This window comes from Bos indicus, chromosome X (assembly GCF_029378745.1).
Source record: "Bos indicus isolate NIAB-ARS_2022 breed Sahiwal x Tharparkar chromosome X, NIAB-ARS_B.indTharparkar_mat_pri_1.0, whole genome shotgun sequence".
NCBI classification, from domain to species: Eukaryota; Metazoa; Chordata; class Mammalia; order Artiodactyla; family Bovidae; genus Bos; species Bos indicus.
Genome location: NC_091789.1, coordinates 56,731,059 through 56,803,147, shown reverse-complemented (window position 1 = coordinate 56,803,147; position 72,089 = coordinate 56,731,059). Strand labels below are relative to the sequence as shown.

The 72,089-nt window shown below is 41.7% G+C and overlaps 1 protein-coding gene across 1 annotated transcript; it reads left to right on the top strand.

Annotated features, from left to right (window-relative positions):
• Positions 1-54,827: 54,827 nt before the first annotated feature.
• Positions 54,828-61,226, top strand: ESX1 (ESX homeobox 1). Its single transcript, XM_019955542.2, has 4 exons — positions 54,828-55,005; positions 55,199-55,616; positions 56,738-56,783; positions 60,739-61,226. The coding sequence occupies exons 1-4, from the start codon at positions 54,942-54,944 to the stop codon at positions 61,066-61,068; spliced, it is 858 nt and encodes a 285-aa protein (XP_019811101.2). The 5' UTR covers positions 54,828-54,941; the 3' UTR covers positions 61,069-61,226.
• Positions 61,227-72,089: the final 10,863 nt, after the last annotated feature.

Below are 72,089 nucleotides of genomic sequence, written 5' to 3'. Positions count from 1 at the left end.
TTGTCTTAAGATTATTTCAGTTGAGATGTTTTGAGTATACTTCAGATTTTTAAGTCTAATTTATACCTTGCTGCTGCTGCTGCTGCTAAGTTGCTTCAGTCATGTCCGACTCTATGCGACCCCATAGAGGGCAGCCCACCAGGCTCCCCTGTCCCTGGGATTCTCCAGGCAAGAACACTGGAGTGGGTTGCCATTTCCTTCTCCAATGCGTGAAAGTGAAAAGTGAAAGTGAAGTCACTCAGTCGTGCCCAACTCTTAGCGACCCCATGGACTGCAGCCCACCAGGCTCCTCCATCCATGAGATTTTCCAGGCAAGAGTACTGGAGTAGGGTGCCATTGCCTTCTCCGAATTTATACCCTACCTACATCTAAAGAGGTTCTAGACGGTTTACAATAAAAGCACATATACAATTCAAGGAAATAAGTACATGGACACTGATAGGACAATTAAAATAGAGATAAAAAGATAGTTAAACTCAAAAAGATACACACGCCCAAATGTCCCTATTATAACAGCCAGATGTAGAAGCAACCTAAATATCCATCAACAGGGGAATGGATAACTAATATGTGGTACATATATGCAATGGAATACTAGCCATAGAAAAAGAACAAAATAGTGTCATTTGCAGCCACATAGATGGACCCAGAGATCGTCCTACTGAGTGAAGTAAGTCAGACACAGAGAGAGAAATAGCATATGGTATTGCTTATATGTGGAGTCTCAAAAAAGGTGTGCAAATGAACTTATTTATAAAACAGGAGTCACAGTCATAGAAAAATGGATTTATGGTTACCAAAAGGGAAAGGAGGGGAAGGAAAAATTAGTAGTTTGGGATTAATATATACACACTGCTATGTCTAAAATAGATAACGAACAAGGACCTACTCCACAGGGAATTCTGTTCAATATCTCATAATAACGTATGATAGAAATGAATCTGAAAAAGAATATACATACATATATAAGAACGTATATATTCTTGTGTGCTCAGTCATTCAGTTGTGTCCGACTCTTTGCAGCCCTGTGAACTGTAGCCTTCCAGGCTCCTCTGTCCATGCAATATTTCAGGCAAAAATACTGGAGTAGATTGCCATTTCCTTCTCCAGGGGATCTTTCTAACCCAGGGATAGAATCCAGGGCTTCTGCTGCATCTCCTGCATTGCAGGTGGATCCTTTACCATTAGTGCTACCTGGGAAGCCCCAGGATATGTTTTTATATATAATATAGGGCTTCCCTGGTGGCTCAGATGGTAAAGTGTCTGTCTGCAATGCAGGAGACCCGGGTTCGATCCGTGTTGGGAAGATCCCCTGGAAAAGGAAATGGCAGCCCACTCCAGTATTCTTGCCTGGAAAATCCCATGGACGGCGGAGCCTGGTGGGCTACTGTTCATGGGGTCGCAAAGAGTCGGAAATGACTGAGCAACTTCACTGCACTTCATATATAATATAAATAAATATATATGTATAAATGAATCACTATGCTGTATACCTGAAACTAACACAACATTGTAAATCAATTATACTTCAATTTTTAAAAAAAAATAACTAAAAGGGTTTATAGGACTTACCAGGTAGACCTAGTGGTAAAGAATCTGCCGGCTAATGCAGGAGATGCTGGCTCCATCCCTGGGTCGGGAAGATGCCCAGGAAGAGGAAATGGCACCCCACTCGAGTATCCCCACTGGGAGAATCCCATGGACAGAGAAGCCTGGTGGGCTACAGTCCATGGGGTCACAAAGAGTCAGCGTCAGTCAAGACTGAGCGTCTAAGCAAAAGGGTTTATGTGAGGGCAACAGACTCTAAACCACATGATTCATGTTTTAAGATGGAATAATGATGCCCATGACTTTAGACTTCAGTTTCTTCTTCCTTTGGTGGTATTCGTTTCTGCCCTACAGAGAACTTTCCATGCCAAAAAACAATCCTTCTCTACTCTGTCATTTAAGGTAACAGAATATGACAGTGACTTGCTACCTGTGTATCTTTGAACAAGTCACTGAACTTCTCAGTGTTCCTCAGTTTTCTCATATGTAAAATGAGGATAATAGCTTCACCTATATCATAGGGCTGTCATGAGAAATAAATGGAGTATAACCTTTAAAAATTGTGAATTGCTATATTGTACACCTGTAACCTATAAAAAAAAAGATTTTTATACATAGTCTTGGCTAGTTAGCCCCATTATTGAGAGGATTCTATTAATTGCCTAGTATAATCATATTCTCTGTACTTTCCAAGGGCCTTTTAGAGAAAACTATAATAAAAGTTTAGCACCAATTTTTTTTTTATAAAAGAAGTAAATGAGTTAATATTTTTAAACCACTTAAAGTGGTGCCTCAGTTCAGTTCAGTTCAGTCGCTCAGTTGTGTCCGACTCTTTGTGACCCCATGAATTGCAGCACACCAGGCCTCCCTGTCCATCACCAACCCCCGGAGTTCACTCAAACTCACATCCATCCAGTCGGTGATGCCATCCAACCATCTCATCCTCTGTCGTCCCCTTCTCCTCCTGCCCCCAATCCCTCCCAGCATCAGAGTCTTTTCCAATGAGTCAACTCTTCACATGAGGTGGCCAAAGTACTGGAGTTTCAGCTTTAGCATCATTCCTTCCAAAGAACACCCAGGACTGATCTCCTTTAGAATGAACTTGTTGGATCTCTTTGCAGTCCATGGGACTCTCAAGAGTCTTCTCCAACACCACAGTTCAAAAGCATCCATTTTTTGGTGCTCAGCTTTCTTCATAGTCCAGCTCTCACATTCATATATGAGTACTGAAAAAACCATAGCCTTGACTAGATGGACCTTTGTTGGCAAAGTAATGTCTCTCCTTTTTAATATGCTATCTAGGTCGGTCATAACTTTCCTTCCAAGGAGTAAGCATCTTTTAATTTCATGGCTGCAATCACCATCTGCAGTGATTTTGGAGCCCAAAAGAATAAAGTCTGACACTGTTTCCACTGTTTCCCCATCTATTGCCCATGAAGTGATGGGACCAGATGCCATGATCTTCGTTTTCTGAATGTTGAGCTTTAAGCCAACTTTTTCACTCTCCACTTTCACCTTCATCAAGAGGCTTTTTAGTTCCTCTTAACTTTCTGCCATAAGGGTGGTGTCATCTGCATATCTGAGGTTGTTGATATTTCTCCCAGCAATCTTGATTCCAGCTTGTGCTTCTTCCAGCCCAGCATTTCTCTTGATGTACTCTGCATATAAGCAGGATGACAATATACAGCCTTGACGTACTTCTTTTCCTATTTGGAACCAGTCTGTTGTTCCATGTCCAGTTCTAACTGGTGCCTGCTGCTGCTGCTGCTGCTAAGTCACTTCAGTTGTGTCCAACTCTGTATGACCCCATAGACGGCAGCCCACCAGGCTCCCCCATCCCTGGGATTCTCCAGGCAAGAACACTGGGGTGGGTTGCCATTTCCTCCTCCAATGCATGAAAGTGAAAAATGAAAGTGAAGTCACTCAGTCGTGCCCGACTCTTAGCGACCCCATGGACTGCAGCCTACCAGGCTCCTCCATCCATGGGATTTTCCAGACAAGAGTACTGGAGTGGGGTGCAATCGCCTTCTCCAAACTGGTGCCTAGTACATAGTAAATATTTTTAAGTGTTTGTGAAGTAAATAAAACAATGAGACCTCTATATTTACAAGACAAAGAATAAAGAGAAATGAGGGAGAAACATTTAAAGACAGAAACACAATTCTACTTGGAAATGCATGCCTCAAATGGATACAAGACAAAAGACCAAAAGGTGACATAAACAAAAAGTCATTTTTGTAGAGTTCCTCTTGATGTAATAATCAGGCTTGAAGCTTTGTAGTAGTAGCTGTTTCGAGGTAGAAGTGGTTTGGTAATATCAACTTTGAAATGGGGGAGTGATTTAAAAATAAACATATACAATAATTCTGTTCTTAAAATAAGTAAACTTAATTGGTTTTGGAACATCTCAAATGCTTGCAACTCATCCAAAAACGATTCTTCTTCCAGAAACAGTGTTTGGGATTTCTAGTGAAAGAATTCCCAATTTTCCTAGGAGATATTTCTTCTTCTCCTCTAAAAAGAGATTTCCTCTTTTTAAAAAAATCTGTTAAATCTCTATCTCATGCCACTACCAAAATAAATACCAGATGGATTAAAGATTAAAATATAAAGAAAACTAGTTTCAAACCAGTAAAAAATATATGTTCATGTTATATAATCTTAGTATGGAGAAAATATTTCTAAGCATAACCCCAAGGACAGAAAATCCAAAGAAAAAATCTGTTTTACTATCTAAATACTGTTCATAATGTTCACGGGGTTCTCAAGGCAAGAATACTGAAGTGGTTTGCCATTCCCTTCTCCAGTGGACCACATCCTGTCAGACCTCTCCACCATGACCCGCCCACCTTGGGTGGCCCCACAGGGCATGGCTTCGTTTTACTGAGTTAGACAAGGCTGTGGTCCATGTGATCAGATTGGCTAGTTGTCTGTGACTGTGCTTTCAGTCTGTCTGCCCTCTGATGCCCTCTCTCAGTGCCTACCTCTTACTTGGTTTTCTCTTACCTTGGATGTGGGTATCTCTTCACGGCTGCTCCAGATAGGACATTGAAAGATGAACTCCCCAGGTCGGTAGGTGCCCAATATACTACTGGAGATCAGTGGAGAAATAACTCCAGAAAGAATGAAGGGATGGAGCCAAAGCAAAAACAACACCCAGTTGTGGATGGGACTGGTGATAGAAGCAAGGTTTGATGTTGTAAAGAGCAATATTGCATAGGAACCTGGAATGTTAGGCCCATGAATCAAGGCAAATTGGAAATGGTCAAACAGGAGATGGCAAGAATGAACATCAACATTCTAGGAATCAGCAAACTAAGATGGACTGGAATGGGTGAATTTAACTCAGAAGAACATTATATCTACTAGTGTGGGCAGGAATCCCTTAGAAGAAATAGAGTAGCCATCATAGTCAACAAAAGAGCCCAAAATGCAGTACTTGGATGCAATCTTAAAAACAACAGTATGATCTCTGTTCATTTCCAAGGCAAACCATTCAATATCACAGTAATCCAAGTCTATGCCCCGACCAGTAATGCTGAAGAAGCTGAAGTTGAACAGTTCTATGAAGACCTACAAGACCTTCTAGAACTAACACCCAAAAAAGATGTCCTTTTCATTACAGGAGACTAGAATGCAAAAGTAGCAAGTCAAGAAACGCCTGGAATAACGCAAATTTGGCCTTGGAGTACAAAATGAAGCAGGGCAAAGGCTAATAGAGTTCTGCTAAGAGAATGCACTGGTCATAGCAAACACTATCTTCCAACAACACAAGAGAAGACTCTACACATGGACATCACCAGATGGTCAACACTGAAATCAGATTGATTATATTCTTTGAAGCCAAAGATGGAGAAGCTCTATACAGTCAGCAAAAACAAGACTGGGATCTGACTGTGGCTCAGATCATGAACTCCTTATTGCCAAATTCAGACTTAAATTGAAGAAAGTGGGGAAAACCACTAGACCATTCAGGTATGACCTAAATCAAATCCTTTATGACTATGCAGTGGAAGTGAGAAATAGATTTAAGGGACTAGATCTGATAGAGTGCCTGATGAACTATGGGCGGAGGTTCGTGACATTGTACAGGAGGCAGTGATCAAGACCATCCCCAAGAAAAAAAAGTACAAATAAGCAAAATGGCTGTCTGAGGAGGCCTTACAAATAGCTGTGAAAAGAAGGGAAGTGAAAAGCAAAGGGGAAAAGGAAAGATATACCCATTTGAATGCAGAGTTCCAAAGAATAGCAAGGAGAGAAAAGAAAGCCTTCCTCAGCAATCAATGCAAAGAAATAGAGGAAAACAATGGAATGGGAAAGACTAGAGATCTCTTCAATAAAATTAGAGATAGCAAGGGAACATTTCATGCAAAGATGGGCTCAATAAAGGACAGAAATGGTAGGGACCTAACAGAAGCAGAAGATATTAAGAAGAGGTGGCAAGAATACACAGAAGAACTGTACAAAAAAGATCTTCATGACCCAGATAATCACGATGGTGTGATCACTCACCTAGAGCCAGACATCCTGGACTGTGAAGTCAAGTGGGCCTTAGGAAGCATCACTACAAATAAAACTAGTGGAGGTCATGGAATTCCAATTGAGCTATTTCAAATCCTAAAAGATGATGCTGTGAAAGTGCTGAACTCAATATGCCAGCAAATTTGGAAAACTCAGCAGTGGCCACAGGACTAGAAAACGTCAGTTTTCATTCCAATCCCCAAAGAAAGGCAATGCCAAAGAATGCTCAAACTACTGCACAATTGCACTCATCTCAGACACTAGTGAAGTAATGCTTAAAATTCTCCAAGCCAGCCTTCAGCAATATGTAAACCGTAAGCTTCCAGATGTTCAAGCTGGTTTTAGAAAAGGCAGAGGAACCAGAGATCAAATTGTCAACATCTGCTGGATCATCGAAAAAGCAAGAGAGTTCCAGAAAAACATCTATTTCTGCTTTATTGACTATGTGGATCATAGTCAATATGATCACAAAAGCCTTTGACTATGTGGATCACAATAAACTGTGGAAAATTCTTAAAGAGATGGGAATTCCAGACCATCTTATCTGCCTCCTGAGAAATCTGTATGCAGGTCAAGAAACAACAGTTAGAACTGGACATAGAACAATGGACTGGTTAAAAATTGAGAAAGGAGTACATCAAGGCTGTATATTGTTACCCTGCTTATTTAACTTATATGCAGAGTACATCATGTGAAATGCCAGACTGGATGAAATTCAAGCTGGAATCAAGATTGCCAGGAGAAATATCAATAACCTCAGATACACTGATGACACCACCCTTATGGAAGAAAGGGAAGAGGAATTGAAGAGCCGCTTGATGAAAGTGAAAGAGGTAAGTGAAAAAGCTGGCTTAAAAATCAACATTCAGAAAACGAAGATCATGTCATCTGGTCCCATCACTTCATGGCAAATAGATGGGGAAACAATGGACACAGTGACAGACTTTATTTTGGGTGGGGATCCAAAATCACTGCAGATCGTGACTGCAGCCATGAAGTCAAAAGACACTTGCTCCTTGGAAGAAAAGCTATGACCAACCTAGACAGCATATTAAAAAGCAGAGACATTACCTTGCTGACCAGGTTCCATCTAGTCAAAGCTATGGTTTTTCCAGTGGTCATGTATGGATGGGAGAGTTGGACTATAAAGAAAGCTGAGCACTGAAGAATTGATGCTTTTGAACTGTGGTGTTGGAGAAGATGCTTGAGAGTCCCATGGACTGCAAGGAGATCCAACAAGTAAATCCTAAAGGAAATCAGCCCTGAATATTCATTGGAAGGACTGATGCTGAAGCTGAAGCTCCAATACCTTGACCACCTGATGTAAAGAACTGACTCATTGGGAAACACCCTCATGCTGGGAAAGATTGAAGGCAGAAGAAGGAGATGACAAAGAATGAGATGATTGGATGGCATCACCAATTTGATGGGCATGAGTTTCAGCGAGCTCCAGGAGTTGGTGATGGACAGGGAAGCCTGGCGTGCTGAAGTCCATGAGTTGGTCGCCAAGAGTTGGACACAGCTGAGCAACTGAATTGAACCAAACTGAATTAAATGTTTCAGTAGAGTAGTGGAACTAGGTACTCTCACAACCTGCTGGTGATAGTAAACATCACATTTATTTTTTTTAACCACTGAATAGTACACTTTATTTTATATACTTTAGTTTTGGCCAAGCCTCGGGGCATGTGAGATCTTAGTTCCCCAACCAGGGATCCAACTCATGCCCCCTGCTTTGGAAGGGTGGAGTCAACCACTGTACCTCCAGGGAAGTCCTGTAAACATCACTTCTGGATGAATGGAAATACAGGATAAGCAAGAGTCATATAAAATGCATATATCCATTGACCTAAAAGTTCTACTTCTACAAAACTGTCATAAGGAAATTAGCAATAATATGCACAAGATGTTCACTGCTGAGTACATATAATTTCAACAGCTATATGACCACAGAAGAGTAGTGTGTGTTCAGTCGCTCAGTCCTGTCTGACTCTTTGCTTCCCCATGGACTATAGCCCACCAGGATCCTCTGTCCATGGAATTTTCCAGGAAAGAATACTAGAGTGGGTTGCTATTTCCTATGCCTGGGGATCTTCCCAACCTAGGATTGAATCTTGTAACTCCTGCACTGGCGGATGGATTCTTTACTCATAGCATCACCTGGGAAGCCCCACACAAGAGTGTTGTTCAGTCGTTCAGTCGTCCCGTTATTCTCCTTCCTTCAATCTTTCCCAGCATAAGGGTCTTTTCCAATGAGTTAGCTTTTTGCACCAGGTGGCCAGAGTATTGGAACTTCAGCATCAGTCCTTCCAAAGAATATTCAAGGTTTATTTCCTTTAGGATTTAACAGAAGAGTAAACACCTTTAAAGATTATATGATTAAAAATGGGAAAATATACAAGATTAACTGTTAAATTAAAAAGAGAAAGACTAGGAACCAGTATGAATTGGAACCATGAGCTGTTCTCAAGTCCCTGATTAAAATGATTGCTCTTTTCTGTTGTTCTTAAAATAAATTTTAAAATCCTTAGCCTCCACAGTCTGTCTAGTCCTTGCCTTAGAGTCCATCTCATTATCCACCACATTCCTCCTTTCCTGTCACCTTAGCCTTCTTTCCAGTCCCAGAACATGGGTCAGCAAACATTTTCTGTAAAGGGACAGAGAATAAATATTTTAAGCTTTACAAAGGTGCCTGCAGAACTATTCAATGGGGCAACTATTCAACTCTGCAATTGTGCACAAAAGCAACCATGGTCATTATGTATATGAAACAACTTAGCATGCATGCATTATAGCTCTGAGGCTTACAAGAGAGCCAATAAATCTTTCCTGAATGAATGAGTGGATGAATGAATGACATATACCAGATGTTTATCTTTGAGTAGTAGGATTATGGGTGATTTCTGGTTTTCTCCTTTTTGCCTAAATATGTTTTCAGTCTTCTGAATTGCATTCAAATTGCTTTCATAATTAGGAAAATAAAAACAGAAAATGCAAACTTTTGAAACATCGTAAAGCAATGCATCAATCAATGTGAAATGATCATGTAGGAATAAGAAACTGAATAAATTCATGACCAGAATGGGTGGAGTTACTTTAGAGAGTCTCCCCAGTAGTGGTTTTCAAGCCAGGTCTTCAAAGTGATTTTTGTATGTAAACTGGTAAAGGGGTAAATGAGGACACAGCAGGTGAGGTGACTAGGATGTACAAGGTCATAAAAGTAGGAATTAACACATGCTTCTATAATGTTACACGAAAATGGAAATGGAAAATCACAAAACCAAAATATTTCGATGAGACCAAAAACAAACAGCATACAGGAGGGTTAATGGTTTCCACTAAACTTTCCCCCTTTTCTGTTCTTCATCTTGCTTTTGAAAGTGTACAAAACGGCAAAACCCCAAGAGTGCCCCTGATGCACTTTCTAAAGAATCCAAGATAGTTCACATTTCCAATCAAACTTGAGTGCTCTAGCTTAGCTGGGGCTCCATGGAGACATGTGTTCCCACCTGGGTGACCCATAAAATGAAATCTCTCACTAGAGAGCACTAGTGATAATTAAGCTACTTTTATAAAGTGTACTGGAATGACATTTTCCCACAGAGTGGCTTCAGGTTCCTCTCAGCTCCTTGAATTTCAGCTCTTACTCTTTATCTATCAAAAAGAATCACTCCCAGCTAAGAATGCACCAAACATTTTGACCAACTACTTATCTGCACAACCACAAAACCAATATCATCAGTTAGGGGAAAACAATTTCCTCTGGCAAGTAGAGACAGCCTAATTGCTTAATCTGACAGGTTATTAATGGTTCAAGCCAACCAGAAGCATAATGGATATGGATAACCACTGGCAGGTTGGACATTTGATGCATACAGTATTGCTGGAAATTACTTACATCCAGGGTTGCAACTGACCATTAGAGTAAACTGTCCAATCTCCGTAGGTTTCATTAAACAGTTCTATCAACTTGATAAAGTAGGAAGTCAGAAAGTTAGCCCATTAACCATAGATCTGGGGGAAAAAAAAAGGCTAACAAGGTGGAGGATATTTACAGTATTTATGTTTCAAATCAAAGTGAAAATAGATCTCCTCGGCAAAATTGTATTCTGGGTGTAGGGGACAGTTTTTCACCTCCTTTCTATTTGGATGGTTGGGGGAACAAGGCCTGGACTGAGCCATTATCTGGAAATGACTGTGATTTGGAGGGAGCTGACAGTGGCATTGAGTTTAGTGTTCCAGGATATTCAGGGCATAATTCATTACTCACTAGGCTCTTCTGGAGAAAAATCTGAGTCCCAGCCAAAGCAGGCATGGTTTCCTTATGCCCCATCTCCCCTTTACAGAGATGGGCTAACATGTGGCAAGAAAATGCAACTGCCCCCACCAACTCCCTAGTGGGGGCTGAAAGCAGCCCTGAGCCTCATGTGGGTGGAGAGGACTCTGAAGAGGCATAGGGATCCCAAGAGTCATGGCAGAGCTTGTTGTTGTTATTGTTGTTCAGTCACCCAGTCGTGTCTGACTCTATGCAACCCCATAGACTGCAGCACGCCAGGCCTCCCTGTACCTCACCATCTTCCAGAGTTTGCCCAAGTTCATGTCCATTAAGTTGGTGATGCCATCTAACCATCTCATCCTCTGACACCCTCTTCATGGTGGAGCTATCACAGGGGAAATAATTCACAGCACCCTGGGAGTGCCAACCTACAATCTTCCTTCTCATACATTAATAAACCTCTTCCCTGAGCAATAACAAAAGACTGGCAAGTCTTACAGATAAAGCTGGTTAAAAAAAGATAAATAGCTCTATTAAGCACAATGGAATAGCAGAAAGACTAAGAACCAAAACAGCAAGAAGAGCAACGATGAAAAGAAGCCCTCTTTTCTCTTAGGGAGGCCTAGAGAGGGGTTGAGAGCAGTGATGGCGAAACCTAGCAAGGCTAGAGAGATGATATAAACCTGAACTAGAATAGTGGCAAAGGAAGTGCAGATGGAGAAGAGGGGATGGGAATAAGAGATGTTTAGGGAGCAGAATCAACAGGACTTAGTTACTCATTGAGTAGGGAGGCAGTGAGGGAAGAATCTAGGATTGTGACGCTAACACACATAACACACAATCCTTCAGATAAAATGGAGTTAATATTTATAAGGCACTTGGAACAGTGTCTGCTACATAACAAGACTTATATAGGTGCTGGCTATGATCATTGTTATCTTTGCAGCCAAGCTGGAGGTGTGAAATGCCAGACTAACTAGGATGTGGCAGAAGTTCCAGATTCAAGAAGAAACTCTACAGGTCTGTGATGTCAACAGTTTGCACTGAGCCAACCTCCTATAACTGTCCTCCCTGACAATCGGGTGACTAGCTGTGGATTGGGGTTTCCCTGATGGCTCAGTCGATAAAGAATCCACCTGCAACACAGGAGACCTGAGTTCAATCCCTTGGTTGGGAAGATCCCCTGGAGGAAGGCATGGCAACCCACTCCAGTATTCTTGCCTGGAGAATCCCCATGAACAGAGGAGCCTGGCGGGCTGCAGTCAATAGGGTCGCAAAGAGTCAGGCACAACTGAGTGATTCAGCACAGCACAGCACAGCTGTGGATTGGGCTGTTGCTGGTGTAACACCACTAACCAACATCATTACACTCTCTGCTGCTGCTGCTAAGTCACTTCAGTCATGTCCGACTCTCTGCAACCCCAGAGAAGGCAGCCCACCAGGCTCCCCAGTCCCTGGGATTCTCCAGGCAAGAACACTGGAGTGGGTTGCCATTTCCTTCTCCAATGCATGAAAGTGAAAAGTGAAAAGTGAAAGTGAAGTCGCTCAGTCGTGCCCGACTCTTAACGACCCCATGGACTGCAGCCCACCAGGCTCCTCCGTCCATGGGATTTTCCAGGCAAGAATACTGGAGTGGGGTGCCATTGCCTTCTCTGATTAAACTCTCTACCTTGAACCAAAAGCTTCCCTGGTAGCTCAACTGGTAAAGAATCCTCCTGCAATGCAGGAAACTCTGTTTGATTCCTGGGTCGGGAAGATCTTCTGGAGAAGGGATAGGCTACCCACTCCAGTGTTCTTGGGCTTCCCTGGTGGCTCAGATTGTAAAGAATCTGCCTGCAATGCAGGAGACCTGGGTATGATCCCTGGGCTGGGGAGATCCCCTGGAGGAAGGCATGGCAACCCACTCTGGTATTCTTGCCTGGAGAATCCCATGGACAGAGGAGCCTGTTGGGCTACAGTCCATGGGGTCACAAAGAGTCGGACACAACTAAGTGACTAAGCACAGCACAGCACCTAGAAACAAGCGCTTTTACATGTCATTTCATCTGACCCTCAGAAGAACACCAGAAGGTTGCCAGAAGCGTGGTGCTGGCTCGTCAAATCACCATGTTTAGTGCTTTCTGCAGTTCCAACTCAGGCTCTGTAGGAAACACTATTACTTTTCCCCCTCATTATCCCCCATGGAACTTGGAAAGTTGTTTCAGGTGGTCATTATGACGTCTGTGCATGCTCAGTTGGTCAGTCGAGTTCAACTCTGGACTGTAGCCCTCCAGTCTCTCTGTCCTTGGGATTTCCCAGGCAAAAATACTAGAGCGTGTTGCCATTTCCTCCTCCAAGGGATCTTTCCAACCCAGGGATCAACCTACATCTCCTGCATTGGCAGGCAGATTCTTTACCACCGAGCCACCTGAGAAGGCTTATGGCAGCAGGGTATAAACTACTGGCTCTGGAAAATAATGACCTGAACTTGAAGCCCATTTCCACCACTGTGTGACCTTCAGAAGCTAGTTCATCTCCCAAGCCTCAGATACCTCATCTGTAAAATGGGAGTAATAACAATGCTTTCCTCAGAGGAATTCTGGGAGGATCAAGGGAAATGATGCACATAAGACCCTTAACACAAGGTCTGGCCCCACACCCAAGAAATGAGATTTATACATAGTATTGCTTGAATGTATGGAAGCATGATTAATAGAAAAAAGTTTCAAATAGCAAAGGCAAGAGTTATGGTGTAAAATCACAGAGATATTTTTCCATCAGAAAGATAGTTAGAACAGCCTGTACACGGAAAGAGATTTGCACCACTGTAGGCCTAGTTCCAGGAAAGGAGCAGAGAGCTATCTCTGAGGGTGAAGAGGAAAAGATATGAGGGAAGAACAGCCCAAAATAGATTCAGGAAGCCGTTGCTTGGCCTGGAAACCTGAAAACTCTGAAATCAGCTCCTCTGAATATTATTTCCCGATTCAAAAATGTGAGCTCGATTACGTTAGGATCAAAAAACTCTGGCATGAGCTGCAAACAGCTGGGCTCTTGCTATAAATTCCCTGCTGTGACCAAAGCATAATGAAGTCAGGGCTTTTTCATGTGCATTTATTTTTAACCCACAAGAGAAAAATATAGCTTTAGAAAGTGAAGAAATGCAACTGCCCATGTTAGACTCTGTTTAAATCTATTTCAACCAGAAATGGCACACTCTTGCCAGTCAAACCTAAATGACTTTGCAAGCATCCTGGTCATGCCAAAAGGGGGCATACAGGCTTAGCAAAAACAAGATTGCAGCCGTGAAAGGCCAGAAGTGTCCACTTCTCTCTTCCAAACCCTGAGTCCGGGTTGCTTACCACCACCTTTCTGCAGTGCTCTGGAGAGGCCCTCAAATAGCTCACCAGGGGGCAGCTGGGCTTGGCAGGCAAGGAAAGACACTAAGTATCAATAAATGCATCTTCTGCCTTACTTGGTAGAATCCCTTGGTAGCTGCCAAGATAGAATTGTTGAAGATTTGCATCTTTTAATCTGGTATCTTTCTGGATCACAAAGGATCTATCAATGAGCCATAACAGTGTTTGAGGCATGCTCTGGCTCTGGGAGGACAGGGAAGGATGAGAACAGAACCCAAAACAGCAGTGGCACAGCACTGCTTTAGACTTGAGGAAGGACTTAAACAAGTGGGCCATTTAAAACCAACTGCCTGAGATTCCCTGGTGGTCTCTGCAAGGGGCAGTGAAAGGAATCTGCCTGCCAGTGCAAGGGACACAGATTGGATCCCTGGTCCGGGAAGATCCCACATACCATGGGGCAATGAAGACTGTGTGCCACAACTACTGAGCCTGTGCTCTAGAGTTCATGCAACACAACTCCTAAGCCTGCTCGCTGCAACTGCTGAAGCCCATGTGCCTAGAGCCTGTAATCCACAACCAGAGAAGTCATGGCAATGAGAAGCCCCTGCACCTCAACTAGAGAGTAGTTCCTGCTAGCTGCAACTAGAGAGGGCCCAGGCATAGCACAGAAGACCTAGTGCAGCCAAAAATAAATGAATTAAATAAAAGAAAGCCAACGGCCTGAAGTGAGGGGCAAAATTCAAAATATTTTGCCCTGGGACTTCTCTGGTGGTCCAGTGGTTAAGATTCCATGCTTTCACTACACGGGGTATGAGTTCGATCCCTGGTCGGGGAACTAAATCCAGCATGCCACAGGGCATGGTCAAAAAGTAAAAAAAAAAAAAAAAGAAAATCACCCAACAAGATATTGATCATATTTTTCCTTCATCTCACAGTGATTTCAGAATATTGAGGGATGTCCCTCCCAAACAAATAGTTTATGGTGACAATTTAAACAGTTTTCTCAGCTTGATACTACTGATTAGCTGAACCACATATAAACTGGTATATAAACTGATATATAAGCTGGATCCTGTTCTGGTAGCTATTTTTTAATGGATCATACCTCACTTCTTCAATTATGCTGTAAGCTTGTAGAAGTCTGAGGTGGTGAGAGTGGGCACCCTTGTCTTGTTCCTGACTTTAGGGGAAATGCTTTCAATTTTTCACCATTGAGGATAATGTTTGCTGTGAGTTTATCATATATGGCTTTTATTATGTTGAGGTATGTTCCTTCTATGCCTGCTTTCTGGAGGGTTTTAATCATAAATGGATGCTGAATTTTGTCAAAGGCTTTCTCTGCATCTCTTGAGATAATCATATGATTTTTAATCTTTTAATTTGTTAATGTGGTGTATCACATTGATTGATTTGCAAATATTGAAGAATCCTTGCATCCCTGGGATAAAGAACACTTGGTCATGATGTATGATCTTTTTACTATGTTACTGGATTCTGTTTGCTAGAATTTTGTTTAGGATTTTTGCATCTATGTTCATCAGTGATACTGGCCTGTAGTTTTCTTTTTTTGTAGCATCTTTGTCTGGTTTTGGTACTAGAGTGATGGTGGCCTCATAGAATGAGTTTGGCAATTTACCTTCCTCTGCAATTTTATAGAAGAGTTGGAGTCGGACAGGTGTTAGCTCTTCTCTAAATTTTTGGTAGAATTCACCTGTGAAGCCACCTGGTCCCGGGCTTTTGTTTGTTGGAAGATTTTTTACTACAGTTTTGATTTCTGTGCTTGTGATGGGCCTGTTAAGATTTTCTATTTCTTCTTGGTTCAGTTTTGGAAGGTTATACTTTTTGAAGAATTCATTCATTTCTTCCAAGTTGTCCATTTTATTGGCATATAGTTGCTGATAGTAGTCTCTTATGATCTTTTGTTTTTCTCTGTTCTCTGTTGTGATTTCTCCATTTTCATTTCTAATTGTGTAAATTTGATTCTTCTCCCTTTTTTTTCTTGATGAGTCTGGCTAATGGTTTGTCTATTTTATTTATCTTCTCAAAGAACCAGCTTTTAGTTTTGTTGATTTTTGCTATAGTCTCCTTTGTTTTTTGTTTTTTCATTTATTTCTGCCCTAATTTTTATGATTTCTTTCCTTCCAACCCTGGGGCTCTTCATTTCTTATTTTCCTAGTTGCTTTAGGTGTAAAGTTAGGTTATTTATTTAATTTTTCTCTTGATTCTTGAGGTAAGCTTGTATAGCTATGAACATTCTCCTTAGCACTGCTTTTACTGAATCCCATAGGTTTTGGGTTGTCATGTTTGCATTTGTCTCTATGCATATTTTGATTTATTTTTTGATTTCTTCTGTGATTTGTTGGTTATTGAGAAGTGTGTTGTTTAGCCTCCATGTGTTTGTATTTTTAATAGTTTTTTTATCCCTGTAGTTGACATCTAATCTTACCACATTGTGATCAGAAAAGATGCTTGAGATGATTTCAATGTTTTTGAATTTACCAAGGCTAGATCTATGGCCCAGGATGTGATCTATCCTGGAGAAGGTTCCATGTGCATTTGAGAAAAAGGTGAAATTCATTGTTTTATGGTGAAATGTCCTATAGATATCAACTAGGTCTAACTGGTCCATCATATAATTTAAAGTTTGTGTCTCCTTGCTAATTTTCTGTTTGGTTGATCTATCCATAGGTGTGAGTGGGGTATTAAAGTCTCCCACTATTATTATGTTACTGTTAATTTCCCCTTTCATACTTCTTAGCATTTGCCTTACATACTGTGGTGCTCCTATGTTGTGTGCATATATATTTATAATTGTTATATCTTCTTCTTGGATTGATCTTTTGATCATTATGTAGTGTCCTTCTTTGTCTCTTTTCACAGCCTTTATTTCAAAGTCTATTTTATCTGATATGAGTATTGCTACTCTTGCTTTCTTTTGGTCTCCATTTGCATGAAATATCTTTTTCCAGCCCTTCACTTTCAGTCTGTATGTGTCCCTTGTTTTGAGGCGGGTCTCTTGTAAACAGCATATATAGCGGTCTTGTTTTTGTATCCATTCAGCCAGTCTTTGTCTTTTGGTTGGGGCATTAAACCCATTGACATTTATGGTAATTATTGATAGGTACGATCCCATTGCCATTTACTTTGTTGTTTTGGGTTAGACTTTATAAACCTTTTCTGTGTTTCTTGTCTAGAGAACTCCTTTAGCATTTGTTGAAGAGCTGGTTTGGTGGTGCTGAATTCTCTCAGCTTTTGCTTGTCTGTAAAGGGTGCCCATTCTCACCACTACTATTCAACATAGTTTTGGAAGTTTTAGCTACAGCAATCAGAGAAGAAAAAAAATAAATAAAATGAATCCAGATTGGAAAAGAAGAACTAAAACTCTCACTGTTTGCAGATGACATGATCCTCTATATAGAAAACCCTAAAGACACCACCAGAAAATTACTAGACCTAATCAATGAACAGTGTAAAGTTGCAGGATTTAAAATTAACACAGAGAAATCCCTTGCATTCCTATACACTAACAATGAGAAAACAGAAAGAGAAATTAAAGAAACAATTCCATTCACCATTGTAATGAAAAGAATAAAATACTTAGGAATAAATCTACCTAAAGAAACAAAAGACTTATATATAGAAAACTATAAAACACTGATTAAAGAAATCAAAGAGGACACAAACAGATGGAGAAATATACCATGTTCATGGATCAAAAGATCAATATAGTGAAAATGAGTATACTACACAAAGCAGTCTATAGATTCAATGCAATCCCTATCAAGCTACCAACAGTATTTTTCACAGAGCTAGAACAAATAATTTCACAATTTGTATGGAAATACAAAAAACCTTTAATAGCCAAAGCAACCTTGAGAAAGAAGAATGAAACTGGAAGAATCAACCTGCCTGACTTCAGACTATACTACAAAGCTACAGTCATCAAGACAGTATGGTACTGGCACAAAGACAGAAATATAGATCAATGGAACAAAATATAAAGCCCAGAGATAAATCCACGCAGGTATGGACACCTTATCTTTGACAAAGGAGGCAAAAATATACAATGGAGGAAAGACAATCTCTTTAAAAAGTGGTGCTGTGAAAACTGGTCAACCACCTGTAAAAGAATGAAACTAGAGCACTTTCTAACACCATACACAAAAATAAAAACTCAAAATGGATTAAAACTCTAAATGTAAGACCAGAAACAATAAAACTCTTAGAGGAAAACATAGGTGAAACAATCTCTGACATAAATCACAGCAGGATCCTCTATGACCCACCTCCCAGACTAATGGAAATAAAAGCAAAAATAAAAAAATGGGACCTAATTAAACTTAAAGGCTTTTGCACTGAAGGAAACTATAAACAAGGTGAAAAGAGAGCCTTCAGAATGGGAGAAAATAACAGCAAATGAAGCAACTGACAAAGAATTAATCTCAAAAATATACAAGCAGCTCACGCAGCTCAATACCAGAAACATAAATGACCCAATGAAAAAATGGGCCAAAGAACTAAAGAGACATATCTCCAAAGAAGACATACAGATGGCTAACAAGCACATGAAAAGATGCTCGACATCGCTCATTATCAGAGAAATGCAAATCAAAACCACAATGAGGTACCATCTCAGGCTGGTCAGAATGGCTGCTATCAAAAAGTCTACAAACAAAAAATGCTGTAGAGGGTGTGGAGAAAAGGGAACCCTCTTACACTATTGGTGAGATTGCAAACTAGTACAGCCACTATGGAGAACAGTGTGGAGATTCCTTAAAAAAAATGGAAATAGAACTGCCATACAACCTAGTAATCCCACTGCTGGGCATACACACTGAGGAAACCAGAATTGAAAGAGACACGTGTACCCCAATGTTCATCGCAGCACTGTTTACAATAGCTAGGACATGGAAGCAACCTAGATGTGCATTGGCAGATGAATGGATAAGAAAGCTGTGGTACATATACACAATGGAGTGTTACTCAGCTATTAAAAAGAATGCATTTGAATCAGTTCTAATGAGGTGGATGAAACTGGAGCCTATTATACAGAGTGAAGTAAGTCAGAAAGAAAAACATCAATACAGTATATTAACACATATATATGAAATTTAGAAAGATGATAACAATGACCCTATATGCAAGACAGCAAAAGAGACACAGATATAAAGAACAGACTTTGGGACTCTGTGGGAGAAGGCGAGGGTGGGATGATTAGAGAGAATAGCATTGAAACATGCATATTACCATATGTAAAATAGATCACCAGTCCAAGTTCAATGCATGAAACAGGGCACTCAAAGCCGGTGCACTGAGACAACCCTGAGGGATGGGATGGGGAGGGATGTGGGAGGGGGGTTCAGAGTCAGGGACACATGTGCACCCATGGCTAACTAATGTCAATGTACGGCAAAAGCCAGTACAATATTGTAGAGTAATTCACGTCCAATTAAAATAAATAAATAAATTTTAAAAAAAGAAATATGGAAATAGTAACAGGAAAAAAAAAGAAGTCTGAGATGGTATATTCTGCTTTCGAGATAAGTCCCCAGAACCTAAAGTCTGTGAGGCATTGAAAACAATCCTTAGGAGAGCTGAGATCAAATCTTGGTTCTGTACATAGTAGGTCTATCACTTTGACTCAGTTTCAAGGCATCTCTGGACTCCACATGGCTCAACTGTGTAAGAGACTTTTATAAGGGCAGGAAAGTGCTTCTGAACTGGAAAAAAGTGAACTTGGGATGCAAGAAGCCATAAGATGCATATGGAACCACCCAGAGCATTCATTTTACTCAAATAGGGATCTTAATTTTGTCATTTCTTCATTCATTCATTCAACAAATATTTACTAAAAGTGTGCCATGTCTTGGACACTGTAAATATAACAGTGAGCAAGACAAACAAGTTGCCTGCCCCCACAGAGCTTATAGTCTAGGGGAAGAATACAATAAATAAGAAAAATTGATAAACAAGATACTTTTAGGTAATGAGACAGGGTGATGTGCTAGAAAATGACCAGATGGTTAACTTAAACTGAATGGCAAGTGTGATGGACTGAATGGTGGCTACCTTGCAAAAGATCTGTCCACCGTGAACCTCAGAATGCCACTTTATTTGGAATAAGATTCTTTGCAGACGTAATTTAGGTACAGATCTCAAGACAAGAGCATCCAGGATTAACATGGGCTCTAAACCCAACAATGAGCTTCCTTGTAAGAGATAGAAAAGGAGAAGACAGACACAGAGGAAGTTCCTATGTAGACCATGTGAAGACAGAGGCAGAAATTGGAGTAATGTTGCCATGAGCCAAGGAACACCTGGAACCACCAGAAACTTGAAAGAGAAAGGGAGGATTCTCTCCTAGAGACTTTAGAGGGGGTTCAGCCCGGCTGACACCTAGATTTTATACTTTGAGCCTTCAGAACTACAAGAATAATTTTCTGTTGTTTTAAAACAATTGTGATTTGCTATGGCAACCCTGTACGCAAGTCAGGAAGCAACAGTTAGAACTGGACATGGAACAACAGACTGGTTCCTAATAGGAAAAGGAGTACATCAAGGCTGTATACTGTCACCCTGCTTATTTCACTTATATGCAGAGTACATCATGAGAAACACTGAGCTGGAGGAAGCACAAGCTGGAATCAAGACTGCTGGGAGAAATATCAATAACCTCAGATATGGAGATGACACCACACTTATGATAGAAAGTGAAGAAGAACTAAAGAGCCTCTTGATGGAAGTGAAAGAGGAGAGTGAAAAAGTTGGCTTAAAACTCAACATTCAGAAGACTCAGATCATAGCATCTGGTCCCATGACTTCATGGCAAATAGATGCCATGGAAACAGTGGAAAACAGTGGCTGACTTTATTTGTGGAGGGCTCCAGAATCATGGCAGATGGTGACCGCAGCCACGAAATTAAAAGATGCTTACTCCTTGGAAGGAAAGTTATGACCAAACTAGCTGCTGCTGCTGCTGCTGCTAAGTCGCTTCAGTCGTGTCAGACTCTGTGCGATGCCATAGATGGCAGCCCATCAGGCTCCGCCGTCCCTGGGATTCTCCAGGCAAGAACACTGGAGTGGGTTGCCATTTCCTTCTCCAATGCATGAAAGTGAAAAGTGAAAGTGAAGTCGCTCAGTCGTGTCTGACCCTCAGCGACCCCATGGACTGCAGCCTACCAGGCTTCTCCATCCATGGGATTTTCCAGGCAAGAGTATTGGAGTGGGGTGCCATTGCCTTCTCCAGACCAACCTAGACAGCGTATTAAAAAGCAGAGACGTTACTTTGTCAACAAAGGGCCATCTCGTCAAGGCTATGGTTTTTCCAGTAGTCGTGTGTGGATGTGAGAGTTGGACTATAAACAAAGCTGAGCGCCGAAGAATTGATGCTTTTGAACTGTGATGTTGGAGAAGACTCCTGAGAGTCCCTTGGACTGCAAGGAGATCCAACCAGTCCATTCTAAAGGAGATCAGCCCTGAGTGTTCATTGGAAGGACTGATGAAACTCCAATACTTTGGCTACCTGATTCGAAGAGCTGACTCATTTAAAAAGACCCTGGTGCTGGGCAAGATTGAAGGCAGGAGGAGAAGGGGACGACAGAGGATAAGATTGTTGAATGGCATCACTGACTCAATGGAGATGAGTTTGAGTAGACTCTGGGAGTTGGTGATGGACAGGGAGGCCTGGTGTGCTGTAGTCGCAAAGAGTCGGACACGACTCAACGACTGAACTGAACTGATGGCAACCCTAGGAAACATACACCCAGAGATCTCTCTGAGGATATGATTTTTTAACTGAACCTTAAATGATAAGTAGCGCTTCCCTGATGGTCCAGTGGTTAACAATCTGCCTTGCAATGCAGGGACACAGATTTGATCCCCAATACAGGAAGATCCCACATGCCACAGGGCAACTAAGCCCAAGCACCACAACAACTGAGCCTGTGTGCCACAGAGCCCATGCTCTGCAACAAAAGAGGCCGCTGGTCTCTGCAACTAGAGAAAGCCCATGTGCAGCAATGAAGACCCAGTGCAGCCAAAAATAAATAAATAATTTTTTAAAAAAATGATAAGTAGTCAGCAGAGGATGAGATGGTTAGATGGCATCACCAACTCAATGGACATGAGTTTGGGTGGACCTCGGGAGTTGGTGAGGGACAGGGAGGCCTGGCGTGCTGTGTTTCATGGGGTGGAAAAGAGTCGGACACGACTGAGTAACTTAACTGAACTGAGGTCAGCTATAGCAAGATATGGAGAAAGTGTGCTCCAGACAGAGTAACAGAACAAAGTCCTGAGGCAGGGAGAAGCTTTGACATGTTCAAGGAACAGATAAGATCATTATGGTTGGACATAGAGTAGGAGGAAAATAAATTGATGAAAAGGAAGGTCATGCAGGGGTGGGAGGTCATAGCAGAGATTTTGGGTTTTCTTCTACATGTGATGGGATGGTTTCTAGCTTTCCATCACATTTAAAATAAAATCCAAATTCTTTAACTAAAAGAGCCTCCAAGATTTGGCCTATTCTTACCACTATCCTTGGTGCTTACTTTGTTCCATCCTCAAAGCTATTCATTTCCTTCAAAGTATTTTTATTTTCTGTTTCCTCTGTTCTGCAATGTTCTCCCAGATCTTTGCTTGCCTGGCTCCTTGAAATTATTTAGGTGTCAGCTCACATGTTATGTCTTAGCAAAGTTTACTGCACAGCCAATGACTCTTGATTAACTCTATTTTGTTTTTATCATTTCACATAACTTTTGAAATGATCTTATTAATCTCTTTAGTTGTTTGATGTCTATCATTCTTATGTGATTGAAAGTTCCATGAAGGCAAGAGTATTTGAACTGTACTTTTAGGATTCAAAGGAGTTTGCCCAGTGTGTACATGAGAAAAGGGAGATGTGGCAAGAACTGGAAAACTTCTGGAGTAAAGAGAAAGAGGGTAAGGTGAGAGAGATGAAGAATGGTGGGAGGCGAAACAATTGCATTTTTTAAAATATCACTTTCACTATCGAATTGTAGTGAATGTAAGACAAGAGACCATTTCTTTGCTCAAGAATATGTACTGACCACCCACTATGTGGGAGGTACAATTTGAGACCTCCTTGAACAAAATATAAACATTTTTTTTCGTTTTAGAGTTTGTAGTCAAGTAGGGACCAGCTATGTAGGTAGATGATGATGTTGTCTCACTAGAAGTGAGACAGGGGAGATGGAAAGGTGGTTGGATTTGGGATGTACTTAGGGGGAAGGTGGAGCAGATAGAACTTAATGGTGGATAGGATAGTTTGGCATCACTCCCTTCACAGACTTTTCCCTGGACCCCCAATATTAGATTAGGTATCACAGCACCCCAACTTTATTCTGTTGATACATATTCTGTACTGTAAATATTCCTTCACTTATCTGCCTTATCTTGACCTTATTATGTTATGTATCAGAACCCATGGCACCATGAATGCCACAAACAAGTACTCAATAAATGTAATAAATAAAAAACTTTAATAACAATAGTACTTATTACTATTAAATGAATTTACTAAATACATAAGCCAGGTCCTTTACCAGGATATTCAATGTCCATCCAGTGGAAATCCCTTTTAGTCTGCTGTTGTTTTATTCTGGTCTTTGTTTCATACAAAAAATTCCTTTCTAGATTGATATGATAACAGCTTCTATTTAAACTATGAAAACATTTGTGAAAAGACTGGAAAATTATATTGCCTCATTATGACAGTCACTGCTGATTAAACATAACACAACATCACAAAATTAAAAGTTCAAGATTATAAATGTTGTGCCAGGGAGCACATTCATAAGAAATCAAATATTCAATCAGGCTATTATGACAGTGAAAAGGTCAGTGGCCAAGAACACACCACATCTTTAGGTAATGGTCAATACATTTGTATAGCACTCATCATAGCTCAGAAAAATACTTTAGAAATAAGTTGCAATGTAATTCAAACTTTCAGAATCCCAAACAGCCACAAAATTCAACAAGAGACAAAGGAAAAATCGTCATATGAATTCACACACTGGAGCCTAGAAAGTAATGGCTGCTACTGTTATTTTTAAAATCATCTCTCTACATTCCTAATTATAAATATGCAGTACTATAGAACTCCTCAAGTTACCCAGTGGAAGATTAAAGCTCAGTGATCAGTGACTGATATTCAGTGATTGGTTTCTTCCTTTTTTTTTTTTTTTGGCCACACCATGTGAGCACATGGGATCTTAATTCCCCAACCAGGGATCGAACCTGCACCCCCTGCATTGGAAGGCAGAGTCTTAACCACTGGACTTCAGGGGGAGAAGTCCACGTCAGTTGGTTTCAAATCTACCTTTCCATTACAAATGACTATATATAAATGGCTTTAGGTTCTTTAGTACTTGTGAGTCCTCCTTCCAAAATCAAGAACTGTATGGAAACATGTTAAGTCTGATTGCAGTTGCCAAAACAACACTAGAGAAAAAAGGAGTTCAGTTATATGCCACTCGAATCTTCTACCCTTTTCTCCAGCTAAAGCTTCCAAAGCACTCTCCTCCCTTGTGAGCAACCATTATTTTACAGGTTGGGCATCCAGGTAAGGGATCACTTGGCTTTTCCCCAGTGTCACATAGCAACTAACCTACAGCTGAAACTAAGCCAAGTAGTCCTGTTCTGATTACGAGAAAGGATTAGGCAAAAAAAAAAAAAAAAAAACCTAAGCTTTCAATAATCAAGATTCTCACATATCAAAATATTCCCCTGAAAAATACCAACTTGTTCCAGCCCAAAGTTCCTGAAATCCCACACCTTCTATAACAGATTCCTAGATTGATCAGAGAAAAGGGGATTGTTTCTCCAAGTTCCTTGTTTTCTGTCTCACCCCACAAGTGAAAGTCCCATGAGCCAATAGGAAACTTGACATTATCTTAATGTGTGCTTTTCAACATTAATTATTCTGACATCTATGTATGAAAACCTGTGGTCAAAACAAAGGGACACCATGCTCATTGAGAAGGACATAACAATTTTTCTGATATTTCCACCCTAAACACATAACCTGAATCTTACAATGAATAAACATCAGACAAATCCAAATTCAGTGATATACTATAAAATAATTAGCCTGAACTCCTTAAAACATCAAAGTTGTAAGAAAAACAGAGCTGGAGAAATCAGGCTCCCTGACTTCAGACTATAAAGCAAAGCTACAGTCATCAAAACTGTATGGTATCAGCACAAAAATAGAAATATAGATCAATGGAACAGGATAGAAAACCCAGAAATAAGCCCATGCTCTTGTGGACAAAGGAGGCAGGACAACACAATGTTGGAAAGACAGTCTCTTCAACAAATGGTGCTGGGAAAACTGGACAGCCATATGTTAAAAAAAATGAAATTAGGTCATTCCTTAACTCTATATACAAAAATAAGCTTAAAACGGATTAAAGACCTAAATGTGAGACTGGACACTATAAAATACCTACAGGAAAACACAGGCATAATACTCTGACATAAATCACAGCAACATCTTTTTGATCCATCTCACAGAATAATGTAAATAAAAGCAAAAATAAACAAATGGGACCTACTTAAATTCAAAAGCTTTTGCATAGTAATAGGAACAATAAACAAAATGAAAAGACAATTCACAGTTTGGGAGAAAATATTTACAAAAGATATGACTAATAAGGGATTAGTTTCCAAAATTTGCAAATAGCTTATGATTCTTAATAGCATCAAAGTAAAAAAAAACAGCCCACTCAAAAAATGAACAGAATATCTGAACAGACATTTATCCAAAGAGCACATACAAATGGCCAATAGGCAGAGGAAAAGATGTTCAACATTGCTAGTTATTAGAGAAATACAAATCAAAACGACAATGAGACATCACCTCACACCAATCAGAATGGCTATCATCAAAAAATTTCACAATAGGGAACAAAAGCCAGTGCTCTGTGACAACCTAGAGGGATGGGGGGAGGGAGGTGGGAAGGGGGTACAAAATGGAAGGGACACATGTATACCTATAGCCGTTTCATGTTGATGTATGGCAAAAAAAAATCACAGTATTGTAAAGTAATTATCCTACAATTTAAAATGAAATATAAAAAATTCCACAAACTACAAATGCTGGAGAAGGTGTAAAGAGAAGGGAACCCTATTGTACTATTGGTGGGAGTGTAAATTGGTACAGCCACTATGAAGAACAGTATGCAGGTTCCTTAAAAATCTAGAAATAGAGCTACATATGACCCTTCAATCCCATTCCTGGGCATATACCTGGAGAAAAACATGATCCAAAAGGATACACACACCTCAGTGTTCATTGCAGCACTGCTAACAATAGCCAAGACATGTAAGCAACCTAAATGTCCATTAACAGAGGAATGGATAAAGAAGATGTGGTGCATGTATACAATGGAATATTACTCAGCCATTAAAAAGAATGAAACACTGTCATTTGCAGCAACACAGTATAACCTAGAAAGTGTTATACTGAGCGAAGTAAGTCAGACAGAGGAGAAATAGCATATGACAAATATCATCCCTTATATGTGGAATCTTGGAGAAGGCGATGGCACCCCACTCCAGTACTCTTGCCTGGAAAATCCCATGGACGGAGGAGCCTGGTGGGCTGCAGTCCATGGGGTCGAGAAGAGTTGGACACGACTGAGCGACTTCACTTTCACTTTTCACTTTCATTCATTGGAGAAGGAAATGGCAACCCACTCCAGTGTTCTTGCCTGGAGAATCCCAGGGATGGTGGAGCCTGGTGGGCGGCCGTCTATGGGATCGCACAGAGTTGGACACGACTGAAGTGACTTAGCAGTAGCAGTAGCATATGTGGAATCTAAAAAGACATGATACAAATGAACTTACTTACAAAACAGAAAGAGACCCAGACTTAGAAGATGAACTTATGGTTGCCGGGAGGAAAGGATAGTTAGGGATTTTGGGAAGCTCATGTACACACTGCTGTATTTAAAATGGATAGCCAGCAAGGAGCTATTATTGTATAGCTCGTGGAACTCTGCTCAATGTTAAGTGCCAGCCTGGATGGGAGGGGGCAAATGGATACATATATGTATGGCTGAGTTCCTTGCTGTTCACCTGAAACTACCATAACATTGTTAATTGGCTATACCCCAATACAAAACAAAAAGTTTAAAGTTTGAAAATAAAAATAAAATATCAAAGTTATAAAAAAAATCAAAGTTGTGAAAGACAAAGACTGAGGAACTATTTCAGATTAAAGAAGACTAAAGAGACACAACAACTAACTGTAATGCAATGAATGATTTTGGATTGGATCCTGTATTTAAACTGGATTGGCCAAAAAGTTCATTTCAGTTTTTCCATAAGATTTTACATAAAACCTGAAAGAAATTTTTGGCCAACCCAATATTTTCTATAAAGGACATTGTGGAACAATTTGAAAATTTAAATCAAATCTGAATATTAGAAAATCGTATTGTAGTAATGCTAATTTCCTGGTTTTGATAACTGTAATATGGTTATATATGTGAAATTTTGTTTAGAAAATACACACCTATTTAAGGATAAAAAAGCATTGTGTCTGTAACTTATTCTCAAACAGATCAGAAAAAATACATATTATAATTAAAGAGAATTGTGGAAAGGGAAAGTTGTCTGCCATTCCAGTAAACAACAAATGTTGCCAACAATCAAGCCAATAGCCACTATGGCAGCAAGAAAACCCTAACCCTCACCCCACCCATGAGGGGGATTCAAGACGTCAGGATGGAGAAAAATAGGAAATATTCTGTGTTCTAGACATTGGCCCTAGATAGTTAAGATGCATATCTAAGAAACAATTTCAATGAGCCCAGATTCTTGCATCTTCCCATGCATAGGAAAGCACTAAACTGATTAACTTGAGATGTCTGTTAATGGATGATTGGCAGGCAGTAATCCTTTAATGTTCAACTACATGTTCTTTTTCTTTTTTTCTTTCAGCAAAAAACTCCTATATATCCTGGCTCCTCCTTTACATCTAAGCAATTCCTCAGAGCTATCTGAGAGGCTGTGTTATCTTCCTCAGTAAGGTCCCTAAACAAACTTTAACTTATTTAGATTGTGCATTTTTGGTCACAAATGGACCCGGAGCCGACTTCTCCTCTTATCCTAAACTTTACAAGGATCCAAAGCCTTGGTACCGGCAGAGGCCCCTTGTGCTCATCCACCTCCTCAGAGAGTCCAGAAGAATTTGGGCAACTCTCTCCTGATTCCTAGATCTCCCATTTATTGGCTGATGACCCTGAGTTTTATTTGGTAGTATATAACAGGTACCTGTCCCCACTCCCAGTTGAAAGATACTGGGAAGATTTTGCTCAGTTGAAAGACAGAGTGGGCTACCCCAGCTGAAAGACACTGGGCAGGTTTTATTTTGTAAATACAGAATTAATACTTACAAGTACTTCCTTAAATGGAAATTAAAGGAAATCTAGTCCTAACCCTAAAAATGACCAAACTGGGATTCTTTTGACATTCCAAAATTAATATATTTTGTGGGCACAACTAGAAAAAAACTGACTTAATAAAACATCTTTTCAGAATTCTGTGCTTAAAGGAACAAAAGCCCTTCTAGGAGAAGCTTACATTTCTCTCCTGGTGTCTTTGAGACGCAAATATTCTACCTGTTCTCAGGCATTTGCTTTCTGTGTTTTGTGAGCCTGGTCTCTGCCCTCTGGAAGGTACATATACGGTGTACATTTGGCAGCTAGTCGAAGAGACTGAGATTCTGAGCAGTCTTTTTTGTCTGGCTGTGCCAACTCCCAGGGAAATTTGTCGTAAGAGGTCCCAGCTCCTAAGTGGCCTTGATCAACCTAACCTTCATTGCATCTACCTGTACAACAAAGCCCCTATATTTTCTTAGACTACTTCTGGGGGTAAACTTTCTATATCTTGGGGAGGCTACCGCCTTTGCACTCTCTTGTGGGGATGGGATGCCTATTACACAGTACTGGTTTGAGTCACTATTAAGATACTACTTATCAATGGCCAGACGATGGATCCTTTCAGTTGAAGAAACTTCTAAATTGGTAAATATTGAGAGCTCTCATTATAAACACCTGTTCTACTGGTACCTATGGAAAAAAACAAATTAGAAAGTAGATACAAAAACAACATAATCACTAACCTAAGAACTCCATTAGTTGAAAACAAGCAAAAATCATTTGGGAAGACTTATTTGTGGTCTTAGCTTCCCATTAATGACTCTTTTAGATGATAATAAAAAATATTAGATTGCTAATTAGACTGATTAACAGGGGAGTAAGAAGAAACTGTCGGGAAAGTCTAAAGACTTGTTCCCAACAAGGTGGAAATTTTAAAGGGACTCATCTCAAAAGCACAAAAATCTTTAAATGGTTATTAAGAAATGGGATAGGCTTTCCCCATGGCTCAGTGATAAAGAGCCTGCCTGCCAATGCAGGAGATGCAGGTTCAATCTCTAGGCCAGGAAGATCATCTGGAGGAGGGCATGGCAACCCACTCCAATATTCTTTCCTGGAGAATTCCATGGACAGAGGAGTCTGGCAGGCTGCAGTTTATAGGATCACAAAGAGTGGCACATGACTGAAGCAATTTAGCACACACACATGCAAGAAATGGGATAAATAAAATAGACAATAATGTGATTAAAACAAGGTTTTGATACAACACTACCTAAGGTTTGATGGACCAAAGGGTCCCCCTGTTTGTCACCGACATTAAAGGGTCCCAAACAAGTCTGCTCTATTTACCTCAGATAATTTTCAAATCTAAGAAATAACTTAGATTTACTTTAATAGACTATTTATTCTATGCCATGAAGCACTGTGAGAAGGAGGTGATGCAGAGTTCAAAATAAACCTGGAAAGATTATTCCAGGGATTCTATGTCAATCAGCTGGAGAATTGGCACCCTGGAGGGAACAGTGCCATCTCTACACAAGTGGCCCTGCCGGGTGCCTACCAACTTGCCAAGCACCAATGTCTATCCTGAGATGTCTACAGCGCCAACATCTATCCGAAGCCATTGCCGCAATATTACATTTGGCCACCTGAGGGCGTGCTAAAATTACTTTCTCTAACTCAGGGATTTCTAGGCAGCGAGGAGGGAGGTATGGGGGAGGTAGGTGTATGTCCCAGGCTTCTTCAGGTTCCTTTGCAGACTTCGGATGGGACAGAGGGACTTCCCTGATGGCTCAATGGTAAAGAATCTGCCTGCAATGGCAGGAGACCCAGGTTTGATCCCTGGGTTGGGAAGATCCCCTGGAGAAGGGAATGGCTACTCTCTTCAGTATTCTTGTCTGGGAAATCCTGAGGGCAGAGAAGACTGGTGGGCCCCAGATGGGACAGAAAAGTGAAGGAGTGGTAGTTCTTACCTTATCAAAACCGTGTTGTCTTCAGAGTTCAGCTTCAGTGACTTTTGCCGTATTGTCAGGGTGCTTTCTAAACCCCTACACCACTTTCTCTTTTCTAGATATCTAGAGCCCTCTTGATCTCTTACACCTTCCTCCAAAGGTTCTACCCAAGACACTCATTCCCACTCAGGGGTAAGACTGATAATGATGACAATCACCATAGCAGAATGTCACTACTATAGAAAACTGATAAGGATGATAACCATGATAACAGAACAACCTAGAGAGGTGAGATAGGTAGGGAGGTGGGAGGGAGGTTCAAGAGGGAGGGGACATAGGCTATATGTCCCCCTATATACCTATGGCTGATTCGTGTTGATGTATGGCAGAAACCAACACAATATTGTAAACCAACTATCCTTCAATTAAAATAAATAAATTTTATATATATATATATATATATATATATATATATATATATATATATATATTTAAAGAGAGAGAGATCTGAATGTTGACAGGAATCCTGGTCTCAAACTATAGAATTTGGCTCAGATTAGAAATATAGACCTCAAAACTGGTAGAGGAGAATACGGTGGCCCATAGGAGCCTGTATTCCTCTCCTAGAATCAGACTTTGAGTGCTGAAAGGAAGAGCCTGGTTATCACCCAGCTAGGCAAGGAAACAGGGTGCCTGGGATTTGTGAGGCTTGGGGAGGGATATTTGAGCTTCAGGGCTGAAAAATCAGATTCTAGAAGGGTGCTGGCTGGATGGTAGAAAGGCAGGTGTGCTGAAGAACAGTCACCAATAGCCAACTTAGCAAATCCCCAGGGTTATCACAATCGTATTAAAAAAAAAAAAAAAAAAAAAGGGCTGACTAATACAACTGTAAAGCAAAAATTGGTGACTCTTTTTGTAGTTTCCATTCTTCTACCCGCTAAAAGCAGAGTTCTCCTTTATTTTAAAGCAGAGAGGAAAGCTGGGTGTGACAGTTAAGACTTCTGGGAGAATTGGTGGAGACTGAAGTCAATCAAAAGGAACTCTCAGTCCCTAGAATAACATTCTTTTGAAACATCTAGTGCCAACCACCTATTTTAAGAGGACTCGATTACCGATACCTCTGAAATCACAAATTTAAAAGCTTGTAGACTTATCTGTTTATTCATTCAATAATTATAGACCTAGGTTTTAGATGTCTTTTAAGAACTCCTATACAGACCAGTTTTAACTTGTCTCTGTGAATGAACTTTAGAAATTACCCATCAAATTCTGAGCCCCAGGCCAGTCTGTCTCTGCCCCAATTCCCACTTTCCAGCCCAAATTAAGTTGCCATCCTTCTGCAGTTTGTCACTTTGCCTCCAGTAAGACAAACCAATGTCTTTATTCACTCAAAATAGTGAAGTTATGTGTGTGCCTGTTTCATTAAGGAATCTGTACTTTGTTGTCATTGGGCTCCCTGTGCTCCACACATATCTGGCACTGTTATTTTTGAATAAGTAAATGAGTAAATACATTTTTGTGTGAGTTTGTAGTGTTTTTAAAGGGAATTGTGAAATAACGCACCAACTGAAGCTGGCAAATATCTTTCACACACTCAAATCTGCAACATCAAATGATTATTTCGGTCACTTAATTTAAAATCACTTTTCTAAAAATATAGCAACTCAAATAGCTAAAATACTGCCAAAGTCAACCATTAGAAATGCACTTGCTTCTATACTAAAATTTCCCAATATTATACACATCATACCTTCCAATCAATTTACAATTAATTTGAAATAAGTATACCGTTAAAAGCTACAGCATGAATATTCCTTTATGCCTAAAAGCAGTGAGTGTCCTGTTAACAAACAAAATCACCTACAACTTGCCTCAAGAGTGAAAGTGAAAGTCACTCAGTCAGGTAGGTCCGACTCTTTACGACTGTATAGTCCATGGAATTCTTCAGGCCAGAATACTGGAGTGGGTACCCTTTCCCTTCTCCAAGGGATCTTCCCAACCCAGTGATTGAACTCAGGTCTCCCACATTGCAGGCAGATTCTTTAACAGCTGAGCCACCAGGGAAGCCCAAGAATACTGGAGTGGGTAGCCTATCCCTTCTCCAGGGGATATTCCGGACCCAGAAATCGAAGTGGGGTCTCCTGCATTGCAGGCAGATTCTTTACCAACTGAGCTATTAGGGAATCCATTGATATAAATTGTCACAGCATCTATGTGTAAGCCAAACTGTGAGGTCCCTGTGCCTTTTCTTGTCCTCTGCCTCCTGTCTACCAAGGGAACACTGCTTATCTTTCAGGACTCAGCTCAAGGGTCACAGCCCTCTATGAAGCCTTTCTTTTTTATAGACATTTTCCCTCTGCCAATAAATTTGGCCAGTACTGCCCTCTGCTCATTCCCCTGAGGTGCCACTGCAGACTTCACCCCATCACATTTGTCTGTGCATGCATCTGTCCCCGCTGCCCAAGATCCAGCTGTATTTGTCTTTGTAATTCCTCTTCCTTGTTCAGTACCTGGCAACCTACAAGCTCTCAGTACATGCTCATATATTTGTGTGTTTTCATAATTAGATGGTTTTCTACTTGTCTGCTCCTTAATTCTAGCCGTGTAATTGATGCTACACTGAAAACGTGAGCCATTAGGACAAAAACGTGATTGTCCAGCAGAGGGAGCCCCACAGCCCTGATCAGCAGTGAGTAGCCTGGCCGACTGGGACCTGCAGTCTCAGCTTCAATCTTTCCCAGTGCCCTCTTTCCCCTCCTCAGGAAAACTTGCCTAATGGCAAGCCCAGACAATGTCGGAACATAGCTGGAAGTTGGAAGTACGGTGCCAGTCACGGGGGTCCTTCCAAAAAGAGATGTGTAAGGGAGGCACCAACATCTCCAAAAGAATAAAAATTACTGTTGTTCTTGTTATTACAGATAACATGATGCAAGCACAGATTACGTGTCAGTCACTCTGCTAAGTGTTTTGCCTATGATGTACTCGTCAAATTAACCTTATAAGGTAAACCTCCACTTTTTCACAGATAAGGAATCTGAAGCTCAGAGAGGTTCATGGAAATTGTTCATTCATCTTGATAGTAAATGATGGAGCCAGGATTCAAAATCCAGTTTGTTTCAGGCAGAGCCCAGACACATATCTATTGTGCTCTGCTGCCTTCTGTAGGGAGATACTGAAAACCTTAATTCAGGGAAGAAACTGAGACAAGGAAATGTGGTTAAATAGGAAAAAAGAACATGGGTTGGTCTCTGGACAGTTGATGTTTTTAGATATTTAGTCAATGCACCACCCAAAATTATGTCTCATACCACTCTTTGTGAAACACTGACTTTATTTTTAAACGGGGGGGGGGGGGGGTTGTTTCCAGAAAGTTCCTCATTCAATTGCAAATATATTAATGTAAACTTAGCACCACCATTAAAGATGCTACTGCTGAGTGTTTATTGGACTAATGGGTTTCCATGAATACACCTTTGAGAGGCTCCCATCTCCTGATACCTGATTCTGCTCAGAGGTCCCCATGCCCAGCTGGTCCAGAATGAAAGATGTTGGAAGGAAAAGTGTCGCTTGTAATTGACTCTGTGTAAGAATTAGAATATAATATAAAACTCGGATGGTAAAGAATCTGTCTGCAATGCAGGAGACCTAAGTTCTACCCCTGGGTCAGGAAAATCCCCTGGAGAAGGGAATGGCAACCCACTCCAGTATTCTTGCCTGGAGAATTCCATGGACAGAGGAGCCTGGTGAGCTACAGTCCGTGGGATCAAAAAGAGTTGAACATGACTGAGTGACTTAGCACATAAGAGAAAATAATCCGAAAAAAACACTGAGATATATATGCATGTATAACTGAATCACTGTCCTATATACCTGAAACTAACACAACATGATAAATCAACTATTCTCCAGTATAAAATAAATAAATTTTTAAAATAAGAATTAGGGCATGAAGCTGGTATTCCATTATTGTATTATGATATTGGGCATCTGTTTCATCTGTAAGGGTAGCCATATTGCAGTGTGCCTCATCCCAAGGAGGTCTGATTCCCATTCAGAAATTATTTCCTCATGGAAGAAAAAGGCAACAAGGAGGACCCCATATGTGCCCAAGCAGAGCCTCCATGGAGGTGACTTGCGAGATTAGTGCACCCATTCTAGCAGACATGTGGCAACTCAGCAGAGTAGAAGGTTGCCAGTTGAAATATTTGCCAACCCAACTGGGGTCACCAATGTTTATGCAGATGGTATAACCTTCTGTCTCAGAGTGATTGGAGATGTGTCACAGGGACACAAATTCCTGCCAAATGCACTCTTCCCAAAAGGAGCCTGAGATAAATGCTCCACAGCAAACCTTACCTAGCAATGCATATTCCGGGGGCCCCTCAGTCTTTCACTGTGAAAAAGAAGGGAGCCTGATTTGTGGATCTTCAGATCAAGCCCACTGCTGCTGCTTGAAAGGCCAGTCTTAACAAGGGTATAACTGGCACATCAAATGGGTGATCATATGGATATTATGGGTTAGCACAAGGCTCTAGTTAAAAGGTAATTCCCTTTGAAACTGATTAAAAAAAAAAAAAAAACATTTAGGACACAGTACGAGCACCTGGTATGGGGCACGGAGGAGGCTGTGGCAGCTGGGAGCCTGGCCAGGAGCTAGCAGAGCAGAGCACAAGGCCTTCCCACTGCCGGCCACTAGGGGGCGAGGGAGGGAAACATTTAGTAAATGATAGTGTTGATCCGAGAAGGCAATGGCACCCCACTCCAGTACTCTTGCCTGGAAAATCCCATGGGCGGAGGAGCCTGGTAGGCTGCAGTCCATGGGGTCGCTAAGAGTCGGACACGACTGACTGACTTCACTTTCACTTTTCACTTTCATGCATTGGAGAAGGAAATGGCACCCCACTCCAGTATTCTTGCCTGGAGAATCCCAGGGATGGGGGAGCCTGGTGGGCTGCCATCTATGGGGTCGCAGAGTCGGAGACGACTGAAGCCACTTAGCAGCAGCAGCAGCAGATGGCATTTGAAATGGCAAAAGCCCATGAAGGAGGCCCTCCTGTAATCCATATTGGGGAATGCTGCACTCCCAGTGGAAATCCCAGCCACGAGAAGGCGATGGCACCCCCACTCCAGTACTCTTGCCTGGAAAATCCCATGGATGGAGGAGCCTGGTGGGCTGCAGTCCATGGGGTCGCGAAGAGTCCGACGCGACTGAGCGACTGCCCTTTCACTTTTCACTTTCATGCATTGGAGAAGGAAATGGCAACCCACTCCAGTGTTCTTGCCTGGAGAATCCCAGGGACAGGGGAGCCTGGTGGGCTGCCATCTATGGGGTCACACAGAGTTGGACACGACTGAAGTGACTTAGCAGCAGGGCAGCCCAGTAGGAGAGGGACGTGTCTCTGGGAACAGACATCTGTTCCCACACCCTGGACTTCCCAGGAGTTGGCCTGGCTTGTCAGTAATGAAGGACACACACTGCAAAGCCAGGAAGAGGATGGCTCCTGCTTACAGGAAAGCCAAATTCTCCCTACTCCATAGAAACCTGAGCAGGGTTTGGGGCTGGGTCTCCCACCAGCCAAGAGACAAAGTGATAGGTTTCACTAAAGTGTTGAAGCAAGCCTTTACCTTTTTTTTTTCTTTTCCATTCCCCCCCCCCATTTTATCCATCCTATAAAAAATCTCCAACCTTGTTAAGCTAACCAGATAATTAATCTGAATTAGCACTAGGGGATTCCTGAATCACAGAACACAAATGCTTAAAATAAGTGAATTGCCTCATTAGCTTAGGAAACGTTTTCTTTAATGGGATGGATAAAACAGGGTGAATGGTAAGAGGAGATGCTTCTAGCTCAGCTCCCAAAAAGACTACTATATTTTACAGACTTGAAGTGGAAAACGAAGACACTAACTAGAGGAATTACAGCCAAAAGATGGAGGTTAACAGCTTCAACTGGGGCTGACATGTACAAAGAACATGCTCAGGGAACCCTGCCAGAGCACAGGAAGCTTCTATCTTATTCTAGTACAGTAAGACCCCTACATAAGAACAAGTTCTATTCTGAGAGTGCATTCATAAGTCCAATTGGTTTGTAAGTCCAACAGAGTTATCCTAGGCACCCAGCTAACACAATCGGCTATATATTAAGGTACTGTAATACGTTTATAATATTTTTCACACAAATAATACATAAAAAACAAACACAAAAAATGTCAAGCTGTTATGCTTGGTTCTGGACATCCTGGGCTCGAAACAAACATATTGTGCTACTGGACTCTATACAGTACTGTGAAGTACACAACCACTAATGCCAAAGAAGCTGAAGTTGAATGGTTCTATGAAGAAGAACTAACACCAAAAAATGATGTCCTTTTCATAATAGGGGACTAGAATGCAAAAGTAGGAAGTTAAGAGCTATCTGGAGTAACAGGCAAGTTTGGCCTTAGAGTACAAAATGAAGCAGGGCAAAGGCTAATAGAGTGTTGCCAAAAGAACTCACTGGTCATAGCAAACACCCTCTTATAACAACACGAGACAACTCTACACATGGACTTCACCAGATGGTCAATACCGAAATAAGATTGATTATATTCTTTGCGGCCAAAGATGGAGAAGGTCTATACAGTCAGCCAAAACAGGACCAGAAGCTGACTGAGGCTCAGATCTTTAGCACCTTACTGAAAATTCTGGCTTAAATTGAAGAAAACAGGGAAAGCCACTAGGCCATTCAGGTATGATCTTAATCAAATCCCTTATGATTATACAGTGGAAGTGAGAAATAGATTCAAGGGGTTAGATCTGATAGACAGAGTGCCTGATGAACTATGGATGGAAGTTCATAACACTGTACAGGAGGCAGTGATCAAAACCATCCCCAAGAAAAACAAATGCAAGAAGAAAAAATGTTTGTCTGAGGAGGCCTTATAAATAACTGAGAAAAAAAAGAGAAGTGAAAGGCAAAGGAGAAAGGGAAATATATACCCATCTGAATGCAGAGTTCCAAAGAATAGCAAGGAGGGATAAGAAAGCCTTCTGAAGTGAACAATGCAAAGAAATAGAGGAAAACAACACAATGGGAAAGACTAAAGATCTCTTCAAGAAACTTAGAGATACCAAGGGAACATTTCATGCAAAGATGGGCACAATAAAGGACAGAAGCAGAAAATATTAAGAAGAGGTGGCAAGAATACACAGAAGAACTATACCAAAAAAGTCCTAATGACCCAGACAACCATGATGGTATGGTCACTCATCAAGAGCCAGAAATCCTGGAGTGTGAAGTCAAGGGGGCCTTAGAAAGTATTGCTATGAACAAAGCTAGTGGAAGTGATAGATTTCCAGCTGAGCTATTTCAAATCCTAAAAGATGATGCTGTGAAAGTGCTGCACTCAATATGCCAGCAAATTTAAAAAACTCAGCAGTGGCCACAGGATTGGAAAAAGTCAGTTTTCATTCCAATCCCAAAGAAGGACAATGCCAAACAATCTTCAAACTACTGAACAATTGTACTCATTTCACATGTTAGCAAGGTAATGCTCAAATCCTTCAAGTGAGGGTTCAACAGTACATGAACCTAGAACTTCCAGATGTAAAAGCTGAATTAGAAAAAACAGAGGAACCAGAGATCAAATTGCTACTATCCACTGGATCACAGGAAAAGCAAGAGAATTCCAGAAAAACATCTACTTCTGCTTCACTGACTATGCTAAAAACATCTGCTTCTGCTTTATTGACTATACCATTGACTGTGTGGATCACAACAAACTGTGGAAAATTCTTAAATACATGGGAATCCCAGACCACCATACCTGCCTCCTGAGAAACCTGTATGCAGGTCAAGAAGCAACAGTTAGAACTGGACATGGAACAACAGACTGATTCAAAACTGGGGAAGGAGTACATCGAGGCTGTATATTGTCACCCTGCCTATTTAACTTCTATGCAGACTACATCATGTGAAATGCCAGGCTGGATGAATCTCAAGCTGGAATCAAGATTGCCAGGGGAATATCAATAGCCTCAGGTATGCAGATGACACCACACTCATGGCAGAAAGTGAAGAGGAACTAAAGAGCCTCTTGATGAAGGTGGAAGAGGAGAGTGAAAAAGGTGGCTTAAAAGTCAACATTCAAAAAACTAAGATCATGGCATCTGGTCCCATCACTTCATGGCAAGTAGATGGGGGAACAATGGAAACAGTGACAGACTTTATTTTCTTGGGCTCCAAAATCACTGCGGGTGGTGACTGCGGCCGTGAAATTAAAAGATGCTTGCTTCTTGGAAGAAAACCATTGACAAATGTACACAGCAAATTCAAAAGCAGAGACATTACTTTGATGACAAAAGTCCGTATAGCCAAAGCTATGATTTTTCTGGTGGTCATGTACAGATGTGAGAGTTGGACCATAAAGAAGTCTGAGCATGAAATAATTGATGCTTTCGAACTGTAGTGCTGGAGAAAACTCTTGAGAGCCCCTTGGACTGTAAGGAGACCAAACCAGCTAATCCTAAAGGAAATTAACCTTGAATATTCTTTGGAAGGACTGATGGTGAAGCTCCAATACTTTGGCCACCTGATGCAAAGAGCTGACTCATTGGAAAAGACCCTGATGCTGGGAAAGAGTGAAGGCAGGAGGAGAAGGGGATGACAGAGGATGAGATGGTTGGATGGCATCATTGACTCAGTGGACACGAGTTTTAGCAAACTCCGGGAGATAGTGAAGGACAGGGAAGCCTGGCCTGCCACAGTCCATGGGGTCACAAAGAGTCAGGCACAACTGTGCAACTGAAAAAAATAAAAACACAACCACTAGTAGAGGATGGACACACATCACAATGTACACCAGATATGTGGTGTAATTGGACATGTGAACACACATTCACATCTTTGAAAGTTCGCAACTTAAAGGTTTGTAGGTAGGGGACTTGCTGTATTTCTTAGCCCATGACAGGTCCCCTCCCATCACTACAGAAATCCCCCAATGTTGACAGCATTCTAAAATGTTTCCTGGACTTCCCTGGTGGCACAGTGAATAAGTCTGGACTTCTCTGGTGGCACAGTGAATAAGTGTCCACCTGCCCCTTCCAATCTAGGGGACATGGGTTTGATCCCTGGTCCAGGAAGATTCCACGTACTACAGAACAACTAAGCCAGTGTGCCACAACTACTGAGCCAGCACACTCTAGGGCCCATAAGCTGCAACTACCGAGCCTGTGTGGCCCAAATCCCGAGGCCCACACACCTGGAGCCTGTGCTCCACAACAAGAGAAGCCACTGCAGTGAGAAGCCCATGCACCACAAGGAAGACTGTGTTCCACTCACCCCCAACTAGAGAAAGCCCACACAAAGCAGTGAAGAGCCAGGGCCGCCAAAAATGAATGAACGAATGAGTAAATAAATAGATTTTTAAAAGTCAGTCCCTTTTAAAAAATAAAATAAAATGGTTCTAGACAAACAAATGTGCACCTGGGAAATACGAAAGAGAACCTATTTTTAAAGTCCCACACCTGTTATTCACCCTGCTTGCAACAAACCATCTACAAACCTCAGTTCATGACTCTGGCTCCTCCTTAGCAGGAGCCTCTACTCAACTCATTGCAATAAGAGAAAAAGATCCCAAATCTGTTTCACTGGGGTGAATAAGAGCACAGCTAAAATGAGTTACAGTTCCCATTTTCACCTGCCTCCCTCCAAAACACCACCATCTCCAAAAGTAAAAATAGAACTGCCCTTTCAGTGATCCCATCAAAAATAAAAAAATACTTTTGTCTGTCCAGCAAGCATATACAATGTTAATACTTCAATAATGGACTTTTTCAGTTCAGTTAAGTTCAATGGTTCAGTCATGTCCACCTCTTTGTGAGCCCATGACTCACAGCACACCAGGCCTCCCTGTTCATCACCAACTCCCAGAGTTCACCCAAACTCATGTCCGTAGAGTCGGTGATGCCATTCAGCCATCTCATCCTCTGTCGTCCCCTTCTCCTCCTGCACCCAATCCCTCCCAGCATCAAGGTCTTTTCCAATGAGTCAACTCTTCGCATGAGGTGGCCACAGTATTGGAGTTTAAGCTTCAGCATCAGTCCCTCCAATGAACACCCGGGGCTGATCTCCTTTAGGATGGACTGGTGGGCTCTCCTTGCAGTCCAAGGGACTCTCAAGAGTCTTCTCCAACACCACAGTTCAAAAGCATCAATTCTTTGGCGCTCAGCTTTCTTCACAGTCCAACTCTCACGTCCATACATGACCACAGGAAAAATCATAGCCTTGACTAGACGGACCTTTGTTGGCAAAGTAATGTCTCTGCTTTTTAATATGATATCTAGGTTGGTCATAGGAGAAGGCAATGGCATCCCACTGCAGTGTTCTTGCCTGGAGAATTCCAGGGACGGGGGAGCCTGGTGGGCTGCTGTCTACAGGGTTGCACAGAGTTGGACACGACTGAAGCGACTTAGCAGCACCAGAAGGTTGGTCATAACTTTCCTTCCAAGGAGTAAGCATCTTTTAATTTCATGGCTGCAATCACCATCTGCAGTGATTTTCAAGCCCCAAAAAATAAAGTCTGACACTGTTTCCACTGTTTTCCCATCTATTTCCCATGAAGTGATGGGACCAGATGCCATGATCTTAGTTTTCTGAATGTTGAGCTTTAAGTCAACTTTTTCACTCTCCTCTTTCACATTCATCAAGAGGCTTTTGAGTTCCTCTTCACTTTCTGCCATAAGGGTGGTGTTATCTGCATATCTGAGGTTATTGATATTTCTCCCAGCAATCTTGATTCTAGCTTGTGCTTCTTCCAGCCCAGCATTTCTCATGATGTACTCTGCAAATAAGTTAAATAAGCAAGGTGACAATATACAGCCTTGACGAACTCCTTTTCCTATTTGGAACCAGCCTGTTGTTCCATGTCCAGTTCTAACTGTTGCTTCCTGACCTGCACACAGGTTTCTCAAGAGGCAGGTCAGGTGGTCTGGTATTCCCATCTCTTTCAGAATTTTGCAGTTTATTGTTCTATAGACTTTTTAAAGGGTGTATATCCAAAATCACTGCAGATGGTGACTGTAGCCATGAAATTAAAAGACGCTTACTCCTGGAAGGAAAGTTATGACCAACCTAGATGGCATATTAAAAAGCAGAGACATTACTTTGCCAACAAAGGTCCGTCTAGTCAAGGCTATGGTTTTTCTCATGGTCATGTATGGATGTGAGAGTTGGACTGTGAAGAAAGCTGAGCAGCGAAGAATTGATGCTTTTGAACTATGGTATTGGAGAAGACTCTTGAGACTCCCTTGGCCTGCAAGGAGGTCCAACCAGTCCATCCTAAAGGAGATCAGTCCTGGGTGTTCATTGGAAGGACTGACGCTAAAGCTGAAACTCCAATACTCTGGCCACCTCATGCGAAGAGTTGACTCACTGGAAAAGACCTTGATGCTGGGAGGGATTGGGGGCAGGAGGGAAAGGGGACGACAGAGGATGAGATGGCTGGATGGCATCACCGACTTGATGGACATGAGTTTGGGTAAACTCTGGGAGCTGGTGAAGGACAGGGAGGCCTGCCATGTTGCGATTCATGGGGTCGAAAAGAGGTGGCCAGCGTGTTGCGATTCATGGGGTCGCAAAGAGGTGGACAGGGCTGAGCAACTGAACTGAACTGAACTGATACATTTTGAGTTCATCATCTGTGTACCTTCAGGGAGAGTAAACCTTTGCAAATTTCTGGGGTCCTGGAGGTTACCCTTGCGGGCCAAGGTTATCCATTTTTATCAATTCAAATGATACAAGGGCAAGTTTAAATACAGATATAAATATCTGGAGTACTCATTTTTCCCTTAGCTTTTTACTCTCTATTCAACTGCCTTTGTTGTTTTTGTTCAGTGACTAAGACATGTTGACTCATTTGCGACCCCATGGACTGTAACCTGCCAGCCTCTTCTGTCCATGGGATTTTCTAGGCAAGAATACTGCAGTGGGTTGCCATTTCTTTCTCCAGGGGATCTTCCTGACCCAGGGATCAAACCTGTGTCTCCTGTACTGGCAGGCAGATTCTCTACCACTGAGTCACCAGGGAAGCCCCATTCAACTGCCTACTAGATACAATAGACATCTGGAAAGCCCACAAACACCCTAAACGCACAACATCCACAATCAAATTCATCCTCTTTCCCCAAAACTTTGGTCCTTGTGATACTCCCCTCTGTGAGAGGTGTCATCTTCTGGCTCAAGCGAGAAACCCAGAAATCATCCTTAACACCTTCCTCTTAATTTCTATATTTAGTCTATTACTTCCACTTCAAAAACAAACCTCAAAGCTAGTTTCTTCTCTCCACCTCCATCACCCGGTTCAAACCATCACCCTCTCTCACCTAAATGACTGTACATCTCCTCATTGATCTGCCTGCCTGAACAGGTTCTCCATGCATCCAGTGTGATTTTCAGAAAACACATATCAAATCACATTACCACCCTATTTCAAATCCCCCAATGAGAGACATATAGTGTTCATACATTGAAAGATTCAACATAGTAAAGGGGCTAATTCTTCCCAATTTGGTATAGAGTTTGAAAGCAATTCCTAGTGAGATCCCTGCAAGAGTTTTACTTTAAACATATAAAGTCTTAGTTGCTCAGTTGTGTCTGGCTATTTGTGACCCCTGTATCCAGCCAGGCTCCTCTGTCCATGAAATTTTCCAGGCAAGAATACTAGAGTGGGTAGCCATTTTCTTCTCCAGGGGATCTTCCTGACCCAGGGATCAAACCCATGTCTCCTGCATTGCAGGCAGATTCTTTACCATTTGAGCCACCAGAGAAGCCCCAAACATAAAAAGGCTTGTTCTAAAATTTATATGGAAAGGCAAAGGAACTAGACTAGGTCAAACAATTTTTTAAAAGAATCAAGTGAGAGGAATCAATCCACTTGATTTTCAGACATAATTAGAACAATCAAGACTGTGTGGTATTAGCAGGGAGAAAAACACATATCAATAAATAAGAAAAGCAGAATAGAGATGCCAGAAATAAATGCACACAAGTATGTCCATGGGATTTCTCTGGTAGTTCAGACAGTAAAGAAATTCCCTGCGATGCAGGAGACACAGGCTCGATCCCTGGGTTGGGAAGATGCCCTAGAGTAGGAAATGACAATCCACTACAGTATTCTTGCCTGGAGTATTCCATAGACAGAGGAGCCTGGTGGGCTACAGTCCATAGAGGTCGCAAAGAGTCAGACATGACTGAGCATAGCACAGCAAATATACCCAACTGATTTTTGACAAGCATGCAAAAGAACTCAAATGGTGATGGAACAATTGGATATTCATAGGCAAAAAGATAAACCTCAGCTTCAACCTCACATCTTATACAAAAATGTACTCAAATGGATGACAAATTTAAAAGTATATCATAAAAGTGTAAAGCTTTTAGGACGAAAATAGGAGAATGCCTTCAGGATCTGGGGCTAGGCAAAGAATTCTTAGACATAGCATGATCCCTAAAGGGGAAAACTGAACAATCAGATCTCATCAAAATTAAAAACTTTTAATGGATGAAGGTGGTCAAAAGGTACATACTTCCAGTTGTAAGAAGAATAAATACTGGAAATGTAATGTACAACATGATGGCTACACTTTACAGTGATGTATGGTAACCTTTAAAAATCATGAATCACTGTACTGTACTACATCTGTAACATATAATATTGTACATTAACTATAATTCAATTTTTTTTTAAAAAAAAGAGTGCTACATGATAAATTTGAAAGTTGCTAACAGATTAGATCCTAAAAGTTCTCATTACCAGGAAAAATTTTTTGTAACTATATGAGGAAATATGTGCTAATTAAATATATTGTGGTAATCATTTCATAATACATGTACATCGAGTCATTATGAAGTATAACTTAAACTTATACAGGGCTATATATCTATTACATCAGATGGGGAAAGATATACCAATCTGAATGCAGAGTTCCAAAGAATAACAAGGAGAGATAAGAAAGCCTTTCTAAGCAAACAATGCAAAGAAATAGAGGAAAACAATAGAATGGGAAAAACTAGAAATCTTTTCAAGAAAATTAGATACCAAGGGAACATTTCACACAAAGATGGGCACAATAAAGGACAGAAACAGTATGGACCTAACAGAAGCAGAAGATATTAAGAAGAGGTGGCAAGAATACAAAAAAGATCTTAATATCCCAGCTAACCACGATGGTGTGTTCACTCACCTAATGCCAGACGTTCTAGAGTGTGAAGTTAAGTTGGCCTTAGGAAGCATTACTACAAACAAAGCTAGTAGAGGTAGTGAAATCCCAGCTGAGTTATCTTAAATCCTAAAAGATGATGCTGTGAAAGTGCTGCACTCAGTATGCCAGTAAATTTGTAGAATTCAGCAGTGGCCACAGGACTGGAAAAGGTCGGTTTTTGTTCCAATTTCAAAGAAGGGCAATGCCAAAGAACATTCAAATTACTGCACAGTTGCACTCATCTCACACGCAAGCAAGGTGAAGCTCAAAATTCTTTAAGTTAGTCTACAACAGTACATGAACTGAGAACTTCCATATATACAAGCTGGATTTAGAAAAGGCAGAGGAAACCAGAAATCAAATTGCCAATATCCATTGGATTACATGAAAAGCAAGAGAATTTTAAAAAAAATCCACTTCTGCTTCATTGACTACACTAAAGCCTTTGATTATGTGGATCACAACAAACTATGGAAAATTCTTAAAGAGATGGGAATCCCAGACCATCATACTTGCCTCCTGAGAAACCTGTATGCAGGTCAAGAAGCAACAGCTAGAACTTGACATGGAACAACAGACTGATTCAAAACTGGGAAAGGAGTACATCAAGGCTGTTTATTGTCACCCTGCCTATTTAACTTCTATGCAGACTACATCATGTGAAATGCCAGGCTGGATGAATCACAAGCTGGAATTAAGATTGCCAGGGGGAATATCAATAGCCTCAGGTATGCAGATGACACCACCCTCATGGCAGAAAGTGAAGAGGAACTAAGATCCTCTTGATGAAGGTGGAAGAGGAGAGAGAAAAAGCTAGCTTAAAAGTCAACATTCAAAAAACCAAAATCATGGCATCTGGTCCCATCACTTCATGGCAAGTAGATGGGGGAACAATGGAAACAGTGACAGACTTTATTTTCTTGGGCTCCAAAATCACTGCAGGTGGTGACTGCAGCCATGAAATTAGAAGACACTTGCTCCTTGGAAGAAAAGCTACGACAAATATAGACAGCATATTAAAAAGCAGAGACATCACTTTGCTGACAAAGGTGTGTATAGTCAAAGCTATGGTTTTTCCAGTAGTCACGTATGGATGTGAGAGTTGGACCATAAAGAAGGCTGGGCTCCAAAGAACTGATGCTTTTGAACTGTGGTGCTGCTGAAGTCTCTTGAGAGCCCCTTGGACAGCAACAAGATTAACCCAGTCAGTCCTAAAGGAATTCAATCCGGAATATTCATTGGAAGGATTGACGCTGAAGCTGAAGCTCCAATACTTTGGCCACCTGATGTGAATAGCCAACTCATTGGAAAAGACCCTGATGCTGGAAAAGATTGAAGGCAGGAGGAGAAGGGGATGACAGAGGATGAGATGGTTGGATGGCATCACCGACTCAATGGACATGAGTTTGAGCAAACTCCAGGAGATGGTGAAGGACAAGGAAGCCTGGCATGCTACAGTTCAGGAAGTCACAGAGTCAGACACGACTGATTTACTGAACAACAACAAGTCATTATGCAGTATTCCTTAAACTTATATAGGGCTATATGTCAATTACATCTCAATAAACCTGGAGAAAATAAATTTTAAAGAACTTTTACTCTTCTGAGACTTCCCTGGTGATCCACTGACTAAGACTCCATGCTCCCAGTGCAGGGGCGCTAGGTTTGATCCCTGGTCAAGGGACTAGGTCTCACAGGCTGCAACTAAGCTCAAAGATCCTCCATGCCACAACTAAGATTCAGCACAGCCAAATAAATAATTTTTTTTTAATTTGCAACAGACAAACAACTAATCTCAAAAATATACAAGCAACTCCTACAGCTCAATTCCAGAAAAATAATTGACCCAATCAAAAAATGGGCCAAAGAACTAAATAGACATTTCTTCAAAGAAGACATACAGATGGCTAACAAACACATGAAAAGATGCTCAACATCACTCATTATCAGAGAAATGCAAATCAGAACCACAATGAGGTACCATTTCACGCCAGTCAGAATGGCTGAGATCCAAAAGTCTACAAGCAATAAATGCTGGAGAGGGTGTGGAGAAAAGGGAACCCTCTTACACTGTTGGTGGGAATGCAAACTAGTACAGCCACTATGGAGAACAGTGTGGAGATTCCTTTAAAAATTGGAAATAGAACTGCCATACGACCCAGCAATCCCACTGCTGGGCATACACACCGAGGAAACCAGAATTGAAAGAAACACGTGTACCCCAATGTTCATCGAAGCACTGTTTATAATAGCCAGGACATGGAAGCAACCTAGATGTCCATCAGCAGATGAATGGATAAGAAAGCGGTGGTACATATACACAATGGAGTATTACTCAGCCATTAAAAAGAATTCATTTGAATCAGTTCTAATGAGGTGGATGAAACTGGAGCCTATTATACAGAGTGAAGTAAACCAGAAAGAAAAACACCAATACAGTATACTAACGCATATATATGGAATTTAGAAAGATGGTAACAATAACCCTGTATACGAGACAGCAAAAGAGACACTGATGTATAGAACAGTCTATTGGACTCTGTGGGAGAGGGAGAGGGTGGGATGATTTGGGAGAATGGCATTGAAATATGTATAATATCATATAGGAAACGAGTTGTCAGTCCAGGTTAGATGCACGATACTGGATGCTTGGGGCTGGTGCACTGGGAAGACCCAGAGGGATGGTATGGGGAGGGAGGAGGGAGGAGGGTTCAGGATGGGGAACACATGTATACCTGTGGCAGATTCATTTTGATATATGGCAAAACCAATACAATATTGTAAAGTTAAATAAAATAAAATTTTTAAAAAAAGAAAAAAAAAAAACTTTCAATCTCCCAAAGACCCTGCTGAGAGCATAAAAAGACAAGCTACAAACTAATAGAAAATACTTGCAAATGACATAACTAGTAAAAAAAAAAAAATCTAGAATATATCGATATATAAAGAAATCTCAAAACTCAACAGTGAAAAACAATACACCTAGAAAATATGCAAAAGGCATGCACAGACCTGCAGAGGATACAGAGATGTCAAATAAGTACATGAAAAGCTGTTCAATATCATCACCCATAAGAAAAAAAAGCAAATTTTCTTAATGAGATATCCACAATGAGGTATCACTGCATACCTATCAGCATGGCTAAGAAAAAAATGTTGGTGAGGATACTAAGACCCTCTATTAAAGATATTGGTAGGGATATAAACTTGTATAGCCACTCCAGAAAATTGTTTGGCAGTTTATTAAAAAAAAAAAAAAAAAACTAAATATACAACTAGCAGAAGATCCAGATATCGAACACTTGGGGATTTCTAGCAATGAAATAAAACTGATGCTCACACAAAAACCTGTACATGAATGTTCATAGCATAAATATATGGAACTTAGAAAGATGGTAATAATGACCGTATATGCGAGACAGCAAAAGAGACACAGATGTAAAAAAACAGACTTTTGAACTCTGGAAGAAGGCGAGGGTAGGATGATTTGAGAGAATAACATTGAAACATGTATATTACCATATGTGAAATAGATTGCCAGTCCAGGTTGATGCATGAGACAGGGCGCTCAGGGCCGAGGCATTGGGATGACACTGAGGGATGGGATGGGGAAGGAGGTGGGAGGGGGGTTTAGGATGGGGGACACATGTACACCCATGGCTGATTCATGTGCATGGATGGCAAAAACTACTACGATACGTAAAGTAATTAGCCTCCAATTAAAATAAATAAATTAACTTACAAAAAAAAAACACAAACTTTTCCAACCCCCCACTACTCTCAAGATGAAACCCAAACTCCTAAATATATATTTCAAAGCCCAAGTCTACCTCTGTCTCTTACTAGCTGTGCAAACTTGAGCAGGTCAAACTCTCTCACCCTCAGTTTTCTCATTTATTATAAAATGGAAATAATAATGCCATGCTGCTACTGCTAAGTTGCTTCAGTCATGTCTGACTCTGTGCGACCCCATAGACGGCAGCCCACCAGGCTCCCCTGTCCCTGGGATTCTCCAGGCAAGAACACTGGAGTGGGTTGCCATTTCCTTCTCCAATGCATGAAAGTGAAAAAATAAAGTGAAGTCTCTCAGTCGTGTCTGACTCCTAGCAACCCCATGGACTGCAGCCTACCAGGCTCCTCCGTCCATGGGATTTTCCAGGCAAGAGTACTGGAGTTGGGTGCCATAAGAATATGTAAACTAATGCTCATGAAAGCATTCTTTAAATTAGGAACTTCTAGACACACTCGAGGAACTATTACCACATTTCAATCCTGACTCCCATGTCTCCCCTAGTTCATCTCCAGCCAAACTGAACTATTTCCTGGCCCATAAATATGCTCTTTTTGTGTCATCTTCATTTTGAGCTATCTGCCTAGACTCTCTCTCCAATCTCTGAACTCTACCCACTGAAATTCTTCCCACAACTAATTCATGCCCAAAAATGTACTTTTTATAAAATAGGGGGAAAAAAGAGGAAAAAAATTTACCACTGGAGAAAACAATTAAGAAAACTGGTAATTCAGAATAGTGCTTGAAATCTATTCATTCACTCAATAAATATTTATTGACCATCCAAAACACGTCAGGCAGTTTCCTTGACACTGAAATATAAAAGTGTGTATGGTTGGCAATAAATATTGGTAGAATGACTGAATGAGAGAACACATGAATGAATAATAAACTATCATACTCTACAATTTAAAAACTTTAAAGTATAAGAAATAATTATTATATAATGGTAGATAACTAAGATAAAATATCATATAGTTAACTGTAATAAAGAACTTGTAAAAAAATACATAAAAAAAGAAAGTTGTTGTTACCACATATGGATGATAGACAAGGTTATGGGTGAGTTTATATAATTTGATGTCATTTGTGGCTTCTTTATACTTTCCAAATTTATTACAGCAATCAACCATTACTTTTGCAGTTTGAAGGAAAATGGTATTTATTTTTAAAAAGTAAGAAAAGGACTCCCAATCACAGTTCAAGATTCATCTCCAATTTCACATCTTCCGTGCATTTCTGGATTTGTACTGGGTGTGAACTCTCCCTCCTTTGAACTTCCATAAGATTGCTTTGCTCCTCTCTTGTGTCACATGTCTTGTTCTGCTTTATATTAAAATCTCATATATTTTCTTTCTCTCCAGGCCTTGCTCACTTCTGTGGCCCCTGTATACATTATTTGACACTGAGTCAGAATACACGACTTGAAATAGCTGAAAGCCAATGGTAATTACCAGACTGCATTTTTCTTTCACTGTAAACTGAGGTCCTTACCTCAGTGGTAAGGAATCCACCTGCCAATGCAGGAGACACAGGAGATACAGGTTCAAAGCCTGCCTCAGAAAGATCCCCTAGAGTAAGAAATGGCAGCCCACTCCAGTATTCTTGCCTGGAAAATCCCATGGACAGAGAAGCCTGGGTACAGTCCATGGCATCACAAAGAGTTAGACACGACTGAGCATGGACACACACAAGGTAGACTGAAAAGTACTTTCCTAGATCATAGGAAGGATCAAGACGGTCATGAAAAGTTTCCCTCTGAAGGACCCCTATGCAGCAGTAGGGAGCAGACCTTTAGAAGCTTGAGCCCAGGATGCCCCAGGTAGTGTAAAGATTCATGCATCAATGCTTGTAGCCATTACCAGCAGTCATTCTGCAAACTTTCTGGGAACACTGACCAAAGAAATTGGGCAGAATTTTTAAGTTAATTTTTATTGGAGTAAAATTGGGCAGAATTTAAAGAAACATCATAGAATTTTATTCTTGACTCTTGGTTACAGCAAAAAAGGCCCAGCGTCTGGACTGGAATTTCATGTGCAAAAGATTCAGTTCCATAGAACAAACCTGAAGGGTATGTGGTGTTCCAAGACAGGATAGGAAATGCAAATATCAATCACTTTTACTGCCACATAAAATTGCAAGTAGTAACAGATATCTATCTCCAGGCTGTCTTTCCTTTCCTCTCGTCCTCTCTAAAGGCTAGGACTACATATGCAAATAGCCTCAGAGAGCTTTCCTCTCACTTAGTCAGTATACAGACAGTCTTAAGAGTCTGAAGGAATTACAGAAAACTATGATTCTCACAAGGGAGGTATGAAAAACCTCCATATGCCCCTTATATCTATGCTTATTCTTTTTTTTAAGAAGCCAAAGTTTTGGCTTTTGACATGAATGAATAATCTATGTACGATAATTAATAAAAACTGACATCACATCACTGGTGTTTCATCAGAAGCCACCCCACTCTTCCTGTCAGTCTTTTTTGTGGTGGATTATCAGGGATGCTATACAGAAAATTTTGGTTAAGGACTGAAAATATTTCAAATGCTTAGCTAGAGTCCCCTGTAGGGAGAACTAAGAATTAGAAACCACACAGTGCTATGAATGGGCTCCTGTAGGCCTTAAGAAACCAAAAATCCTTCTACCCCACCCTCACTGCTGGCCACAGCTGGGATAGGTGACCCCCACTTGCAGCAGAAATGTAATCTATGAGTACAAAATGTCCATAATGGTACAGCTTTCTTGACTGCTAGAGTCCCTAAAACCCATCTAGAGATTGATTCAGTTTACAGACAGAATCAAGATTCCTGGTCTTCATTCAAGGATCATTAGCTCCTTCACAAAGGGAGTGTTGCCTGGCAGGACTCCTCATGGATAGAGTGGTTTAACTAGAAATTTGGTTTTCAAGAGTGCATCCCTGTGTAAAACCTACTGAGGCCACATCAGCAAGTCTGCCTTCAGCAAGGAGATGGCAGGCAAGTGTGCCATCTTGATGTGGTAGTGCCAAAGCCACACCTAGGTCACCTCAAGCTGCTATATGGGGATGTCAGATCCATTTTATCCTAGCATTGAGCTTCTGAAGGCTGATGCCTGATGCCTCCTAGTAAGAGAAATAAAATACTGATTCATGCTACAACATGGATGAACTCAACATAATGCTAAGTTAAAGACACAAAAGGCCAATATTATGATTCCATTTATATGAAATGTCCAGTGTAGGTAAATCTATAAAGACAGAAAGTAGATTCATGGTTGCCAAGGGATGGGGAAGGTGGAAATGGGAAGTGAGTGCTTAATGGGTACAAATTACCTTCTAGAGTGACGAAAATGTTCTGTAACTAGATAGTCATAATGATTGCACAAGATTATGAATGTACTAAATGCCACTGAATTGCACACTTTAAAATGGTTAATACAGTAAATTTTACATGATGTCTATTTTACCACATAAGTAAAAACATTCATCTTTTAGTTCCATTTCTAGAAATTATATTTGGTTCTTTCTGATATTTATTTATTTATATATCTTCCTTGTCTTTTTTATATTCTCTTTTATTTAAACATGTTTCTAAGTTGTTTGCATCTGATAGTAACTTTGGAGATCTACATCTTTAGTTTATTATTTGGGCTGATAGTGGCTTTTTTAAAAACTGTGGGTATGTTTGGCTAGCTTTATCTGTGAGGGTCTTGTTAAAGTCTGAGAAGTAGACTCCTCCAGAAAGGACCAGATTTGCTCCTGCCATATGTCTGGATTTGCCACTAAAAATGAACTGGGCTATGCCGATAGTATTTATTTGAACTCCAAAACCACATGAGGGCAGGCTTGTGGTTGCAAACATCAAAGGCCCCTAATAAGAAAGTGAAAAGAAAATTTACACTTTTGGGAAATGGTAGAAAATATTTGCAAATCATAAAGAGTCTAGCATTCAACTATATAAAGAACTCTTCAACTCTACAACAAAATGACAAACACCCAGTTAATACACAGGCAAAAGGCGCAAATAGAAATTTCTCCAAGGAAGATATACAATGGCCAGTTAAGCACATGAAAATATACTCAACATCATTAATCATTAGGAAAATGTAAATCAAAACCATAAGTGATACCACTTCACACCTACTAGGATGGCTGTAATTTTTAAAAACCCTGAAAATAACAAAGGTTGGAGAGGATATGGATAAATTGGAACCCTACCTTGTTGGTAGGAATGTAAAATAGTGCAGCTGCTGTGGAAAACAGCTTAGTGTTCCCTCAAAAAATTAAACATATAACCCAGTTACTCCAGTCCTAAATTTATACCCTCAAAATTGAAATCAGATATTCCAACAAAACTTGTACACGACTGCTCATAACAATCAAAGCACTGTTATTCATAATCACCAAAAGGTGGAAACAACTCAAATGTCCACCAGATGCAAATGCATAAAGAAAATGTGGTCCATCTGTACAATGGAATACAATTCAATCATAAAAATTGAGGTACTGATACATGGCACAACAGAGATAACTTCAGGTGAAAAAAGTCAGGCACAAATGTTCACAAATTGTATGACTGCATTTGAGTGAAATACACAGAATAGGGAAATCCATAGAAATAGAAAATACATTAGTGTTTAACAGGGGCTCCAGGGAGGGGGACTGGGAAATGACTGTTAACAGGTATGGAGTCTCTTTATGGGATGATGAAAATGTTTTTGAATTTGACAATAGCAATGGTTACACAACACAGTGAATATACTATGACTGAAATGACCAGAGAAGGCGATGGCACCCCACGCCAGTACTCTTGCCTGGAAAATCCTATGGACGGAGGAGCCTGGTAGGCTGCAGTCCATGGGGTCGCTAAGAGTCGGACACGACTGAGCGACTTCACTTTCACTTTTCACTTTCATGCATTGGAGAAGGAAATGGCAACCCACTCCAGTGTTCTTGCCTGGAGAATCCCAGGGACGGGGGAGACTGGTGAGCTGCTGTCTATGGGGTCACACAGAGTCGGACACGACTGAAGCAACTTAGCAGCAGCAGCAGTAGCAGCAGCGGGGGCTGCTAGTTGCAGGGGCAAGAGGCTTGAGCCAGAGCAGGAGGAGGTAGAGACCCCTGGCACTCAAGATTTTTAAAGACTGCCCAATAGCCTGCTTCTGCAAAATACCTTTCACCCTCCTCCACTCCTCCTGGAATCGCACCATTATTTACTCCTTTGAAATAAGACAGCAAGAACATGTTGAAAAGTACACAAACTCGCTGTAAGCCTGCGGTCAAGTTGCCGGGCTTCCCTGGGGCTCACTTTTCTTTGTAAAAAAAAAAAAAAAAAAAAAAAGGCGGGGGGGGGGAATAATAATGGTGGTTGTAAAAAAAAAAAAAAAAGTAAAAGTATGCACAGTGTTGACCACTGGACTCGTTTTTTAAAGAAGTGATTTTTTTTTTTTTTGCCACGCTAAGCGGCTTGTGGGAATCTTCTGATCTTAATTCCCCGACCAGGGGTGGAACCTGTGCCCGCTACAGTGGCAGCACGGAGTCAACCACTGGACGGCCAGGGAAGTCCCAAAGAAGTGATTCTTATAACATGAAGGACGTTAAAACGTCCTGGGACACCTGCAAATACTTCTTGGCCGAAGAACCAGAGTCTTCATTCGTGGCTTGGCCCCTTTTAATTTATTTGACACATCCGTAGGGAAAACAGATCAGTAGTATAATTCTAGATAAATGGAGGGAGAGAAGAGGAGCGGAAATGGTAGTGGGGAATGCCTGCACTTCTGCCAGGTATACAGTACCGCCCCGGAATTAGGCGCGCTTTAGGCGCCTGCAAAGCGGGGTTCCTTAAGATGCGCAGCAACCTAACACAGCAAATGTTGCCTGCGCCAGGAGCTGGTGGAAGGGGCCCGTGCAGCACAGGCATTCTTGGATACACTAAGCACTCGGCAGGCTTTTACACTTGAACTCTGTCGTGGGTTCATTACTAAAAATCTGAAGTCATTGGAGCTTTCATAAGAGGCGTGTGGGACATCCTGCAGCTTGCATCTGAGCACCTGGACTATGTTGCAAACTCAAACAGTAAACTCCAGCTCCCGAAATGCACGGTGGGATCTGATTTCAAAAACCCCGTGCAAAAAAAAAAAAAAAAAAAACCCACGGGCAAACAGCCTCCAAGCTTATCATTTCGTCCTAACCACTAGCCAGATTCTTGGACTTTGCGGATTTTGCGCGCGAATGGAGCAGAATCATATAGTCCCATCCATTCCTCCAACTTCTGCTCAGAGCCCAATGCAAGAATAACTTCACCCTACTTTGCTTGGTTTACTGGGGGTTCCGCGTCGTCCCTACCCCTACCTCTCCACCTTTTCCTCTGGGAAAACAAACCGAGTGGCATTGGTGAATTGCGCGAGGGTTGGGCGGACGAAGCCAAAGTTTTATCCACCCCACCCCTGACCCCAAATGGCTCTCCCAATCCAGCACAGCCCCTTCCTCCAACCAGACATTTCGTCCAAGTTGGAAGCAGTCGATGAAACTACAAGTTGGAGTCATGGTTCCCCGAACAAGAGTATCCACTACCAGCACCACTCTCACGTGCACTCGCCCTAGTTTACTTCCACGCCCTGGCCCCAACCGCAGACCCGTGGGGCCACACCTACCCCCACGAGAGGCAACGTGAAACCTACTAGGGGGCGTCTGACTCCGGCGGGTACATTTTGAACTCGCGGAAGGCAACAAAACCGCTATATAAGGCGCGCAAGCCCCAGCATCTGCGCCAGAAGAGGTCCCGGCGCCAGAAGAGCACAGCTCGAGACCGCTGGTCCCAACTCGAGCCCAGATCCTCGGATCGCCTCACCCCCAGCGCAGAGTCTGCAGAAGCGCAGTCTTTCATCGACAGCAAAGCATGGACAGCAGCCACTTTGACATAGGATTCCACAACTTGGGAATCGGCGAGGACGAACTGCATGGTTAGTGCCTAGACGGCGATGGCAGGTGCTTCAGCAAATCCCAGAAAAGGAAGTTTCCCTGGGAAGGGCGGGTGGACGGGATACTGCATAGCAGCTCCTCCTCCAACACGGCCCCGACCCCCTCCAGCCCGCGCACCGTGGGCTCCAAGCCCGCCTGCCCCAGTCTCTCCCTTTTGCTTTCCTCTTTTTCCAGATGTGGAGCCTACCCTGATCTCAGAGGTTTTAAACGGAGTGGAAGATGAAACTCGGTCCTCACCTGAGCCCGGGGAAGCAGCTGCAGCCGCAGCCGCAAACTACTTTGGCGAGGCCGACTCCAACCTCCTGGACGACGAAAACCGCGAGGGCAACGAAAACCGTGCGGGCGACGAAAACCGTGCAGGCGACGAAAACCGTGCGGGCGACGAAAACCGTGCGGGCGACGAAAACCGTGAGGGCAACGGCGGCGATATTGAGCCCCCGCCGCAGCAGGAGGAGCCGGGCCCCCAGGCCGTCCAGGGGCCCCAGAATGCGGCAGTAAAGCCGCGCCGCTGCCGTACCGTTTTCACCCAGTTGCAGCTGCTGGAGCTGGAACGAGTTTTCCGCCGCGTTCAGTACCCCGACGTGTTTGCACGGTAAGTGGCTGGCTCCGGAGACGCCCAGTTCTTCGCTGGCCCGCGCGCCTTCCAGGACGCCTTAGGTTCTTTCCCAGTACCCTTCCCCCTCCTCTCCCGGGCCAAAAGCCACTTTGGAGGCTCGAGGGCGCCGGGTCTGCCTAGCTCGTGGAGGTTGGGCCAAACCCTGCAGAGCTTGCAGGGGTGCAAGAGAGGGGCGGGACTAGGGTGGAACAAGTAAAGCAGGGCAGATTAATATTTATTTAATTTAAAATCTTGGTAATTTGCTCATCGTGGGGTTTTGCATGCATTTTTATATTTTAAATATTGCAGTAAAACTTTATCGTGATTACTCCGCTTTTTCCACGCCGTTTAAATTTTGTGCACGAGGAGAGCGCCTCCTAGCGCTCACCCTGGTCTCTCGGCCCTGCCACGTGGAGCGCTGTTTCCAGGCTTTGACCGTTAAAAAGCCCGGGCCGGAGCCCCCTAGAGTACGAAGTGGTTGTTGCTCAGTCGTGTTGGACTCAGCGACCCCGTGGGGTGTAGCCCGCCAGGCTCCTCTGTCAGTGGGATTCTCCAGGCAAGAATGCTGGAGTGGGTTACCATTTCCTTCTCCATAGAGTACGAAGGGGAAGGCCTATTCTGTCCCCATAGGAATGGGGCATCAGGACGAATCGGTGTGAGGTTTATGGGCGCCCTTAATGGTTCCATTGTATACGTCCTTCACCCTTGATTGCTTGGCTGATATGGCTTGAAGTTTCTCCATGAGAGTTCACCGCTCCCTTTTACAGTAAACAGAAATACTTGGGTTTAAAATGCCAATTTTTTTGCGGGGGAAGGAGGGGATTGTCATTTTAGTTATTTTTACGGAGGGATCTCCGTAAAAGTGAAAAGATTTTCAAGTTAGTTCTCTGCTGTTGCACAAATGGAAAAATTAATTGAATCATTTTGAAGTAACAGGCACATTACCAGGAATTTTAATATGTATTCCCTTTTTATATTTTAATTAATGGGTGAGTTGTCCACGGGAAGACCCTAAGAAAACCATAAACCGTATTACAGAAAATTTTAATTTACAGAAATGTAAATGATATATTTTATCCAAAATTCCAAATACTGAATTTGCACTTTTCCCCCATCAGAGAGGACATTGCAAGACGTCTGAATTTGGCTGAAAGAAGAGTGCAGGTTAGTAAATCTTAATTTTAAGATTGGCCGGGCAGCCATTCTAAAACATGCTTTACATTTTGTCCTGAAAACTCTCAATTTGGTGTGCTTTGTTGTTTTTTCCATACAAACACACACAGGGAAAAAAGTAGAACACAGACCTCTCTCCTCTCTAAACACACACACACACAGAGGTTTTTTTTCCAGTAAATAAAGTTCATCTTCTAACACTGGCATCCTTTAGGGAGGCTGTTAGTATTCCCTAAAGGAATATTTCTATGTGACTCTACTGGGGCTCAGTCTCACCTGGGAAGCATTCACTTTAGTACTCTGAAAAGCTAGGTTATAAGAAAGATCAACTGTACTCAGTTATTTAAAATACTTAAAACCTGGGCATAAGGTCTTAGCTAAAGGAGTGAATTACAAATATTAGACATTGGTGTGAGGGAATAATTCAAACACAGAGCATAGTACATGAGTAACTAACATATGTTTAGTTAAACTGAAACTGTCAAGGGGGTGGCTTAAAGTTCCAAATCCCAGTGCCTAATCCTCTTGCTGCTGTTTTTTAAGTGTTTTTGCGAAGTAGTGTAGAGGTGGCAGGTGGCAGTCTTAAATTCTAGTGGTTTTTTTTTTTGGAGGACTTTGATGTCAGCCTGAAAACATTGCTAAAATATTGCAGTTATGGTAGTAATGGGGAAAAGTTTGCAAGCTTTGGAAAATCATCCTTAAAAATGAAGGAGTAGAAGCTCAGCTAGATTTATTACTGTGCATGAGAGTAAGTACCTATCTCAATTATTCTTTTTCTTTTCCAATATAAAGTTTGCTGAATGTACAAGAAGAGTTTATCACTCAGGGTATAGAATTTTTTAGGGGGTGGGAGGGGGGCTCTGTCAGGCAATTACCTAGAAACAAAGATTGTCTTGGTTTGATCTGAAATGTAAAACTTGAAGCTATTCTTGAACTAACATGGAAAAATAAAATGGCTATTGTTTCAAAAAAATGATAGAACTATATTGTTAACAAGATATGAATTAAGTTTATTTTCTACAAACTGTTATTGATGAAGACATGGATAATACGTTCATGTTTCTGAAAAGTAATCTGTACATGGTGGGAGAGAATAATAAATATTATTTCTAACCAGGAAAAAAAATGAATCCAAAAAAGAGAAAGAATAATTTTGAATAAAGTTTCCCTGACCTAAGAAGGGGTGAAAGGTTAGAGAAGAGTCAAATTCAACTTTATGAAACTAATAATGCATAAGTGAATATTCCCTTGAATTTTTAACATCTAAGATTTTGTTGATCCTTTTTGCTGATATTGTTTTAAAAAGGTGGATTTTATGAGGGTGATCTCATTTCAGGCCAAATTCTCACCTGTGTTAATTTAAAGTACTTTTTTCATTTATTCAGGCAGTGATTACAAATCTGTAGATGATGAAGTCAAAAGGTGACTATTTCAGTCACTTTTAGTAAAGTATAGATCACCATAGTTATATCAAAGAAATATTTGTTTGCCCCCCTCAAAAATATATATGGATATATATATACATATGGATGCTGTTGCTGCTGCTACTGCTAAGTCGCTTCAGTCATGTCCAACTCTGTACAACCCCATAAACGGCAGCCCACCAGGCTCCCCCGACCCTGGGATTCTCCAGGCAAGAACACTGGAGTGGGTTGCCATTTCCTTCTCCAATGCATGAAAGTTAAAAGTGAAAGTGAAGTCACTCAGTCGTGTCGGACACTTAGCGACCCCATGGACTGCAGCCCACCAGGCTCCTCCACCTGTGGGATTTTCCAGGCAAGAGTACTGGAGTGGGTTGCCATTGCCTTCTCCTATATGTATGGATATAGACATATATATATGGATTAGATATATATGTATGAATATATGTATAAATATGTATGAATATATATGTATGGATATATATGTATATCTATATATACACATATATCAGATGGCTTAGTTGTTTTGCCCTATAGCACGAGTGTGAGTTCAGGGCTTCGCTGGTGGCTCAGCCATAAAAAGCCGATAGTTGGGTTCGATCCCTGGATTGGGAAGATCCCTGGCAAAGGAAATGGCAACACACTCCAGTATTCTTGCCAGGAAAATCCCATGGACAGAGGAGCTTGGTGGGCTATAGTCCATGGAATCACAAAAGAGTCAGACATGCTGCTGCTGCTGCTACGTCGCTTCAGTCGTGTCCGAGTCTGTGCGACCCCAGAGACAGCAGCCCACCAGGCTCCCCCGTCCCTGGGATTCTCCAGGCAAGAACACTGGAGTGGGTTGCCATTTTCTTCTCCAGTGCATGAAAGTGAAAAGTGAAAGTGAAGTCACTCAGTCGTGTCAGACACTTAGCGACCCCATGGACTGCAGCCCACCAGGCTCCTCCATCCATGGGACTCTCCAGGCAAGAGTACTGGAGTGGGGTGCCATTGCCTTCTCTGAATGAGACATGACTTAGCCATTAAACAACAACATATGTGAGCACAGTGATGGAAATACACTGTGCATCTGTCAGTGGTGTGCAGAAAAGCAGACCACCGGATGCTGGCATCCTAATGCCACGGGCTGGACCAACTTCAGGCCTGGTCTCAAAACGAATCTGACAGACAAGGTAAGCCCAGATGAAAAGTTTGCTGAATTGTTTTTCCTCATCCTTCGGTTTACATAGTCCTCTCAATGGATTTCTGAAGGGAACATGAGCCAGAAAACACAAGTAAGGAAAAATATAATGTTCTTGTATATTTCCAAATACTGCAGCATGATTTCCCCCAAGAAACTTAATAGATGCTTCCCCTACCCATCTTGTGCAAGTATGACAGATCTGCTTAATGAAACCAGTATTGAGAATATGGACCTAATATTGGCCCATACTAAAATTTGCCATCCATGAGATTTTGGCTATGTTTAGGGAGATTAGACCCCAGGTACATTTGAATCCCTCAAGAATGAGCTTTATTACAGTGGCCTTCTTCAGACTATATTTGCATGTAGTAGAAGGACACCTAATCCTAAAATGGGAGAGAGAAAAGACAGCTTAAAACTTGCAGTTTGGGAAGGTCCAAAATAATTAAATACAGGGTAAACCCCATCACTTGCTATGCTAATAGAAAAGTAAAGTCTAATTGATAACTTGTTTGTTTGTTAATGATTGGTAAGCATTTAGAGAGGAGCCTCTTTTGTGACCCTTGTCCCCACAGGACTGGACATGATTAGACCTTCCTGCCTTAGGGATGAGTGATAGGATTGGGGTCTCCTGGTTAAGGAGTAGAGCTGGCAGGACCTCGGGTACCCTAACACTGTGGGTAAACAGTGGCTCTTGTCTGGCATCCTGAAACTGAAGCTAGAACCAAATAAGCTGCCCTTGTCCTGAACCCAGGAAGGTTTGGAGGGTAGGGCAGATTGGAGCATGCAAAATTGACAGTGATGACAACAGAGTACTTAGTATCTTATCTGCAGAAAAGGATTTGGGGTTTAGTGAATTTTGGTTTAGTTAAGCTAAAATTTCCTTAACACTAACAGCTAAAATATCAAGTCAGTGACCAGGACTTAAGCAACTCTCGTTGTTGCTGAAGCAACAAGCAAGACAAGCCACACAAAGTCCCTGGGCCTCCCATGATCGAGCCTCCATTGACATAGCATCTGCTCCCAGGCATGGACATTAACAGCAGGGACCCGGTGCAATTCATCAATTAGGCCTGCATCTAAGACTTGAAAAAAATTCATTAAGGAATGTTAAAAATGACAGACAATTCAATGTGCCAAAGTCTGGACTAGGCTTGGCTCACTAAGGATTAACTGAGGGACGTGAGCTGTTTACTTTCCTAACAGAGTTTAGCAATAAGGAAATAGCTTCTGCTGCGGCAGTGTAAAATCTCAATGGCAGATTTGCATGGTGGGTGTTTTCTAGTATGACATTAACTGTTCAGTATACTAAAGCCATCTCTTTTTTTCCCTCTGATTGAAGGTTTGGTTTCAAAACCGAAGGGCCAAATGGAGAAGATACCAGAGGGCATTGATGTTTAGAAATGTGCACCCTGCTGCCTTGGGCCACCCTATGGGGGTATTCTTTAATGGGCCCTATCATGTATTCCAGCCTGGATGGAGATATGTTCCTGCAGTGCCACGTCCAGGCCTGCCCCCTGGGGTACCCCCACCACCTGTGCTGCCCGCACCTCTGCCACCCAGGCCATGGAGGATGCCTTTCCCACAGCCGGTGCCTGTGCCTCACTATGCTATGGCCCCTGTAGGTTTGGCATGGGCCCCTATCGGTCATTTTGTAGGCCCCCGTTTCTGAATATGTTATTCATGCAGTTTTCCAAAGGGTGTTTCTGCTACATATAAGTTGTGCACAAAAAATAAGAAACATGTTAAATGTGTAAAATGAGTGCCAGTTGTTTCGGGAGGGCACATGACGTTTCCAATAAAGATAAAATAAGGAATATATCGATTGTGTCAAATGGGCTAAGTGGGTGTGTGTATGGGAATTGCTGCTGCTGCTGCTAAGTCGCTTCAGTCGTGTCCGAGTCTGTGCGACCCCATAGATGGCAGCCCACCAGGCTCCCCGGTCCCTGGGATTCTCCAGGCAAGAACACTGGAGTGGGTTGCCATTGCCTTCTCCAATGCATGAAAGTGAAAAGTGAAAGTGAAGTTGCTCAGTTGTGTCCGACTCTTGACAATGCAATTCAAACAGAAGGTCAAAGATGCTTCCTTCCATAATGTAATGGGTCTAAGTCACTATAATAGGTTATGCACATCAGAGTCCTCCCAGTGCCTGTAGCGGGTTTACACTGACCACATGTTCTCCCCCCAACTCCATCCGTACCCTTCCCCTTTGGGAGTGTGTACATATGCAGGATGGGAAGGTATGAGCCGTTAGTGAGGTACAGTGTGTTTTCAGATGGGGACATCTTCTATTAAAGGAGCTCAATAGCCATGGACAGAGAAGCCTGGCAGGCTACAGTGCATGGAGTCACAGAGTAAGACATTCTGTGTATTCTTGCTATTCTTGTGCCTTATATAGAGGTTTTGTTGCCTTCTGCGAGTTCAAAATGTACCCGCTGGAGTCAGACGCCCCCTAGTAGGTTTCACGTTGCCTCTCGTGGGGGTAGGTGTGGCCCCACGGGTCTGCGGTTGGGACCAGGGCGTGGAAGTAAACTAGGGCGAGTGCACGTGAGAGTGGTGCTGGTAGTGGATACTCTTGTTCCGGGAACCATGACTCCAACTTGTAGTTTCATCGACTGCTTCCAACTTGGACGAAATGTCTGGTTGGAGGAAGGGGCTGTGCTGGATTGCGAGAGCCATTTGGGGTCAGGGGTGGGGTGGATAAAACTTTGGCTTCGTCCGCCCAACCCTCGCGCAATTCACCAATGCCACTCGGTTTGTTTTCCCAGAGGAAAAGGTGGAGAGGTAGGGGTAGGGACGACGCGGAACCCCCAGCAAACCAAGCAAAGTAGGGTGAAGTTATTCTTGCATTGGGCTCTGAGCAGAAGTTGGAGGAATGGATGGGACTATATGATTCTGCTCCATTCGCGCGCAAAATCCGCAAAGTCCAAGAATCTGGCTAGTGGTTAGGACGAAATGATAAGCTTGGAGGCTGTTTGCCCGTGGGTTTTTTTTTTTTTTTTTTTTTTTTTTTTGCACGGGGTTTTTGAAATCAGATCCCACTGTGCATTTCGGGAGCTGGAGTTTACTGTTTGAGTTTGCAACATAGTCCAGGTGCTCAGATGCAAGCTGCAGGATGTCCCACACGCCTCTTATGAAAGCTCCAATGACTTCAGATTTTTAGTAATGAACCCACGACAGAGTTCAAGTGTAAAAGCCTGCCGAGTGCTTAGTGTATCCAAGAATGCCTGTGCTGCACGGGCCCCTTCCACCAGCTCCTGGCGCAGGCAACATTTGCTGTGTTAGGTTGCTGCGCATCTTAAGGAACCCCGCTTTGCAGGCGCCTAAAGCGCGCCTAATTCCGGGGCGGTACTGTATACCTGGCAGAAGTGCAGGCATTCCCCACTACCATTTCCGCTCCTCTTCTCTCCCTCCATTTATCTAGAATTATACTACTGATCTGTTTTCCCTACGGATGTGTCAAATAAATTAAAAGGGGCCAAGCCACGAATGAAGACTCTGGTTCTTCGGCCAAGAAGTATTTGCAGGTGTCCCAGGACGTTTTAACGTCCTTCATGTTATAAGAATCACTTCTTTGGGACTTCCCTGGCCGTCCAGTGGTTGACTCCGTGCTGCCACTGTAGCGGGCACAGGTTCCACTCCTGGTCGGGGAAGTAAGATCAGAAGATTCCCACAAGCCGCTTAGCGTGGCAAAAAAAAAAAAAAAAAAAAATCACTTCTTTAAAAAACGAGTCCCGTGATAATCAGAGCATGGAGATTATCTGGATCGTGAAGATCTTTTTTGTACAGTTCTTCTGTGTATTCTTGCCATCTCTTCTTAATATCTTCTGCTTCTGTTAGGTCCATACCATTTCTGTCCTTTATCGAGCCCATCTTTGCATGAAATGTTACTTTGGTATCTCTGATTTTCTTGAAGAGATCCCTAGTCTTTCCCATTCTGTTGTTTTCCTCTATTTCTTTGCATTGATCACTGAAGAAGGCTTTCTTATCTCTCCTTGCTATTCTTTGGAACTCTGCATTCAGATGTTTATATCTTTCCTTTTCTCCTTTCCTTTTCGCTTCTCTTCTTTTCACAGATATTTGTAAGGCCTCCCCAAACAGTCATTTTGCTTTTTTGCATTTCTTTTCCATGGGGATGGTCTTGATCCCTGTCTCCTGTACAATATCAGGAACCTCATTCCATAGTTCATCAGGCACTCTACCTATCAGATCTAGGCCCTTAAATCTGTTTCTCACTTCCACTGTATAATCATAAGGGATTTGATTTAGGTCATACCTGAATGGTCTAGTGGTTTTCCCTACTTTCTTCAATTTAAGTCTGAATTTGGCAATAAGGAGTTCATGGTCTGAGCCCCAGTCAGCTCCTGGTCTTGTTTTTGTTGACTGTATGGAGCTTCTCCATCTTTGGCTGCAAAGAATATAATCAGTCTGATTTCGGTGTTGACCATCTGGTGATGTCCATGTATAGAGTCTTCTCTTGTGTTGTTGGAAGAGGGTGTTTGTTATGACCAGTGCATTTTCTTGGCAAAACTCTATTAGTCTTTGCCCTGCTTCATTCCATAGTCCAAGGCCAAATTTGCCTGTTACTCCAGGTGTTTCTTGACTTGTCCAATACTTTTCATTCCTTTCTTCCTTCCCTTCACACATACAGATACCAAACATCAGTAAAGGGGTTGTATCAAATGTGAGACTCCTGCAGCAAGGAGGTCATCGCTACTGTAGAGGCCCCAGCCCCTGTTCGGAGTGAGGGACATCCAGGATGTGACAGTGCATGCCCATTGCCATCTTCACCCAATGATTTTGAAACAACCATCTTCATTTCTCATTTTTGCCCCCTTTTCTTCTTGTTAAACAACAGGTTCCTCAATGCTTTAAGTCCTCTTGGAACTACAGGGTCTGTAAAAATCAAAGCTCCAGGACCCCATAGAGCCTTGCCATCCCAAGACTCAAATAGTACCCAGGGTACAAATCCTACAGTTCACTCTCAGATCCAGTCTGACAAACAGACAGGACATTTTTTCATCTCAGTCTGCCTGGAAGAAGCAAAAAAGTAAATACCTATTCCCATAAGCAGAGGTCTTCAAAAGACAAATATACTATTTTAAAAAACATATATATTTCTTCCAGGTGCCAGATGATTTAAAGAAGAATGGTGGGATGGGGGCAGAGGAATATGCAAAATGTTTCTGGGTATGATAGGTTCCCCTCAGTCTAGGTTTTAAAAAGGAGAGGTCTTTTAAAATAATCTCACAAAGAACATCCTCTTAAGTGCATTTCAAAAATCTCCAAAGCATAGATCAGAAATTACTTATCCTAATATAAGAAAGGGGCTTCCCTGGTAGCTCAGACTGTAAAGAATCCACTTGCAATGAAATTATTTTGATGTATTAAAAATTATTAGAAATTGACTATGGGCTAATCATTTCATTTACCTGAGACAGATGGTATGTAAAGACCTATAAAGGTGGCAGCTTTGGCTGACAGGTTTTTTAAAATAATTTTATTTCTTTATTTTTGGCTGTGCTGGTTTTTCATTGCTGCACAGGCTTTTCTCTAGTTGCAGAGAGCAGGGGGCTACTCTTTTGTGGTGCACAGGCTTCTCATTGTGGTGGCTTCTGTTGTGCGGAGTATGGGGTCTAGGGCAGGCGGGTTTCAGTAGTTGCAGCACAGGGGCTCAGTAGTTAAGGCTCCTGGGCTCTAGAGAACAAGCCCAATAGTTGTGGCACAGGGCTTAATTTCTCTGTAGCATGGGGGATCCTCCCAATTCAAGTATCGAACCTGTGTCTCCCACATTGGCAGGCAGATTCTTTACCACTGAGTCACCAGGGAAGCCCCGGGCTGACAAGTTTTAAAAACATAATCTCAAAAGATGTGTAAGAGTTTCAGCATTTTACAGTAATAATTCTGGATGTGCTCTTTCTAAAGTTATTTCACACTGATAAACACATGACAACTTCCACAATAGTCATTTTCATGGTCAAATTAAGCAGGGAGAAGGTATGAGATATTTGTGGGAAAAGAAAGTTTGTGTTTTTTTTAAAATTAGAATTAGATTTATGTAAACTGGATCTTGTTTCAAACAAATCTAGTCAAAACCTTGGAGGTCCAACTTGGTAGAGCCTAAGAATCAAAATCTCAGCCATCCTTCAGACTACAAGTACTTAGGGAAAGTGGGCACAGTAGGGAAAGACTAGGAATAATTATTTGGTTGAGAATACAAGGATCTTCCTTGAGATTGGTGTGAAAACTGCCTTTTTCAACAAAGAGTTAACATTGCTGTGAGTGCATTTTTTTAAAGGAGAACAGAGTTTAATCTAAATTGTTTTCAAAAGAACAATTGGGCCTTAGCTTGAATTCCTAACATAGGGTAATATGCCTAAAGTGGGCATGCTCTGAGCACATATGTATATTCTGTTTTCCCACTCAGACATTTAGTGCCAGTATGACTCTCAGAATTGATGAAAACCTGAAAGTAAAATGATCATGTAAAATACAAGAATTCTTCCCTGTATTTTCTGATTGGTAGATCCTACTTTGTCTAATTTGAGTCCTGTAACCCAGAGCCTTCTATTGATGGAAGTGGAGAAATTGGTATAAAGTGGTACATATGTATACTACCATGTATAAAATAGATAGCTAGCGGGAAGCTGCTATATAACACAGGGAGCCCAGCTTGGCACTCTGTGATAACCTAGAGGGACGGGATAGGAGAGGGCAGGGAGACTCAAGAGGGAGGGGATATACATATATATATATATATATATATATATATATATATATATATATATATATATGCTGTGCTGTGCTTAGTCACTCAGTTGTGTCTGACTCTTTGGGACCCCATGGACTGTAGCCCGAAGGGTTCCTCTGACCATGGGGATTCTCCAGGCAAGAATACTGGAGTGGGTGGCCATGCCTTCCTCCAGGAGATCTTCCCAACCCAGGGATCAAACCCAGGTCTCTTGCAATGCAGGCAGATTCTTTACCAGCTGGGCCACCTGGGAATCTCCAGATACATATGTGTGTGTGTGTGTGTGTGTGTGTGTGTGTGTGTGTGTATGGCTGATTCACGCTGTTGTACAGCAGAAACCAACACTGCATTGTAAAGCAATTTTCCTCCAATTAAAAAACAAATTTAAAAAATGTCTAATAAAATACAGAAAAAATGAACTGGTACATAGACAGGGATTCTCAAACCTTGAGTGGACGGACACTTGCTGGAGGCAAATCATGTCACAATGTAACCCTCATCACATACCTCCTTCCTAAGAATGCTGCACAAAATTATCATTTGGGGATTCATTTGAGGTTTTCCTCATGCTCCTTCCCAACTAGTCAAGGGAAGAGAACATCCCAAAGAGAATGAACCCTTACCTCAGACAGTTCCTCTTCTTAGCGGATACTTTCTCATTTTCTTTTAATATACATCCACACAAGGTCACATTAATTTGGCAAATGAGACAAACATTCACAAGTCCTGCAGTCAAAAGACAGTGATGTTTATAGTTTCCTTCACTGTGCCAAAGCTTTTAGTTTAATTGGACCCATTTGTTTATTTTTGTTTTTATTTCCATTACTCTGGGAGGTGGGTCATGGAGGATCTTGTTGTGATTTATGTCAAAGAGTGTTCTGCCTATGTTTTCCTCTAAGAGGTTTATACTTTCCGGTCTTACATTAGGTCTTTAATTCATTTTGAATTTATTTTTGTGTACAGTGTTAGGAAGTGTTCTAATTTCATTTGTTTGCACATAGCTGTCCAATTTTCCCAGCACCACTTGTTGAAGAGACTATCTTTTCTCCATTGTATATCCTTGCTTCCTTTGTCAAAGATAAGCTACCCATAGGTGTGCAGGTTTATCTCTGGGCTTTCTATCTTGTTCCATTGGTCTGTATTTCTGTTTTTGTGCCACTACCATATTTTGTCTTGATGACTATAGCTTTGTAGTATAGTTTGAAGTCAGGAAGGTTGATTCCTCCAGCTCCATTCTTCTTTCTCAAGATTACTTTGACTATTCAGGGTCTTTTGTGTTTCCATACAAATTGTGAAATTTTTTGTTCCAGTTCTGTGAAAAATATCATTGGTAGTTTTTTATAAATAAGGTGAAAAGACAATCCTCAGAATGGGAGAAAATAACAGCAAAGAAACAACTGACAAAGGATTAATCTCCAAAGTATGCAAGCAGCTTATGAAGCTCAATACCAGAGAAACACCCCAATCAAAAATTGGGCAGAATACCTAAACAGACATTTCTCCAAAGAAGACATACAGATGGCTGGCTAATAAACATATGAAAAGATGCTCAACATCACTCATTATCAGAGAAATGCATATCAAAACTACAACGAGTTATCACCTTCACCAGTCAGAATGGCCATCATCAATAAATCTACAAACAATAAATGCTGGAAAGGGTGTGGAAAAAAGGGAACCCTCTTGCACTCTTGGTGGAAATGCAGATTGATTCAGCCACTACAGAGAATAATATAGAGATTTCTTTAAAAACTAAGAATAAAACTACCATATAACCCAGCTATGCCACAACTGGGCATATACCCTGAGAAAACCGTAATTGAAACATGTACCCCAATGTTCATTACAGCACTATTTACGATAGATAGGACATGGAAGCAACCTAGATGTCCATCAACAGTTGAATGGATAAAGATGTTGTGGTATATATACACAATAGAATAGTACTCAGCCATTAAAAGGAATGCATTTGACTCATTTCTAATAAGGTGGATAAATCTAGAGCCTATTATACAAAGTGAAGTAAGTCAGAAAGAGAAAGACAAGCAATGTATATTAATGTATATCTAGCATACATATCGGAGAAGGCAATGGCACCCAACTCCAGTACTCTTGCCTGGAAAATCCCATGGACAGAAGAGCCTGGTAGGCTGCAGTCCATGGAGTCGATGAGGGTCGGACACGACTGAGCGACTTCACTTTCACTTTTCACTTTCATGCATTGAAGAAGGAAATGGCAACCCACAACAGTGTTCTTGCCTGGAGAAACCCAGGGACGGGGGAGCCTGGTGGGCTGCCGTCTATGGGGCCACACAGAGTCGGACACGACTGAAGCAACTTAGCAGCAGCAGCAGCATACATATGGAAGCTAGAAAGATGGTACTGATGAACCTATTTGCAGGACAGCAATGCAGACACAGATAGAGAGAACAGACTTTGGAGACGGTAGTGGGGGTGAGGCAAGGTGAGGGTGGGACAAACTGAGATAGTAGCATTGAAAGACAGAGAAGGCAATGGCATCCCACTCCAGTACTCTTGCCTGGAAAATCCCATGGACCGAGGAGTCTGGTAGGCTGCAGTCCATGGGGTCAAGAAGAGTTAGACACATCTGAGCGACTTCACTTTCACTTTTCACTGTCATGCATTGGAGAAGGAACTGGCAACCTACAACAGTGTTCTTGCCTGGAGAATCCTGTAGACAGAGGAGCCTGGTGGGCTGCTGTCTATGGGGTCGCACAGAGTCAGACATGACTGAAGCGACTTAGCATGCATCCATGCATTGGAGAAGGAAGTGGCAACCCATTCCAGTGTTCTTGCCTGGAGAGTCCCAGGGATGGAGGAGCCTGGTGGGCTGCTGTCTATGGGGTTGCACAGAGTCGGACACAACTGAAGTGACTTAGCAGCAGCAGCATTGAAAGACATATATTAATATATGTAAAATTAGTCAGTGGAAATTTGCTGTATGATGCAGAGAGCTCAAATCTCGTGTTCTGTGACAACCTAGAGGGATGGGATGGGGTGGGAAGTGGGAGGGAGATTTAGGAAGGAGAGGACATATGTATACCTATGGCTGATTCATTTTGATATATGGCAGAAACCAACACAATATTGTAAAGCAATTATACTCCAACTAAAAATACATATACATTTTTAAAAAGACAGTGATGACAGTCATTCCATGCCCCTCTTCCCAACTGAGCACTTTTCTTCTGAAGGACATTCAGCTAAGAGGAAGGGACCCTGGTATTCTCTCTGAACTGGAGGGAGTTTCACTGTCATCTAGTCCACTCCCTTCATTTTGCATATGAGGAAACACAGGCCCCCAGAGCAGTGGAGTGGCCCACCTTGGGTAGCATGCACAGTTCATGCTGGAGAAGGTCAGCCTCTGGGTGGCCACAGCCTGCCCCGGGCCCAGGATTTCCTGGCCAAGGGCAGCACACGCAAGTCCAGGTTCACCTCCTCCATGCTCATCACCTCTTTCTGCACAGAACTCTTTTCCTTCAAGGGACTATGAACTCAAGTCTCCTTCCCAAGCTTTGGCACTGGGCCATTTTACCTCTAGGAAAAGTAAGCAACCTCCCCTGAAAGTATGCAGTATCCTGATGTCCACTCTTGAACACGGAACAGTAGGACCTTGAGAGAGTGATGCAGTTTGTACCCTCCTCACAAAAGGCCAAGTGTGCTTCCACTACAATAACCTTCATTTCCCCCAATCCCCTGGCGAAACTGTGCCTGCCAACTGGCAGCACAACACGTAAGCCACAGCCAGTTCTGGGCTTGTGTTGAATTAACTTTTTTTGTAAAGTAGGCTAATAGTTTGGAAACTGTCATTATGCAATTAGTATTCATTTTGAAATGTGGTTATTTGTGCTTTGCCTTGATCCATGTCACACTCTCTCCTTCTCAGATGTCACCCCAATGCTCTGGGGCAGGGATCCAAAGTGCAACAGTATAAATTTAATTTTCAAATGCACCCCAATGGTTTGTATGCCTCCCCGTGCAAAGCGTAGATCTTAAGGAGACTGTCTGGATTCCCAACATTTACATGCAAATATTTTTAGACTCTAGGAATACAAAAGACTCCCTCTGAAAGCATGCTAAGTTGTGCTTCACACACAAGGGGACAGAAATGATTGCAGAGGTGGCATCCAGGCATGGGCAGGATAATTGATACACCTGGAACCTTCTGAAGCACAGCCCCCAGAAAAAAACTAATGCTTCTCTGAGAAGTGCAGAGCTGGAACCCGATTTTCTATTCTTGGCCCAAGAATCTTGGTTTAGGGAAAAAAAAAAAAAAAAAAACAGGGGGCAGAGTAGAGATTAAGGAATAGTCTGAACAATTCCCCTTGAAAGAGAGAGACAGAGATGAAGCAAAAGATGCTTTGAAGTCGGGAGTGGAAAAAGAGGCCTTGGTGATGTGTGTCCATGGCTGAGCTCTGAGCTATTGCTGGGGGGCAGGGAGCTGGGGAGTCAGTGGGCACTGGAAGCTGGGTAGTGTCTCTGGGAGGTAGCCAGTGGGCACAAGGAGGTGGCCCTGGCCAGCTGGGCTTTATAAAAAAAAAAAAGAAAGAAAGGAAAAACAGAACTCAGGTTAATATGCAGATCAGTCCTTAATAACTCCTTTCATACTCATCACAAAGTAAAATAAGGGAGCCCCTCTTTCTCCTTTCCTCTCATCTCCACATTCCTTTAACTCAAATGATCACCTCAAGGGATCTCACCAGGATGGAAATATTCACGAGGAAAGAAGGAAGGTCAGCACAGAGAGGGAGCCCTACTACCCTGTGATTGCCCTAGCCCAGGTCCCCAGCCGCAGCACCTCGGGGAAAAAAAAAACACCCAAGGTGGTTCTATATCCTCATTTTATCCTGAAGAACTTTCCAGGGATGTCCAATGAATTCCATAGGTCCACCTACCATGTCAAAATCGCAACTCCAACAGGGAGTTAGATAGAAATATTGCAGGGTGCTAAGTTGGTTTTTCTATTGTTTATTTAACACAAAGGCTTAGACTTCAGGCATCTGCATGGACAGATCTGTTCTTGCATTAAGTGAAACTATTCTATATCCTCATAACTCTCTCGGCTTAACACTCTGTTTAAGAGTTTAATTAGGTCCCATTTATCTTTGTTTTTATTTTCATTAATCTAGGCAGCAGATTGGAAAAGACCTTGCTGCAATTTACATCAGAGAGTGTTCTCCCTATGTTTTTCTCAAAGAGTTTTCTAGTATCTGGCCTTCCATTTAGGTCTTTTATCCATTTTGAGTTTATATTTGAGTATGGTGTTAGGGAGTGTTCTGATTTCTTTCTTTTACATGTAGCTGTCCAGTTTTCCCAGTACCACTTATTGATAAGACTGTCTTTTCTTCATTGTATATTCGTGCTTCCTTTGTCATAGATTAGGTGACATAGGTGTGTGGGTTTATCTCTGGATTTTCTATCCTAATTAAACTTAAAATCTTTTGCACAGCAAGGAAACCATAAACAAGACAAAAAGACAACCCACAGAATGGGAGAAAATATTTGCAAATGAAGCAATTGACAAGGAATTAATCTAAAAAATACACGAACAGTACATACAGCTCAATATAAAAAAAATCAAAATATGGATGTAAGATCTAGACATTTCTACAAAGAAGACATACAGATGTCCAAAACTCACATGGAAAGATGTTCAACATCACTAATTATTAGAGAAATGCAAATCAAAACTGCAATGAGGTATCACCTCACACGGATCAAAATGGCCATCATCAAAAAATTTACAAACAATAAATGCTGGAGAGGGTGTGGAGAAAAGGAAACCCTCTAGCACTGCTGTTAGGAATGTAAATTCGTAAGCCACTATGGAGAACAGTATGGAGGTTCCTTAAAAAAAATTAAAATATGATCCAACAATCCCTTTCCTGGGCATATATCTGGAAAAAATAATAATTCAAAAA

Coding starts and splice junctions, on each gene's coding strand:
- ESX1 (XM_019955542.2), top strand. CDS start 54,942: ATGGACAGCAGCCACTTTGACATAGGATTCCACAACTTGGGAATCGGC. Junction 55,006..55,198: donor CGGCGAGGACGAACTGCATG/GTTAGTGCCTAG, acceptor CTCTTTTTCCAG/ATGTGGAGCCTACCCTGATC. Junction 55,617..56,737: donor TACCCCGACGTGTTTGCACG/GTAAGTGGCTGG, acceptor TTCCCCCATCAG/AGAGGACATTGCAAGACGTC.